General features: G+C 41.0%; 2 protein-coding genes and 1 pseudogene across 4 annotated transcripts; all 3 read right to left on the reverse strand.

The window, feature by feature from the left end:
* Nucleotides 1-1,087, reverse strand: part of LOC117520280 — a 5,614-nt pseudogene extending 4,527 nt beyond the window's left edge.
* A 9,292-nt stretch (nt 1,088-10,379) lies between these two features.
* Nucleotides 10,380-24,439, reverse strand: LOC117520279 (atlastin-3-like). Its single transcript, XM_034181598.1, is given in 13 exon segments — nt 10,380-10,686; nt 13,730-13,801; nt 13,904-13,960; nt 14,055-14,182; nt 14,277-14,415; nt 14,565-14,657; nt 14,774-14,830; nt 17,686-17,736; nt 17,806-17,910; nt 18,472-18,606; nt 21,626-21,660; nt 21,663-21,843; nt 24,275-24,439. Coding segments are annotated over 12 exon segments (1,308 nt in total). The 5' UTR covers nt 21,829-21,843; nt 24,275-24,439; the 3' UTR covers nt 10,380-10,416.
* A 5,762-nt stretch (nt 24,440-30,201) lies between these two features.
* Nucleotides 30,202-36,946, reverse strand: LOC117520790 (forkhead box protein N3-like). 3 transcript variants are annotated; one of them, XM_034182124.1, is made up of 5 exons: nt 36,799-36,946; nt 35,290-35,930; nt 34,378-34,499; nt 31,091-31,146; nt 30,202-30,626 (listed from the first exon to the last, which is right to left on the reverse strand). In XM_034182124.1, exons 2-5 carry the CDS (start codon nt 35,893-35,895, stop codon nt 30,262-30,264), a joined length of 1,149 nt encoding a protein of 382 aa, XP_034038015.1. In that variant the 5' UTR covers nt 35,896-35,930; nt 36,799-36,946; the 3' UTR covers nt 30,202-30,261. The 3 variants fall into 3 exon arrangements, with proteins under 3 accessions (XP_034038015.1, XP_034038014.1, XP_034038013.1); XM_034182123.1 differs by having other exon boundaries at nt 35,290-35,933; nt 36,799-36,945; XM_034182122.1 differs by lacking the exon at nt 36,799-36,946 and having other exon boundaries at nt 35,290-36,340.
* Nucleotides 36,947-66,002: the final 29,056 nt, after the last annotated feature.

Here is a 66,002-nt window from a genome sequence, read left to right on the forward strand (position 1 = left end):
AACTATTCTGAAAAACAGTTTTAAAAATAATTAGTTTTCAGAAGGGATTGTTTCAACAAATTTTTTAAAGAATTTGAGACTGAATAATTTTCAGAATTAGAGAAAATCATTTAATGTTTCAAGTATTTTGAAGCAGTGGATAATTTTTAAGAACCACTTCATTGAGTTTAAAAATGTGCAAAATTCTCACTTTTGACAAACCGTATTTGGGAGGGGGTTAAAGGACATGTCACACAGAAATTATAACTTAGATTTAGGCTGTTAGTGACCATCCGATGATACACCAGGATTACTTTGTGCACTTCCATTACCAGTCTCAAGTATACAGCATTCGCAACAAACAGCTACGGAAACTGTCGAAAACAAAGTACTCGTGAGTACTCGTTTTTCAGAGTGTTTCGACAGCGTTACGTACCTGAAATCTAATCACTTAGCTATGCTTTACTGATCACTATTGTAGACCTCAATGAAAAAAACAAACCTATGAAGCCACCTGATGTTTGTCCCTTTGAATGCGATGGAAGCTCTTGCTGAGAGAAAGATTGTGTCGAACAGAGTTCCTCCAGCCTCCAGAAGCTGACTTATAGTAAGGGAAATTGTTCACTATCCATTCATAGATGTCTTTCACTGGAAGCCTCTTGTTTGGTGAATCTTCTATTGCCATAAAAATCATACAAGTGAAGGAATATGGTGGCTTACATGAGCTGGAAGGAACAGACTGAACAGGTGCTGATGACTCTAGCGGAGGCAGCAGTGTCATTTTGGATAAGGGCTTGCAGTGGTAATAGATTGCCTCTCTGATGCAACCAGGAAAGGCAGGTTAGGTCGTCTTGATCTGATGCGTATTCTGGACTGAGGCCTTGTATGTTTTGTTCTTTAAAGCACTGAGATCTTGTATAGTGTGAAAGAGGAGAGGTAGACTGAATGGATTCTGCTGTTGCCGGAGAAAGTGAGATAGGAGGCGAGGGCAATGAATCAGCTGAGATCAGGAGTGAACCATTGGAGCAGATCTTGTGGGGAGAGGAGGGAAAGGCAGATAACCTCCAAAAGTGTTTGGGCATGAAGATAAGTAAGGCAGTGTATGTGAAGTGTTTGTCCATCTCTCTCCTTTGTGGAAATCTCCAGTGTGTTTTAGCTGCTGAAAGATAAGACAGAGATGATTTAATGAACTACTGATCTGAGAAATGATTGATGAAGAGCTTCTGAAAAGAAACAATAAAGCTAACTTTTAGAAGAACAAACCAAACACACAGGGTTTGAACACTCCAGGTTAATTTTAGAGGCAAATACATAAAAGATATAATGGGAATACAGTAAAGAATAAATCAAAATTTTAAAATACTAATCGGTTAAATGTTAGCTATCCACGGCCATCCATTGAACCGATCAAAGTCCACTGCAGAGTTAGAAAACCGCATCACATTTTGAAAACACATAACCAGCAGTGTGCAGGTATAAAGACACAATAATCCAGGGTAGCTGCTAAATAACCCAATTATTTTGGATAACCATTAATTGTTAGTCATTAATTAAGAAAACACAAAATTGTCCTGGTTTGAGGGTGTCACATTTGCTCATTTTCCTCTTTATGTGTATCACTGTTGTAAACTGAATATTTTGTGGATTTGAACCGTTTACAAATAAATGGGGCTGGGCAAAATTAAGTTAATTAACAGATTAAGTATCCAGTTAAATCCATAACAAAAACGATTGTTTGATGTGTGCCCCGGCCTGTCTGTATTGGGACTGTTAAATTCGAAGTTTTGGACATTGCTAAGCATGACATTAACCTATAATCGTCAACAAAACAGACAGGTTAATCGATAATTAACGTAATATGTCCCTAGTTCTATTATAAATAAGCCACATGGCCAGCAGGTTAGCTGGCAAATGGCGGAAAAATATAAAGTTTCATTTAACCGTGAAGCTCCTTTTCTTCACAGGTAACCACTCAACAAAGTTAGCGGTTGTTAATTAATAAATAATCAAACGAATTACTCACCAAATGACGAGGGGTAAATGCAGACAGGATCCAGATGTTTTTAAACGTCCACAAAGACGGTGTGCAGATCTTAAAGGTTTTATTCAAAACAAAACAAAACAAAAGACAGAGTCGTTCTCCGCCGCTGGCTCGTCTCTAGGTTTCTATGGAAACCAAAAGACGCTCAATTGGCGCGTTCACTGGCCAGAGGCGCGCTCCCCGACCAATCAAAATCGATTAATGCTTTTCCGGGAGAAAACCTGCGCTAACTTATGGTTATTTTATTTATCACTTAGGACAAACTAAAATGAAAACTCATGTCATGGCCAAAGGAAAAGAAAAAAAGAGAAAACCATCAAAATTTTGATGCACACCCATAAGATTGTATTTGTGCTTGACTGAGGGAAGCAGGAGGGGGCGCTGTCTCACCAAAGAGCACAAATTCGATAGATTTCAGGGGCGTATCTAGACTCAGGTTAAAAAAAGGGGGGGGAGGGGGTAATGTATGTTTTCCACTGATCTCTATATAATACTGGATAGCTCATTGGCCAATATTTGTTAAGCCAACCGGCCGCCATATTACCACTCCGATGTCCCGCTCCTGAACGCTCTTTTCTATTGATCTTTAATGAGGTGCATGCAACTTTATGCTTTGTAATTTGTTAAAAATACCTTCATGTGCAGCTATAACTGCGCAAATCACCATTTCAAAGGCTGTGGACGAACATTTCAACTGTGAGTATGATTGAAATGGGAAGTAATGAACAATAATTTGGAGAGTTCTATCCCTAATTCCAGCATATATGCAAGATAATAAATAATAAGTGGCTTATTAACTCAACATGTGTAGCCACATGTGTTTTGTGTTGGACAAACTATTTTAAGACATTTATTAGGTCTACTTGTGCATAGTTATGGAGCTTTAGGTGTTGTTGCTACGAGCTTTATTACTTACATTAGGCTAAAGCTGCAGGGGTGGTGGCCAAGTGGTTAATGCGCTTGGTTTCAGTTCAGAAGGTTCTTGGTTCAAATCCCACCCCTGTCACATTTCTTCATGTAATGTGGAGTTGCGTCAGGAAGGACATCCGGCGGTAAAACTTGTGCCAATTCAACATGCAGATCCACCTTGGATTTGCTGTGGTGACCCCGAGTGCAAACAAGGGAGCAGCCGAAGGGACTTACTTTTTAGGCTGAAGCTCATAGAGCTGTGTCTAATAAATGTTGTTATTGCAGGTAGGTAGTTAAGCGGTGTTTTATTCTTTTACTGCAACTATTTAAAAAAAATCCATCATTTCTGTATTATCTATCATGACTTTTGTTATCATCCACTTTTGTTCATGATATGGTACCAGTACACACACACACACACACACACACACACACACACACACACACACACACACACACACACACACAACCACACACACACACACACACACACACACCACACACACACACACACACACACACAACCCCAATTCCAATGAAGTTGGGACATTGTGTAAAATGTAAATAAAAACAGAATACAATGATTTGCAAATCATCTTCAACTTACATTTAATTGAATACACCACAAAGACAAGATATTTAATGTTCAAACTGATAGACTTTATTGTTTTTGTGCAAATATTTGCTCATTTTGAAATGGATGCCTGCAACACATTTGAAAAAAGCTGGGACAGTGGTATGTTTACCACTGTGTTACATCACCTTTCCTTCTAACAACACTCATAAGCATTGGGAACTGAGGACACTAATTGTTGAAGCTTCGAGGAATTCTTTCCCATTCTTACTTGATGTATGACTTCAGTTGTTCAACAATCTGGGGTCTCCGTTGTCCTATTTTGCGCTTCATAATGCGCCACACATTTTCAATGGAGAAACATTGTTCTTAAACTGTTGGACTATTTTTTCATGCAGTTGTTCACAAAGTGGTGATCCTCTCCCCATCTTTGCTTGTGAACGGCTGAGCCTTTTGGGGATGCTCCTTTTATACCCAATCATGACACTCACCTGTTTCCAATTAGGTGTTCTTTGAGCATTCATCAACTTTCCCAGTCTTTTGTTGCCACTGTCCCAACTTTTTTGAAATGTGTTGCAGGCATCCATTTCAAAATGAGCAATATTTGCACAAAAACAATAAGTCTATCAGTTTATATATATATATATATAGCTTGCTGATGAGTCCACAAAAACTTGTATAAACTTTGATTAAAGAACGATAATTTTAGAATTGAGTATTTGTCCAGTGAGAAAATAAATCAAATAGCTAATCATGGCAGGCATAGATTAGGAGGGATCAATCTTACATTATTCTTACATTATCCAAAGAACAAAAATAAGTAAATGAGAGAATCAGCTCAGTTATTACTTGAAATTGTTGACGTTCTAACAAGCTATGTGCGGTCTGCTAAGTTGTGAGTGGCAAGCTATCCAGTAAGATATACAGATCAGTGAAGTTTTCCCTTCATGCCAAGGCTCGTGTCCATATAATCTGTGTCCAATTCAGGATCTGTACCATTCTAAGGGCTGTATCCCATGAAACTCTTCTACCTTCAGACACAGCAGAAGGGCGGAACTGTTCGAAATTAGACTGTTTAGCCTAGAGGTGGGCATACCGGGAATTTTGGTATTGATCCGATACCAAGTAAATACAGGCCCAGTACTGCCGATATCGATATCGATACCGATACCGATACTTTTTCATATTTAAGCTTCATAGATCCAAAGGATCCAAAAGAGTGAGGACAGAATTTCGCCAAACATTGTACGTGACAACAAAATACTTTATTATCACAATCAACATTTTTGTTTAAAAAAATATCACTCAACACAACTTAAACAAAATCTCCTGAGGCAGAGGGCTGACAAACCACAATACAAGGGTGCGCTACTCTGTGTTGTGTGACACAGCGCAGCGCTGCTCTTACAGACAAGAGAGTAGACTTTGATGAATCTGCATGCGCAGCAGTCAGTGCATGCAGAGAGAAAAAAAGCTTGAGTATCGATTCTTTTTACGCGAGGGATCGTTCAATATCAATACCAACGTTGGTATTGATATTATCAATATTAGGATCGATCCGCCCACCTCTAGTGCATAGAGGCCGTGTGAGAGCTGGCATGGAGACGCATGTTCTGTTGTAATCAGTTGTCATCCACCCTGAGATGTCAAAGGGCAATGCCTTAAGTTTTGGAGATGTTTTATCAATGTGTTTGGACTCATATTTACAGATATTTTGCTAAAATTATTATGTTTAAAGGGATGAGTACACTTTGTTTTTATGTTTTTATCATCCATTTGCTAACCCACTGTAATGTACGTGTTACAGGTTTCCACCATCCAATAAAGAAAAATATAAACTGCAAACATCTGAGATTTCTTCTGGTTGTTTAGCGACGTGTTTCCTGAAGACACTACACCCCTTTTTTTCAAAGTCAACTATCCGTGATGTTTGTTGTTGTTCATTATCTCCAAATGGAGATGTTTGAATCTCTGTAGTTTTTGTCATAATTGTGTGTTCTGTTCACAGGTTTTGTTCATTACCTTGCTTTACTTTTTCTTCAGTTGTATTTGTCCAGTTCATTGATGTCATGGATGACTATCATCATAGCCTCTTCTGGTGTCCCGTTGAGTTTAATGAAGACTTTGCAATTTTGTGTCTAAGTGTTTTGAATCTTCCCTTGTTTCTTAAGCAGTCGAGCTTTTCTTGTGATATCAGCTTTTTTTTTTTTTTCTTTTTCAGATGCTCATTCAAATATACATCTGAGCCCTTCAGCTTTATTCCTTGTTTTAATACCTCATTTTTATACTTTCTGTTTGCATATCAGATGATAATGGCAGGTTTGTCTGTCTTGCTTTTTCGGAGTAGAAGGTGACAGGCTTCAATGCTGTTCTTGTCTACCTCAATCCCTTTGGACTGAAGGAAAGTCGTCACCTGTTGCTCCACCGATTCAACGTCCTCCACACTCTGCTCCTCTCCATTTCTCCTCACCACTGCTTGAGCATATGACCAAGGTTTGGTCTCCAGACCGGTTACCATAATGTCATATATACGAGTGTACTGTTCTAGATCAGTGACTCAGTTTTCTAATAAAGTGATCCTTTTCTCCTTTCCATATTCTGCAGTCTCAGGGTTTTGACCTCCTTCACCAACTCCAGGATATTTTTTGCTGTAGCAGAACCGCTGAAACTTCCTCTGCCAGAAAGTCAAGGGACTTTTTGATCTCATCTAACTCCTCGACCGAAGGAGTCTTCTTGGTGGCAATGCATCCCTGATTGTAGGTGGATGGCTACTGCTGTATTAGTAGCAGTTAGTTGCACCCAGCAGGGGTAGCTCTGGCCTGGTGGTAGCTGGCTGCTGCTTTAGCACAGGCCCTGCCTTGATGAGTGTTCGAGTTTTTCAAGTTCTCTGTTAATTCTCTCCATTTGCACATCCTCAAATCACAGTGTATGTGATGAGCCTTCAGCTTCTCCACTAGTGTTCCACGCATGGTGTCACATTCCATGTGTTACTGTGTAACTTTCCACATATTTGTACATGGTTTTTCATTTCCTAACACAAGAGGGTGCTTTTCAAATAGTTGATTATTATTAATTACGAATACTTATTAGTGTGCAACCTTTGGCCTTGCCAAGTTGTGAATTCTGGTTCAGTGATTTTATATCTCCTATCAGTCAAAATTTCAAGTAGTTACCAAGTGTGGGTCACGAAAAGTACGGCCCACGGTCTATCACACAAACTCTTCCTCTCAGTGCCTCACAAACCAGTGCTCTCTGAACTGTCTTATATACAGTGAGGAAAATAAGTATTTGAACACCCTGCGATTTTACAAGTTCTCCCACTTACAAATCATGGAGGGGTTTGAAATTTTCATCTTAGGTGCATGTCCACTGTGAGAGACATAATCTAAAAAAAAAATCCGGAAATCACAATGTATGATTTTTTAATAATTTATTTGTATGTTACTGCTGCAAATAAGTATTTGAACACCTGTGAAAATCAATGTTAATATTTGGCACGGTAGCCTTTGTTTGCAATTACAGAGGTCAGATGTTTCCTGTAGTTTTTCATCAAGTTTGCACACACTGCAGCAGGGATTTTGGTCCACTCCTCCATACAGATCGTCTCCAAATCTTTCAGGTTTGGAGTTTCAGCTCCCTCCAAAGATTGTCTATTGAGTTCAGGTCTGGAGACTGGCCAGGCCACTCCAGGACCTTGAAATGCTTCTTACGGAGCCTCAGTTGCCCTGGCTGTGTGTTTGGGGTCACTGTCATGCTGGAAGACCCAGCCTTGACCCATCTTCAGTGCACTTACTGAGGGAAAGAGGTTGTTTGCCAAAATCTCACAATACATGACCCATCCATCCTCCCTTCAATACGGTGCAGTCGTCCTGTCCCCTTTGCAGAAGAGCACCCCAGAGTATGATGTTTCCGCCCCCATGCTTCATGGTTGGGATGGTTTTCTTGGGGTTGTTCTCATCCTCTAAACATGGTAAGTGGAGTTGATTCCAAAAAGCTCTATTTTGGTCTCATCTGACCACATGACCTTCTCCCATGACTCCTCTGGATCATCCATATTGTCACTGGTGAACTTCAAACGGGCCTGGACATGTGCTGGCTTGAGCAGGGGGACCTTGCTGCCCTGCAGGATTTTAAACCATGACAGCATCATGTGTTACTAATGTAATCTTTGTGACTGTGGTCCCAGCTCTCTTCAGGTCATTGACCAGGCTCTCCTGTGTAGTTCTGAGCTTTCTCAGAATCATCCTTACCCCACAAAGTGAGATCTTGCATGGAATCCAAGACCGAGGGAGATTGACCGTCATCTTGTGTTTCTTCCACTTTCTAATAAATAATCATAACAGTTGTTGTCTTCTACCAAGCTGTTTGCCTGTTGTCCTGTAGTCCATCCAGCCTATGTGCAGGTCTACAGTTTTGTCCCTGGTGTCCTTAGACAGCTCTTTGGTCTTGGCTATGGTGGACAGGTTGGAGTGTGATTGATTGAGTGTGTGAACAGGTGTCTTTTATCAAATCAAATCTAATCAATTTTATTTATATAGCGCCAAATCAACAAACAGTTGCCCCAAGGCGCTTATATTGTAAGGCAAAGCCATACAATAATTACGGAAAAACCCCAACGGTCAAAACGACCCCCTTGTTGTGAAAGTGTAGGAACACGGACCCACAACCGGGGGCGTAAAAGAACGGGCAATGGATAAGCCAAACAGTAACAATTTAATGTTGTAAATTGTGCACAACGGAATACAGACAACAACAAGTTTGGAACTACAGTCAATTACACGTGGGTGACGGGCAAATGCTCACATTCGCTGGCGTTTGGCACGTTGGAGAGGTGTTCTCTTCACGGATGATGCGAAGGAGATGTGTTGCACTGCATGAGGCAAATGGTGGTCACACCAGATACTGACTGGTATCCCCCCCCAATAAAACAAAACTGCACCTTTCAGAGTGGCTTTTTATTTTGGGCAGTCTAAGGCACACCTGTGCACTAATCATGGTGTCTAATCAGCATATTGATATGGCACACCTGTGAGGTGGGATGGATTATCTCAGCAAAGGAGAAGTGCTCACTATCACAGATTTAGACTGGTTTGTGAACAATATTTGAGGGAAATGGTGATATTGTGTATGTGGAAAAAGTTTTAGATCTTGAGTTCATCTCATACAAAATGGGAGCAAAACCAAAAGTGTTGCGTTTATATTTGTTGAGTATATTTACTTAAAAGATGTTTTAGCATTCCAGACAAAAGTAATTAAACATGTCGGGTGTTCTCCCATTCTTCCTGAAAACACCTCTTAAGGTATGTAACAGTACGGTGTCACTCTTGTATTTTTCATTTATATATTCTACACACATTCTCTATTGGAGACAGCAGGACTGTAGATAGACCAGTCCAGTATCCATACCCTCTACATCTCCATTTATGCCTTTTGTAATGTGTGCAGAATAAAGTTTTCCATTGTTTTGTTGAAAAATGCATGGACATCACTGGAAAAGATATCTTGAAGGCAGCAAATGTTGCTCTTTAATCCTAATGTACTTTTCTGCATTAACATTGCTATCACATTAATGTAAATTACCCCATACCGTGACAGATCCTGGCTTTTGGATGGGTTGCTGATATGTATGGATGGTCTTTTAAGTCTTCGAGGCAGAGTGTGAATTTCTTTCAAAAATGATCTGGAATACTCATATGTTTGACCAAACACTCGTTTCCACTGTGTGATGTCCAACCCAGATGTTTCTGTGCCCAGAGAAGTCAACGTTGCTTCTGGACAAGGTTAACATGAGGCTTCTTTTTTGCACAATAAAGTTTTAAGTGGCATTTGTGAAACTAACTCTGTACTGTAATGCCTGAAAAAGGTTTCTCAAAGTAATCCCTTGCCCCTGTGGTTATATCAGCTATTGATGAATAACTATTCATGATGCAGCAATGTATGAGGGTTTGGAGACCATGTGTGCACAGGTTACTTATTTTATTTATTAATTTTACACACTGAAATTTCTCCATTCTTTGAATCATTTGATATTATGTACTGCAGAAGGAGATATATGTACATAAATCCAAACTAATCTTTATTTGAGGAACATTGTTTTTAAAAATTTTCCTCACATATTTATAGACAAACTAGAGACCCTCTGTCAATCTTTTCATTTCAAAGACTCAGCCCTTCAAGGACACGGCTTTTGTGCCAAATCTTGATTACAATCACCTGTTGACATCACCCATTTGAAATCCCATAATTATTTAATTCATTTTAAACCTCATTACATCCCTAAATTGCCCTGCTGCAGGCCCCTCACCCACACACACACACACACCACACACACACACACAACACACACACACACACACACACACACACACACACACACACACACACACACACACCACACACACACACACTCTCTCCAATGAAATGGAAGTCAAAGAAAATGTGAGGGCCACTTTTTTTTTTTGCATTTTCCATATTATACCAACTTTTTTCCTGAATTGGGGTTGTAGATGAGGTAACTAAAGTTACACAGTTTTACTGTTACACAGATTATAATCTTTTTGAGACTATGAAACAAGATTTGCAAGCTACCTAGTTTTACTATCACTGTCTAGCTTTCACATAGGCTCAGCAATGTCTGCAAAATTGAAGTTATTAAACTATACCTCTCACACACACACACAGCTAGTGAACTACATGCTAGTAATCCTCATATGCAGTAATGCCTCTTATAAACAATACAATAAAGTGGAATGGAGGAGTAACGTTGGACCCCATGCTGTTAGCTACATGTGAAATGCGCTCATGAGTGTACATAAACCTGTAGTCTGCATAAACATATGGATTTTCCTGTGCATTCCCACCTGCCTTCTTTATGGGAATAGTTTTAGATGTATTGCAATTTGAAAACTTACCACTAGAGGTCACTGAAAATTCTGTCATGCTGCTTAATAAGAAACAGAAATATGAGACTGTTTATAGAACCACAACTTACTTCATTGTGCTTGCTGAAAGACTGCCACATTTCCTCCAGCTCCTCTTCCAGCTGTGCTTGGTAACGGTCACAAAACTCTTGGCCGCCCATCTTTTTGGTTGATGTAAACACATGAAGAGCCTCTCTGAAGTTAAATTGATGCTTTTCCTCAAGGCAGTCAGGGGCCACATATGGCAGGTCACCCCCACACACCTCAAAAAGGAAGAAAGTGCCAAGAGTTTTTACAGAAAGATCACAGTCAGGATTCTCTCTTAATCACAGTCAATGTGTGAGTGTAAAGTTGATCAGGTTTAGTGTGTTAATCAAATACACTTCAATGATTTACAACTGAGGAAGGACCAAACGGATTAGAGGATGCGGGTCTGACCGAGCTGTTATGTCAACAAAACCATCTTTGGGATGCATAACCAAATACAGTTAAGGATTTTATTTTTAGGATCCCCCCTCACCCCACCCAAGTGAGCAGTTTTTTCTTTTATGTGTTTTTTTCCTTGCTAATGGAAAGCCAGTAAACCATTCTGTACTGTTCTAAAAGTCTGATATTCATATGTAACTGTGCAGGGAAGTTAAACACACAAGAAAAACAATTACACCCAATGTATTTAGTAATGCAAAACAAACATGGAATCCATATTCAACAATGCATGTTCCTTTGTGTTTAACTTCCATACACAACTGTAAAACAACTCAGTGTGCTGCTCTTGTGAGATTTTTAGAGCAGCATGTGACCATATTGTAGAAAAATAACAACTCAGGAAACATAAATTATCACAGGATGTATATATAAATCAATTTTATGAGTAGCAGACAGAAAAGCCAATGGCACAAAGGAAAGGTAGAAGTTCATAAATTCTCAGTTTCATGTTCATAAAATCTCATTTATTTAGAAAATGGCAAAATAACATAATAATTCTGCAAGTTGGGGTGAAATATTAAAAATAGCTGGCAAGGTCTGTTGAACAGTACGAGATTATGCATTATTCATCATGACACAAAGCCAGGAAAGAGCTAAAGAAAGAAAAACAAAACTTAATTTCACATGCCTCAGTGCACACAAAGCACAGCTCTTTCCCCAATATTACATTTAATAATGATGATATAAGCAGTGGTGGGCACAGATAACCAAAAAATTAACTTCGATAACAGTAATCAGATAACTGAAAAGTTATCTTTGATAAAGATAAAACGATAAACCACCCAAAAATGTATCGGAATTTACAGATAACCGATAAATTTCAGTATTGTCTCCGGTACACTTGCAACTACTAACAAGCTGATTTTGAGTTTTAACACCACGATCGCTTCTGGAAGCATCAAAAGTGACGACAGACCCAAACAATGAGTCAACACTTCTGTCTTTGAGCATCCTGCCCCCTGTTGGAAGCTCAGGTTTACTACATGGCTGGAAGCTCAGGTTTACTACATGGCTTCCAGCACAAATGCAGCTGAGAGGAGCCAAAAACTCTCTACTCAATCACAACGCTGCCGTCAGGCGGAGGTCTTGGAAAATAAAGCAATGCTGACTTATGGTTTGGTGTAAATAAATGAATACTGATAGAATAACTCCATTAATGTCAATTCTGTCATTTGTGCAAAGTTAAGATACAACATATATCTTTTAATGTTGAATAATGCACTAATTCTGAAGTTTTGCAACAAACAGACAGATGGCATTCTGGGTAAAATGTGCCTCCGCTAACACCGATTGGTTGACTGTAAACCAACACGTTAATGTGAGGTGTGTCATGTGTTGGTGTTTACAGATAAATGTGCTTTTGTAAAATATGCCATTTTTTATTTGTAAAAAAAGGCATTTCAAAAAAAAAAAAAAAAAAAAAAAAAAAGCCAAGTTGTAATTAGATAACCGTCGGATATAACCAGTGTCAAAATAAATAGAACACTGCCACGATCTACTGGTGCCAGTGCGAGTTTTGGCCCCTTTTCAGCTGATTTTCATTCGTGCAAGAATTTTTTGGATCGCACCGAGTTTCAGGTTTCAACGAGCTGCATTTAACATCTCACGACCACCTCCTGATGCCGATCGTATGGTCAGATGAAAATCAAACCTGTTTGATATTCTGGTCGGCCGTCGTGAGGGTATCCCACTCCTGAAGCGCTACAAGCATCCAACCTCTCGCACTGTGCATGTGCAAACACTGCAGACCTGTCTTGTAATGTCTTTTTTTGTTTTGTTTTCTTAAACTTTGATGTCTCCCATTGAGAATTTTTGTAAATTAAGTTTAAAAAAAAAAAAAAAAAAAAAGCTTCTGTTTACGTTTTGCTTCTGGAAACACGAGTCCGACGTGTGGTTTTGAACGTACAATGTGTGTGAGAACATAAATCATGCGCTCTGAACTTTTACACCATGCGGTTCTGTAGTACAGTTTGAGCTGGAACCGAGTACATTGACTGAAAATATCAGTCCAGCTTCAGGGCCAATACTGCTATGAACAGTAATGACAGTAGATGGCAGACAGAGAGACCTTGAAAACTCTCCAAAACAAAATTCCAGATAATCTGTGTCTGCTACATTTAAGATGCATGGAATTTAATAAACGCAAGCACAATAACACATCTATAAATGCAGAGAATATATTCACGAGAGTTTTAGGCACTAGAGTTTAATGCTGTTGTCCATGGAGCCTGATTAGAGCGTCTCAAATGCATTTCTCATGTCGTGAACGAGATACCCATAATGCACCTGGACACAGCATGTCCACACTAAAACCTTAAAAATTACCGCATTACTTTAAAACTAAAACATATATCTGATATTTTCACTTATAAAACTTCAGACGTGACGTTAATTTAAATAACTTGTCAGAAATTAGTTTGGTTAAAATTTGAACCATAAGTTAAAAAGTTTTTTCCTTGGTGGCCAGTTCTCCTTTGGCTGCAGAGGATAGAGCGGTTTCTTCTAGAAGCAGCTCTCGTCTGTTTGCAGAGGACAGAACTACACATCTACAAAACATTTAACAGGTAGGTGCTCAACTGATTTTAAATTGTATTTTTAAGTGTTTGTAGCTGTTCAGCTTTGTTTACCACGTTAACGGTCTAAAAAGTATCGGACAAAAATTTATCGGAAGATAATTAGTCCGATAATGGTTTTCAAAGTTATCTGAAAAGATAATCTGATAATGAAAACATTATCTTCGATAATTATCGGAACTGTTTCAAAATACAAGTTAAACATTTCACTATAATTACAATGTTTTTAAAATGAGTATCAACTCACCTTCTCCATGTTTTTGTAATACTGATTTTTGGCTGTGGCCACAGCTGCCAGGTTATTGGCCTCTGCTGTAGCCTAGTTAAACAAAACCAAGTAGAGATGTACAATAATGAATTAAATTCTCCTTGACTGTGGTTCATTGACAATACAAATCCAAAACAGTATGTCTGCAAGTACCATCAACATAGTTTTTGGCTGTGGCAGATCCTCTCCCTGATAAATCTTTATGTATGCCTGAAAACACAAAGAAAACATTATCAGACATGATAAAGCTAATTAAGCTTTTTTATTATTATTATTTTTAATGAACACCTGAGAATGACTTCACCTTGAAAAACTCTAGCAGCCCCATGCATGTGACTTTGTTTCCATTAATTTCTTTCTCTGCCAGATTGTCAGGATGCAGCAGATTTGGAATCAGATCCTTCAGTTGTTCTTTGAAGGGTGCTGCCACATCTGACAAAGTAAGAGCACATTATTTAGGACTGCATTCACTATACTGGCCATCCTGAGGACTTTTGATCATTTAAAAACAGTATGGATAACTTGCCACTAAGTTGTCCCTCAAAAGTAGGGCTGGTAGCAACCATCAACCCAGGGTGAGGTAACAAGAAGCAAGAAATGTTGGTGAAGCACGAGTGGATGTGCTCCCTTACAGTTTGCAGCTCCTCGTGTTGGGCCTCCTTGACCTTTAACAAAAAAAAAATTACGATGCATTTTTAAAATCAGGAGCAAATATAAAGTCTGTTATGTAGACGTTATTGATTTAGACAGTTTGGAGGTTAGACCCAGTGGTAATTACTATCCTCCATCAAATGACTTAAGACAGGATTAGTACCTGTAACCGTTTATCCAAAAATACATTGCCTCCTTTGAACCCATAGGTATATTCGTACGGAAAACTCCAATCTCTGATTAGGAACATCAAAGACTGTAAAAGAAAGGAACTGTGTCAGAACACAACACAAACCTTATTAGGATACAACCACAACAACAAAAGTTAAGGGATGTGTCCGATATACGCACAGAGTAGTGCTGTTTTGTTACCTGGAAGGGTTTCAAAAAGATCTCATCCATGGCGAGGCGGCCATATTCTGTGAACAGCTATGAATAGGAGGGAGGAACAAATATTCAAAAATCACAGAGAACATAAACATCATAAGAACTCCCAATGTCAAGTAAACAGTAATTATATTTAAGTGATCAAACACCCTTTGATTGGTCATGCTCATAGTCAGTGGTGGGCACAGCTAACCAGAAAGTTAGCTTTGATAACAGCTAATCCGCTAACTGAAAAGTTAACTTTGATACGCTAAACCGATAAAAAAAATTAGCAGAAGTTACAGCTAACTGCTAACTTTTAGTATTGACTCCAGTACACTGACAGCTACTGACAAGCCAGTTTTGAGTTTAAGCACTGCCGATGCTTCTGAGTAAAAGCAAAGGCAATCACAAACAACGAGTCAGAGCTTCTGTCTTTCTGCACCCTGCCCACTGTTGTAAGGAAGAGTCATTTACTTTCAACATCGAACAGTACAGACGTGTGCACAAGAAATCATAATCAAAGCAGTTTTCACTTATGTTTTTGATTTATAAATGAAACTAATTCCAGACAGTTAATCGTAATTAAGGTCAACTCTGTCATTTTTACAAAGTGAAAAATTGCACAGCACTACTTCTGATGGTTGAGCAATAACGAAAACAGATGCCAAAAGGCATTGCGCCTCATGTATCAATGTTGCGCACTTGTGGCGTAAATTACGCGTAAACTTGAAATACACCAAAGTCACCATGACATGTATCAAGCAGTGCGCACCTGCCCATTTCTGGCGTACGCCTGACGTGATCTTGATAAATGCAGCGGGTGGAAACGATCGTAATTATAATAAACACGCCCATAAATATTCAGACTCCGCTTCAGATGCACCCTCTTTTACGACATGGAAGTCAGGAAGACGGCAATGAAAAAGAATTCCACCAATCACGATGCGTGCCAATAGAGCATCAAAAGCGGCTGTCGTATCAATTGTTTGTAGTATATAATCAATAAAGTGTTACAGTGGTCCTCATTAATCGCTGGAGTTACGTTCTAAAAAATAGCCCATAATACGCGAAACCGCGACGTAGTCAGCGTTATTTTTTACAATTATTATAGACGTTTTAAGGCTGTAAAACCCCTCACTACACAGTTTAAACACTTTCTCAATCAGGCATGAACATTTTCTCACTTTTCTCTCAAACACTCTCAAAGTTCAAACCTTAGTAGGAAAATAATACCAAACTGTTTTCAGGCCCAAACATTTGTTTGAGAAATAAAATAGAACGTTTTCCTATAAATAATTATGATGGCATTTAGAACTAACCAAATTAATTTTAACGATCAACGAACGAGGTCGGACACATAAGAAATTATTAATAGTGACTGACAAGTATTTCACAGATCGGGCCTCTGCGTCCTGACGCTGCGCCTTTTCCCACTCACATCTCGCTGCAGCAGGTGTTTGTTTCCGTGTGACAAACACAGTTATGAGTAGTTGTTGGTGCTCTTTTCCTCTTCTGGGCAACAAGATTCTTATAAACAGATACGCAGAACACAGAACACTGTAAAAAAGGCATGCAAAATTGGACTAAATACTCCGCGAGACTCCGAGGCCACGACAGGTGAACGGCGTTATAGCGAGGGACCACTGTATTCTCTTTTCACATGTCAATAATTCTTGCTCGCTCAATTAATAAGACACTCCTAATCTGTCAGATTTCTTTATGTATTTCTGTATTTATTTTATTGTGACAACCGAATGGAGATGACAAAACCTGGCTGCAGTACAGGCGAATTAAGGGAATGAAGAAACTACAGTTGTTATTATCAATTTCATAGTCTAAAACGATCACACCACATGAAGTTAAGCTCAGCGCTGCTCTGGCTCCAGGCTCGAAGTCTGGAGAAAAAGGCGAGCAGCGCTTTCCTTCCTGTCAGCGCTGTGGCCACGGATCGTGCTCCATAACAATCCCGCAAAGGCGGGATTTGTATTGATTATTATGTAGTATAATCAGGAAAGTGTTATTTATGTAACATATGCATTGATTTGTATAATGGCACTGTTTATCATGTTGATCATCTTCATTTTTTATGTGGATTCCAGCGCTGGTTCATTTTGGTGTATAATTTACGCCACCTCCAACCTGGTGTATATTTTCAGCGCAGCGGTATGCCAACGACCACATTGATAAATGCCAAGTAGCGCAGCCGTTTTGGCGTACACCCCATATACGCTCAAATATCGCCGTACGCAACGTGATACATGAGGCCCATATGTGAAAATGAGCCTCCTCTGATCACTGGTTGTTATTTATTATTTGTTAAAAACCAAACACGTTCCTGTAACGTGTATTGGGTTTTTACAAATAAATTTGTATTTGTAAATATGTAATTTTTAATTTATAAAAAAGACATCTGAAAAACTCAAAATTCTGTTTAAGTGTTGATCTGAAAAAGCAACTGTGATGTTTGTTGCTGTTCACACTCTCATCCAGTAGATGGCAGTGTTCTATGCATTTTGACCATCTACTGAATGGTCACACGGTTGGGTTTTTTTTGTTTTGTTTTTTAAGCATCACACACTTAAACTATGCCAGCAAAAAAACATTAGCGGACTGAAAATTGGCAGAACTAAATTAAGCAGAAGATGATTAATCCGCTGATGGTTTTTTTTGAAGTTATCTGAAAAGCTAATCCATTTTTGCTTATTAGTGGTTAGTGGAACTGTGCCCACCACTGCTCATAGTACATGTATTAAAACAGCCTTGGAAACAGAAAATGTCTTAAACCATACACTGCTGAATCATCACTTTTCTCGCTGGTGGAACGTTTCAAGCAGATATACAAATTCAAAGCAGGTTTTCTGCATCAAAATAACACTCATCGAAATTATCAAAGTGACAAATTCATGTAAACAAACCTGAAGCTGTTGCAGATCATCTTCCTGTATATTCTGTGACAGATTGTAGATCTACAAAGAAAGGCAATGTCAGCATATATGACAAAAAGAGAACTAACAGAAAAACTACAAAATATTGACCTGTACTGAGCTGGTCATGGTACTGAGGGCAAAGATGGTGGCACAATCCTTCACTGTGGACTGGTAATCAAATGCTCCCTGAGTATCCATCAACACTACTGCCACCTAGAGGGCCAGAGCCAGAAATTCAAATAAACAAATATGACACACACACACACACACACACACACACACACACACACACACACACACACCACACACACACACACACACACACACACACACACACACACACACACACACACACACACACACACACACACACACCACACACACACACACTCTCTCTGAGTTGTCAGTTCTATGCAAGGGTAATAGAGAAGTATTACTTGTTTCGCTACTGAAAAAGATCTCATGCTTAAAGTCACTGAATATAACTTTCCAACCAACTCTTGAGCACAGAGTGCAAAATTTTTCACCTAAGAGAAACTTGTGAACAAACCCAAGATTGTCTAACGGGTGCGGGACAACATGACATTAATGTACATGTGAAATAATAGCATCGCCAGTGATGTCACAGAAATGCTATGATGACTGAGGAATAAGTCTAATTTCTTCCAATACAATTATTAAATACATAATGTTAAAAGTTCTTGTTACATGTGAAAACTTAGCTGAACAAATCAAATGTAAACAATAATGACCTTAAAATCTACATGCCCCTACCTCACTTCCATCACTCTTTTGAATGGGGAAAACCTCACTCCAAAGCTGGATGCCTGTTGTCTCTGGTTCAGAACCTCCCCTCCAAGAAAATCCTGTCAGCAGTTCATCGTCTGTACCGAGCCAATCTTTGTCATCCTACAAAAACAAAAAAGGTTATACCCACATCACACTAGAAGCCGAATGAGCCTGATTCCCGTCTCAATGAAAATTCAACCCACATTCAGGAAGCGTTGAGGTGCATTTGTGGCCGTCGGACAGCATTCTGAGCACAGTCTAAAAAGTCGAGCACAGTCGTTTGGGCGCCTCAAATGTTTTGCACATGTTCAAATATTTGTGGTGTAGTCAAAGTGGAAACACTATCGAACAACAGTCAAAGAGCCGTCTGACCACAGTCTGACTGCATTTTAAACAATCGGACGGCGTGAAAATGGCATTTGTGACATTCTGATTGCATTCGGGGGGACGTTTGGCATGTTTCTGACACAGCCGAATGTCCTGAATGTACCTGAACGCACAAAATACAATCCAGCACCTCAAGTGCTGCTGGATTGTATTTCTTCCACCCGTAATCAGACCTCACTCGTACAACAATGTAAGTGCATTCGTCATATTCTCACTGCATTTTGACAGCTGTCTGGGTAATTTTGATGTGTTCCACCAACATTTGTACCACATTTAGTGGCCGTGAACAGCACGTGAATAAATCAGTCGGGGCGGGTCGGAGCACAGTCTGGGTATTCAGACGGTTGTCCTCCGCAATTCTTATTCCTCCCAGATGTGTCACAAATCCTAGCTTTTTTTGACATTCTGCCTGATTCAGCTAGGCTCACGCTCACTCGTACTAAGTGTGATGGCGGGTCTTACATTCTAATCACCATTTAGAAGCAGACTGATCAAACTTTACATCTATTCCACATTAGAAATATAAACTGTCATTTACAGTCACCTATCCAGGGATGAAAACAAACTGCATCAACTGCAGCTACACCTGCATTTTACATTCTATTTCCAACTGTTTCATGTAAAACATAAATTAAATGTCAAAATTCTCTCTTCATTCATCTGCAGATTTTACACAATGCTGAATAGATCTCTCTGTGGGGTTTATGGCAAGACTTGGGTTTAAAGCAATACATAAACATTCATCTCACAGTAGAAGAGGTAGTGGTGAATAGTTCAGTGCAACAACATGCAATTATAGTACATACTGTTTAACCTGATGTGACCTGAGTGACAACAAATGATGATAGAAAGCTTAAAAGGCAGACAACATATGACCCAATTGTGACACTGGGAAAGTTACAAAATTTCTCTCAGTACAACAGAATCGACCCCCCCCACACACCCACACCCACCTCTGAGATAGTTAGGTTATCTTCAACCACAAGAAACCAGAAGCAGGATTATTGTCAAGTAGGTTTTCACATTTTATTTGGTCTGATACATATTTTTTTCTAAATTCAAAGAAAGACTTTGACACTAGAAACCATGAGATATTGCTTTCTGATCCATCTTGTTTTAACTTTTTTATGCCATTAAATGGATAAAGTCATATTTAAACAAACGAAACGCAGTGTGGGCATGGCAATACTCAGTCACCTTATCTGTAATATTGGCGTTCCTCAAGAATCAACACTGGGCCCAATTTTGTTCAACCTGCACATTAATGACTTGCCCTCTGTCTGTCCATCAGTCAATGATAACACAGTCCTTAATGTACATTTATATTTTGCGCTAATGCTTTGCCCCCCCCCCCCACACACACACACAAAACTAAGTCTGTTTCTGAGAATGGCAGAAGAGAAAAGCATGATAAAACCTTACCTGTCAATCAGGTGCCACTTTCCACATAAATACACATCTCCATTCTTCCTGCCAACAGACCGTGCAGACCAGGGCCTCATCCAGAAGGAAAGATGATGCAAACCCCCCCCACCAACCCGCAAGACCCTAGAGTAAAGGGCCACTTTTCAAGACATCTGTTTATATACACTACTACTATTAATAATTTTAATAACTAAAATGTTTAATAAGTATACTCTGTGCCTATTATTTTACAGGTCTGCACAAAGTGGAATTGATGAGCATATACAAATATATTTTAATGTCTAAGCTTGGGCATAATTGGGTCTGTTTGGGATTCTAGCTTTAAAATTAGGTCAGTTATGGTTTGGGAAGGCAGAAATATGAAAATGACAAGGCTTTTGGGGTTCATAATCTTCACAAACATGTAGGTTGTGATGTCAATTTGGGATAAAGGCAAAGAAAAGGTGAAAATGTGCAAAAGAAAATACTAACACAACACATTAAGCAGTACAACTAAATATTAAAATACTGGGCTTTACACTAACACCATACACTATAATTTATAAATGCATTTAAATAAAATTAATGTAAGCAGTATTAAGCATATAAATATCAATATTGTGATATGTATTGAATATACAAACCCTGGCAAAAATTATGGAATCACCGGCCTCGGAGGATGTTCATTCAGTTGTTTAATTTTGTAGAAAAAAAAAACAGATCACAGACATGACACAAAACTAAAGTCATTTCAAATGGCAACTTTCCGGCTTTAAGAAACACTAAGAAATCAGAAAAAAAAAAATTGTGGCAGTCAGTAATGGTTACTTTTTTAGACCAAGTAGAGGGAAAAAATATGGAATCACTCAAGCATGTCCAACGTATTGTATCCTATCCAATTTGAGGCACAATATAGAGCCTGAGTAAGTATTATAGTTAGTAACTGGGGCTATGAAGGTTTGGTCCCGAAGGACCATAGCCTCCTGACAGACAGAACTATGGATGTCAAACTCGGTTCTCACGGGCCACAACCCTGCATGTTTGTCATTTCATCCTGTAGTCATACCTATCCCAGCTGTGGATGAACACAACTGATCCGGCTAATCAGGTATAGGCAGAGCAGGCAGACAGAAAACATGAAGGGCTTTGGCTCATGCAGCCAGAGCTTAAGAATCTCTGTCTGACACAAACGAAAATCTCTTCCCCACCAGTGAGGCCAGTGCTATTCACACAGATATTTGTATAAGCTGAAAGTGTGATCTGATAGAAAGACAGAACAAGTTGAACTGGTAGATTTCAGGCAGTAAAAAAAAAAAGGGAAAAAAAAGCACATTATGGTGCTACTCACCCTCCGGTACATATAACGAAGCATGAAATCCAGTAAAAGCTCTTCCCCTTTCGGAAGGCTCCAGCTACTGACACCACCACCACATGCTTGTCACGGATCTCAGGGGCCAAGAGAACCCGTCCCAAAGCCTCTGTGTCCAAAGAAAAGGAATGATCCTCCTTACACACAGTGACAATCTGAACTGGGCCTGGTTTAGTCCCCATACTTAGTACTGGTCCCTGTGGATATATACAAAAAGACTTTGGGGGAAAATAAGTACTGACAAAATTCCAGTTATGATTATTCTAATGTTTGCCATTTAACACACTGAACTGCCAAGACTATGTAGATCACAGCTCACAAATTTGAAGAAGCATTTTCTGTATGCTAATCTAGTGGGTAATTACTACATTTTATTTGATATTATTTATTTCAACTGATCAATAGCTCCACCCCTATGGAGAAAAAGTAGTTTAACAGCTTTTAGAGCACGTCCAACATGTTTCAACCAGATGTTTCAGTCCTGGTTGGCATTACTGGCACTCCTGAATTTTTAAAAAACTGAAGAGAAAATACGGAATCACAAGTAAGTGCAAATGGAACAATTTTGTATTATCAAAAATTTTAATAAGATGTCCAAAGTGATTGAAAACATACAAAACAAATGCTTTCACAGAGTGAAATAAAGATACAGATATAAAATGTATGCCTGACAGTTACTAGGTTCTTTTTATGAATTTATAGTAAATTATCACTTTCACAGTCATTTTCTTTAGATAAATCATGGGATGGATATGCCTTGTTCATTAAATGTTAAGAAATGCAAAGTGTTTTTCTGTATAACTGACCAGAATAGACAGTTCTGAAAAACCTAACCAGGCAAGAAGTAGATTAGTGAGGGAAGTCACCAAGACACCCATAACAAATCTGAAGGAGTTATAAGCTTCTGTGGCTGCAATTGCACAGCCACAGAAGCTGTGCAATTGTATTGTGTAGCTTTTGTTTGTTGTATCACCAGTTATACAGCTTCATGGTGGAGTAACGCAGAGAATGAGTTTCTTAAAATAATGATGTGCAGTTTCAGCTAGTTTGCTGGCTGGCACATGGAAGACTCAAGTCTGGATTTCATTTGTTTTCTTACAACAAAGTTCTCTGTTCCATTTCTACCATAACACTATGACTGGTGATTGAACACATAAACGCTGTAATATGCATAGACCCTCCAATTACAGCCAGAAAAGCCTACAACTCCTTCACAGTTGTCAGAGGTGTGTTGGTGGCTTTTCCAGTTAGTCTCCTTCTTGCACAGTCACTCAGTTTTGGAGAACAAATTTAACCTACAGTACACTGCTGTTTTTATTTCTTAATTACTGAAGTGCTTTGGAAATTCTCATAAAGCCATTATCCTCTGATGCTACAATTTCATTTTCAGATTTGGGCCAAACCAAGGCTTCTTACAAGCCACTTGTATCCTTCACACTTTAAAGGCATCACATTAAGCTCTGGTTTACTAGTGTATTTTTATCATTTTATTTTTACAGGATGCATCCTGTACTTACTACTTTATAATGCATGCACTTATCCGTTGATGGAGCAATAATATGCAGTCAATAAAGAAAACAGCGACTGGTTTGGCAGCTCAAGTGGCATATTTATTGAAGATCATATGGTGAGCTCATGTCTGGGCTCATCTGGAATATGCCAACCAGAGGTGGGCTCCTCACTCGAAGAAGGATAATTACATCAATAGAAAATGTGTAATGCTGGACAACTAAACTCATCCCTGGTGCGCAAGATCTCATGGATGATGAGGATAATGTGAGACGTCTCAACCCGTCAACACTTACATTTTCCAGGTTGAGAGGTGACATGAATCATGACTGAGCTGTACAAGATCGTAACTGGAAATAAAATATGACACAATAATGACTGATATCATCAGAATATAATGACACAAGAGGCCACCAAATACAAGAAAGTCTGGACACACTTCCCCATTCATGCCTAAAGTGAGAAGGATTCCTGTAAGTTCATGTACAGCTGCTGACTCTGACTGTACAGTCAGTTCTGCTGAAAAGGAGAGATGCACAAACTGGTGAAACAAAGTTTAGCTGTGTGTGTGAAGCTGACTGTGGTGTACTTTTGTGGTTTGTCACGCAGCATTGATCTTTACTGATCATTCCAGCAGCTTCAATGGACTATTGTTGCTGCTTTCTGAATGTCCCTGCCCATGATGACTAAGACAGGGAGGCGCTGCATTAATAGTCCAATCTCGGTCTCGCAAAACGTACACTTTCTAGGTGTGGCTGCTCCAAGCAGCATACCAAGAGGTTCTATGCACTGGATAAAATGCTGCTGCAATGAAGCCAGAAAGCGTTTTTTGCATTGTACAATATGCATGCACTTGAAAAAGCGCAACATACCATAATAATTCTAACACAAACTACATGTTTTACTTTAACAAGCACTACAAATCTTGCAGGTAAAACATAATTATATCTCACTTGCACTATACCTTTATATTGACTATATTTTTGCGTTCCTGGCTCCGGTAGCACTGACTGGCTAGTTAGCAAAGGGCTGTGTGCAACGGAGTTGTTAAAACATTACAAATTTTAACACCGCCGTCCTCAAAAACACCTTATCCCTTAATGTTACACGTATTGTTACCTTTTTTGGCTTCAAACGGCTTCAAACAGAAAATCTTCAAAGTCTGGAAACGACTGTACGGGAACTTTTTGTTTCTACGTTGGCATAAAAACAAATGACAACTTTTTTCCAACACGAATGCGGTTTACTCCCGTCGTTCAGGCTGAACGAATGTCTGACATAGGAAGTGTAGTTTCAGTGGAATTGTTTGCTTCTAGTATAGTCTGGCTACGAACTACATTTCCCAGTATGCCAAGTGTCGAGCTGTGGCGACGTGTACGAATACGGAACTACCTAACTATCTAGCATCCAAAAATAAGCGCAAGGTGGTTTCTTTGCGTAGATAGCTCAGAGGTGAAAGCAACTACACGATGCAGTTTCACTTTTGTGAAGGACTTTCCCTCCAAAACCAGATAAAAAGACCGTTTGTACTCCTGCAGCGTAATGGACTCTAGTGCGCCCTCTACCGACACAACAGATGTGAAACGAACCAAATTTTAAGGAAAAGTTTAAATATTTCCCTTTAATCAGGTTATTATTATCATAAGTAGTAGCAACAGCAGCACTCACCAATCAGCAGAAGAAAACAGGTCATGTGAAGGCACTGTATGTGTGAATACAATAGTAAAAGCAGAGGAAAATCAAATTTTAATGATCCTTCAAATGAGGGAAGAGACCATTTTAGCTACCTGAATCTGATGGATAAAAGGCTGGACAGAGGGGTTTGGTGATGCTGATATCTTCATAGGAGAATGAAGATTCAACTCTTCAGGATCCTGGTTCTTGGATATTTTGGTAACTTGCCAGTGCAGGGGTGGTGGCCAAGTGGTTAATGCTCTTGGTTTTAGTGCAGAAGGTTCCGGGTTCAAATCCCACATTTCTCCATGTAATGTGGAGTTGTGTCAGGAAGGGCATCCGGCGTAAAACCTGTGCCAGTTCAACATGCAGATCCACCTCGGATTTGCTGTGGCGACCCCGAGTGCAAACAAGGGAGCGGCCGAAGGGACTTACTGTACAAGGTAACTTGCCAATAATCATAATTCATCAATCATAAAAGCTCTTATTATGATTATGATAAGAGCTATAAATAAAGCTCTTATAATAAGAGCTTTATTTATATAGTACATTCAGCATAAATGCATTTCAAAGTGCTTTACAATACTAATTTGACCTAAAATGTTGTGTTGGGGGGTGTGGCTGGATATTTTGGTGTTCTTTTTTCTTTGCTCTTCAGGTGGCATGGAAGCTGGTTTGTCTGTGGAGAAGGTGCTGGCTGAGGAGTCCTCACCCTCATCAACGTCGTGTGTGGCACCTGTGACGGGTGCTCACATGCAACCTTGAAGACTTTCAGCTGAAGCGGATGGTTGGATGGCGTTCTGCATTTGGGTCATGTGTGATTCAAGCAGAACTGCCGGGAACTCGACCCTGTGATGTTCGTTTGTGAGACGCTGAGGACCGCGCCTGTGTTTGACACATCGAGCCCGTGAAGCAGGGAAGGGTGAGGACACATGCTGTCAGCACACATTAAAGGTGATTAAGTGTTTGACTAATTGTTGATAGTAACTTGGTGTTTTGTTGCAGAGTGTACTTGAATTGTGATGAGAGTTGTGCAGTTTGCTTCCTCACTGCTGTGGCGTGCGGATAAGTGATCCTCCACCTGTTGTGAGAAGCTGCTCATTTGCATGGGGTTAGACGAGGATACGGACCTGGGTGTGTTGCTGATGGCGTGTCTTTTGAAGGATATTGTTGTAACTGCTGACTTACCTCACCTCTTCTTTGCTTCACAGAGTCAGTTTGTCGTTGTCCACCTGGGGGGTGTTTGGCTGGTGGTAGTGAGTCCAGGAGCGCCGGGCTTTGATCCTTGCGGGCGCTGGAGAGCGTGCCAACAGTCACTCCACCAGAAGGACGCTATTTTGTTTTTACACTTTTTATGCACGCGGGTGTAATAAATATATTGTTTTTGGAACCGCTTTTCTGGTTATTGTAGCGCTGGGTTCCGTCTGACGCAGGTCCGCTCCTCAAACCGCGTCGACACATAACATAAAAACTAAACAAATTACACAATAAAAGCCAAAACAACTACATCAAAACCAAATATACAGACAATATACACATAAAATATTCAAATAAACGAGTTAAAGAATTAGAAACTACAGAAGGTGTTTTAAGCATGAGACTGCAGTCCTAGAGAAATATAAATAAAAGAGAACAGTATATCTGGTTCTGTGGCCGGAGAGGATGCATGCAGCGTGTGTGCACAGCTGGACTGTGCGTTCACAGGTGGGCCACAAGGTAAAACTTAGTTCCATTAGATGATGCAGCTCCTCTGTGGCAGGACAGGACACATGAGCACCGTGATCCTTTGAAAGCACCCCATAAAAATACAAGAATGAAGCCAGAGTGCTGGTAGCCCTCATCCCCCACAGAGGGGATGGCCAGCATGTTGTCCACATGAGCACGAAGGATCTGAGCCTTAAACTTATTTCCAATGTGGTCTTTAATAAAAATAAATATAACGCAATGCTAAAATACCCTCAGAGCATAAAAACAGGAAACAGAATGTGACCTTTTGACCTCTTTAAATAGGTCAAGCTTAGCCATTTTTGAACTTGTCCAAGTTCTGTGACCCAAGAATGTTCCCCTGTGAATTTGAAGACCCTGACAGTAATAGGACTGGACTTATGCTGAGCATGGACGATGGACGGACAGGCGAAGGCCTTCGCAATACTTGGTCATATTTTGACCTCAGGTAATAAAAGAATGAAGCCAGAGTGTTGACGTCATCAGTCCAGCAGACTGTCCATGCATGCACAGGGGTTGCCATCAGCCAGAGCAGTATTGAACTTAATTTCTACTTCTGTTCTCAGAAAATAAATCAAAGAGGTAGAACAGAATAGAGCATTTATTGTCATTGTACATATATACAACGAAAATTGTCCCTCTGCATTAAACTCATTCCAATTACAGTTAGACACAATTCAACCACTCAGAGCAGTGGGCAGCCACAGTCCGGTGCCCGGGGACCAGTTCCAGATGTAGAGACACTGCCTTGCTCAGGGGCAGAAAAGGAGCAGACCCTAAATAAGCTTTTGTGGGAGGAAACCCACAGACATGGGGAGAACATGCAACCTCCACACCAAAAGGGTGGGAAGCAATCCCACGACAATGTGATTGCTCATGAAGTGGGTAAGATTAAAACAATGCCTATGTGCCGTATCTTGGGTCAACTTTTGTTGTGATTTGGTGCTGTATAAAGACATTGACTGGAGCATTGTCAGATGACGTAAGTCTTATATGGGTGCAGGTGCTTATCTCCTGATTCTGTAGCATCAAGCAGATGAGACTGCATGACTCCCGCTGGGCAGGACTCCAGTCAAGGCCAGGACCCCAGCGGAGTGAGACAATGTAGATGAAGTGTCTTGTTCAAGGACACAGACAGGTAGGTTGAGCAGGATTTGAACCTAGGTCTACATATTGCAGATTAGTGCCTTATCCACTGAGCTACCTGCTCTACAGAGAAGCTGAAGGTAAGAATATACTCAACTTTACTCAGGCCCAAGGACCGTCACCCAGACTTTGTCCACAATTAAACAAGCCGGTGTGGTTACATAAGATCCGCCCTTATGCCAGCTGACAGAGGTAATTGTAATTGAACACCCCCCCCCCCACCACCACCACCTCTGCCCCTGTACAATGACAATAAAGACTATTCTATTCTAATTATACAACATAAATTTGACAGACAGAAATACAAGTCATTTATTTCACAAGAACATTGGTTTCATTTATTGATTACAAAATTTCAAGATTGTTAAAATACAATTTAGACATTCGGGCACAAAAAGTATATTCTGAATGGGGGTGGGGTTAAATGGCAGTGAGTTGCTCTTCTTTTTGCACTGGTCACTCATTAGGTACCACCTCTTCAAGTGCTCATTTAAGAAAATATGCGTCACACGGCCAAAGCTCAGTGTATTGAGGCATGTAACATGGTCAAGATCTGCTGGTTCAGTCCAAGTAGCATTAGAAGGACAAAAATGAGATTTAAATGACTGAACATGACATGATGGTTGTGCCAAACAGGTTTGTCTTAATTTTTCAGAAATTACTGGGGGCAGCTTTTCTCAAAGATTGGTCCGTGGAGCACTGGTGGTCTGTGAACGACCCCAAGGGCCCATGAGTACATTGGTTAAAACATCACATTTTAAATTAATATCATATTCTCACTTAAGTATTTCTCATGCTGTTAAAATGACTCCAAAGTCTAATAATAGTAATATACTTTTGTAATATAATGTTGGAGTAGTAAGCAGACCTTTTGTTTTTGGATATTTTGGGAGATGTGTCGTACATAAGATTTTTTTTTTTACTGGTCAAGTAATCATTGTTTTGAAAGAGTTTGAGAAACACAGCTCTGAGGTCTCCAGAATACGATCTGAAAAAGAAGAAAGACCCAGTAAACGTCAGTTCTTTGTGTGAAAATGCATTGTTGATGGCAGAGGTCAGAGAGGGATGTCAGACTGTTTCAAAAATAGACTCAATACAAATAAGGCATGCAGAAAAGTGTCTCTTAACACACAGCAGGTCCAACCTTGAAACAGTTGAGCTCCAGCAGCAGAAAACCACACCAGGTGCCACTCACATCCACCAACAACAGTAAAGTGACACTACAGTGAGTACGAGCTCACCAAAAATGAACAAACTGTCATGTCAATATGGAGTAAAATCTTTGAGAAATGTTTCCACAATCTTTTAGAATCTTGGACACCAAGAATTAAGGCAGTCAAGGAAGTTTGAAAGGCAAAAGGGGTCCAACCCAATGCAAACGAGGTATACCTAATGAAGTGACCAGCGACTGTACGTCAAATTTAAAATAAATTTGCTTCTGTGTTATGACATCTTTTACTTGAAGATTTCAGTTTTACTGAAAAATAACACATCCTCAGAAGCTTCACAAAAATAAACTCTCACAAACTAATGAAATTAACAGCAATGTGTATAAAATATATTGTTAGAATTATTTCAGTGTTCTAACTACAATAAGATGCAATCAGCAGAATACTCATCTTACATGTTTTTAATTTTCCACCAAAAATGAGGAATTGTTTTCAAAAATATAGTTTGAAAGATTTTGATGGGGGAGTTGGAAGGATGCATTTATACTGTAATCGTTATTGCGTGGATTTGGATTTGAGTGTGAATCAGTGCTACTTAGTACATGTTTTTTGCTTGTTTGTTTTTGGACAGATGAGAACAAAGCAAAACTTTCAAAAAGGTACTAGTACTATAGTAAGTACTATACTTGTTCCACCCCTGAGAATGATCTTTTTAAAAGTCACATTGGAAGAGGTAAAACATATTGTACTATGGGTAAAGACTATGTCTATTAATACTTTATCATCAATTTTAAAATATCAGTATAATAAATATTATGCACAAATTTCCTTTCAAGTTTTTGTTGTATAGTAGTCGCACCAGTATTAGTCACACTTATTTTTGAACCATATAACGTATTTCACAAATCAAGAAAAACATTTTTTCAACAATCCAGAAAGACTATTCAGTCACACTTTAGCTGAAAGGACATATCTTAAAAGTATCTGTAATGTTGCATTTCTTGTTTCCATTGTACTGAAACATACTGAACTGTGATTTTTGTATACTGTTACACTCTTATTACTTGACCATAAGTTGCTTCCTCAATATAAGTCATAGGACCTCCCAAACTAGTTAAAAAAGACATAGTCTGGAAAATACAGTAATCCACAATCATCTTCTTGTTTCATAAAATGAGATTCTCAGTATTTTTAATTACATGAAACACTAGACATATGACAGCGTCACAATGTCATTATAGAGCAGAAGACTTGACAACTATTAATGTTCTGTGCATTACATCTAAAACGTAAATCCCTTTCTTTATTGGTCTATTTTGTTTTGTTTGTTTGTTTTTGCTTACACTGCTGTGAAGTATTGCATTGGTTGTGACTCTTAAATGGGATGTAATTTTAATATCCCCCACCTGCAAGATCGAGCAATGACCCAGCAGCCTCTTGGGCCTCGGTGTCGAGCTGAAGGATCTCAACAGTCTCCAAATCAAGCTGGGTGTCGTTCGGCAGCACGAGGTACTGGTACTGATCAGACTGGTAGTAGTGTAACTCAACATAACCGCTGTCCAACAGAGGATCCTTCTCCATTTCCAATTCCAATTCCATCTCCACAATTGCCTCCTCCTGCTTGTATTCAACTGGCTCCACGGTGATGAGCTCTTCATGATCCGGGGTCAAAAGGCACGTTGGGTTTTCACAAAGATTCGGATCATTGGCAGTCAGTTGTGGTGAGGGTGTGTTGAGGAGGGTTTGGGAAAGAGATTCTGCATGAGGTAAAACAACGAAACTAGAAATGTAATGTGAGCTCAACATGGTTAGAGGACTCACATATACCACTAAATACCACTTAGAACATTTATGAAACCGTCTGGCCAGCATGTGGGTCTATAAATGCATAAAGCCAGAAATAAAACAAAGGCACTTGAAGGAAGCTAGCTAGACTACTGCTAGTTGCCAAGGTAATAGGACTGCTGGCGTGACAACAGAATGCAAACAATGTGGTGTGCTGGGTAAACTGTAAAGAAAGTGAAGTTATAGCTAATAAATGTGTCAAAGAGGGCTGTTACTCTATTGACTGAACATGTTATTCCAAAAAAAAAGTAAAAATCAAAAGGGAGGGGATTACTTTGCTCCACTCAGATTAAACACCAACAGTGCTCCTTTTATTTATTTTTTTTATAAGAAAATAAACCTAATGTGGTTCTGGAATTAGCTAATTTTTACTAACCTGAAATATCCACAGTGTCACACATTGAGGTCATGCCGTAGTCTGCTGCTTCCAACCTACTACAAAAATATACAATACATTCTGTTAACAGAAATACTTTCTCATTATACCAGTAAATCCCAAATATATAGTAGGTTCACCTTCCACGTTTTATGAGTCATACTGTGTACAGTCAGTTTTAATCCAACTTTTAAAGTTCTGTACTGCTGGATTTTCATATTATACAAATAATGTTTATGGTAATGGTAATGGTACGAATATTTCATGAGGTGAAAGACGGAGTATTTCATTCAATGAGGTGAAGCCAAGTTGAATGGTTTGTTCCAGCTTTCACCAAATTAAATATTCATTCCATTGAAAGAATGTAAAAACATTTATTATTTTTTATATAATGGCTAAAATATACTCAACAAAAATATAAATGCAACACTTTTGGTTTTGCTCCCATTTTGTATGAGATGAACTCAAAGATCTAAAACTTTTTCCACATACACAATATCACCATTTCCCTCAAATATTGTTCACAAACCAGTCTAAATCTGTGATAGTGAGCACTTCTCCTTTGCTGAGATAATCCATCCCACCTCACAGGTGTGCCATATCAAGATGCTGATTAGACACCATGATTAGTGCACAGGTGTGCCTTAGACTGCCCACAATAAAAGGCCACTCTAAGGTGCAGTTTTATCACACAGCACAATGCCACAGATGTCACAAGATTTGAGGGAGCGTGCAACTGGCATGCTGACAGCAGGAATGTCAACCAGAGCTGTTGCTCGTGTATTGAATGTTCATTTCTCTACCATAAGCCGTCTCCAAAGGCGTTTCAGAGAATTTGGCAGTACATCCAACCAGCCTCACAACGCAGACCACGTGTAACCACACCAGCCCAGGACCACCACATCCAGCATGTTCACCTCCAAGATCGTCTGAGACCAGCCACTCGGACAGCTGCTGAAACAATCGGTTTGCATAACCAAAGAATTTCTGCACAAACTGTCAGAAACCGTCTCAGGGAAGCTCATCTGCATGCTCGTCGTCCTCATCAGGGTCTCAACCTGACTCCAGTTCGTCGTCGTAACCGACTTGAGTGGGCAAATGCTCACATTCGCTGGCGTTTGGCATGTTGGAGAGGTGTTCTCTTCAACTTTATGCGAAGGAGATGTGTTGCACTGCATGAGGCAAATGGCGGTCACACCAGATACTGACTGGTATCCCCCCCCAATAAAACAAAACTGCACCTTTCAGAGTGGCCTTTTATTGTGGGCAGTCTAAGGCACACCTGTGCACTAATCATGGTGTCTAATCAGCATCTTGATATGGCACACCTGTGAGGTGGGATGGTTTATCTCAGCAAAGGAGAAGTGCTCACTATCACAGATTTAGACTGGTTTGTGAACAATATTAGAGGGAAATGGTGATATTGTGTATGTGGAAAAGTTTTAGATCTTTGAGTTCATCTCATACAAAATGGGAGCAAAACCAAAAGTGTTGCGTTTATATTTTGTTGAGTGTAGATCCTTGCCATTTGACATTTTATGAATTTATAAACAGAAAAGGGACTTACATTTTGGTGTTGCACTGCTGCTAAAGTCCAACACAAACTGGTGATGCTGTGCACTGACTTCATACTTCCAAAAAAAAAAAAAAAAAAAAAAGACTGTGTAGTTCCTCAGTCCAGCGAAAAATCACATCAGCTTTTCATCTGAACAGTTCTTCATTGCATCCAGACAGCTTACAGCGGAGTGGATTTTTGTGCACGTGTGTTAGAAGAACTAGCACCATCAGTTAACTCAATCAAATCGTCGTCGCTTGTGTCGCTGTCCCGTGTGCGTGCTCACACAAAAGGGATTTTGTGTACTTCCTCAGTCCAGTGTCAGAAATTTGTCCAGGTTTTCATCCCATTCATCCTAAAAGCTCTTCATGCCTCCAAACGGCTTACAGCGTAGTGGATTTGTTTTTGTGTGTGTGTTAGAAGTACCGTCAATTAGCTTGTCAGCAAAACAAACTCCACTATGTATAGCTAAACACTGCTCCCACTAGTGTGTGCGCTGGCGGGGTTCACAGCGTGCAATGGTACAAATTGTATGTAACCAAATTGCATGGCAAATGGAACCAAATTTGCACACTAAATGCAACGCAACACAAATGGGATGAATAATCCATGTCACATGACATACAAAGCACCAATTAAATGACAAGGATCCACTCAGCCGTTACATAATAAACACTCTTACAGTCCCAAAATAATGTGATTGCACAAGTAGACTTTCTCCTACCATATGCAAAATTTGGGACTTTGTTTTAAGATTTGTGTTACAAGCTCATAATTTGGAATCCTGTTTGCTTGAGGCACACCTGATATGTTGCTCTGCACTCTGTGACATGTTCGGATCTGGGGAGATATTCACTTTCTAAATGGAAGGGAGTGTGTCAGGCAACATCTCCTTCCAATTTAAAAGGACAGTCAGACTCAGAAACATGGTACTTCTTACAGAACTGATATGTTTTAGGATGCATCGCCACAGTATTGATGGGATATTCTTGGCAAAAAGTACAACATATGTTTGTGAGAGATGCTGTGACCTAAAGAAGACGGAGAATTTCACTCCTTTATAAATAAGCAACTCTTCCACTTGGCCAAGTTTGATACCATTTCACACTGTAATGGTCAGAGTAACAACTTGGTGCAATTTGACTGATTTTCTCAAGCAGCTCCGGCCTGGCTGAGTTTGGTGCGACACACCGCACAGGCGCACACCACTTTGCAAACATCAGGGAGAAGTTATTTTATTCTGGAGCTCGGTCAGTGTCTCCATGTCTCAACTTAGCCCACAATTAGCATGAGATGGCCTGGAACAGGCCAGGCACAACTTGGCATGACTCTGGGTGAACTTGATGTACACTCCGGGTGGGCCAGGCCGCTGGACAGCGATTTACATGGAGCCTAACCATGCCACACCAAGCCATGGCAGTAGGGAGTCTGGCCGAGCACCTGAAAAGTTTTAACATGTTCAAACCAGTGCAAATTTAAGAAATCTTTTGGAACTTGAACAAAACACGTTGAGTAGTATACCAACCCCTCACTCTGCAAGCCCTTCATAAGCCGGGCGGTGCTATTGGCACACTAAGATAGGTGAAAGAACAGCTATGAAGGTCTTGTGGATTAAAAGGTAAATACTTTTGGATTGATAGCAAATACCTTAAAGTACTTTGTCTTCTAGTTGCTTATGTACATCGTTGTTTATTGCAACCTTATTGTGATTTTTCCGAGAGATGATACTCACAGTGCAGGCTTGTTTATCAGATTGCAGTTGTTACTTTGAAATTTATGGGTCTTCTTGAGCAAATCAAGGAGTGCTGGACGATACTCTGGGCATACACACCACAGCGATCCCTTCCCAACAGACTGAAAAAAGCATACGAACAATGAGATAGCAATCTCAAAGTGTTTGTATTATTAACTTCCATATGTGGGTGGGTGGGGGGAGGGGGCTTTTAATGTCTCGAATGTTGCACAATAAAACAGTCATTTTATTGAGTTGTGAGTGCTACAAAACAGCTAATCATTTCTTGACGCAATTTTTGTTTTAAATTTGGTGCTTCAGTCACCAATTCAAATGACTGAATCTATTTCTGAAGCTTTTTTAATGATTAGACTACTTTTAAAGAGCAAATAATTTGCTACACAAAATAATTCAGTTTCAACTATTCTGAAAAACAGTTTTAAAATAATTAGTTTTCAGAAGGGATTGTTTCAACAAATTTTTAAAGAATTTTGAGACTGAATAATTTTCAGAATTGAGAAAATCATTTAATGTTTCAAGTATTTTGAAGCAGTGGATAATTTTTAAGAACCACTTCATTGAGTTAAAAATGTGCAAAATTCTCACTTTTGACAACCGTATTTTGGGAGGGGGTTAAAGGACATGTCACACAGAAATTATAACTTAGATTTAGGCTGTTAGTGACCATCCGATGATACACCAGGATTACTTTGTGCACTTCCATTACCAGTCTCAAAGTATACAGCATTCGCAACAAACAGCTACGGAAACTGTCGAAAACAAAGTACTCGTGAGTACTCGTTTTTCAGAGTGTTTCCGACAGCGTTACGTACCTGAAATCTAATCACTTAGCTATGCTTTACTGATCACTATTGTAGACCTCAATGAAAAAAACAAACCTATGAAGCCAACCTGATGTTTGTCCCTTTGAATGCGATGGAAGCTCTTGCTGAGAGAAAGATTGTGTCGAACAGAGTTCCTCCAGCCTCCAGAAGCTGACTTATAGTAAGGGAAATTGTTCACTATCCATTCATAGATGTCTTTCACTGGAAGCCTCTTGTTTGGTGAATCTTCTATTGCCATAAAAATCATACAAGTGAAGGAATATGGTGGCTTACATGAGCTGGAAGGAACAGACTGAACAGGTGCTGATGACTCTAGCGGAGGCAGCAGTGTCATTTTGGATAAGGGCTGCAGTGGTAATAGATTGCCTCTCTGATGCAACCAGGAAAGGCAGGTTAGGTCGTCTTGATCTGATGCGTATTCTGGACTGAGGCCTTGTATGTTTTGTTCTTTAAAGCACTGAGATCTTGTATAGTGTGAAAGAGGAGAGGTAGACTGAATGGATTCTGCTGTTGCCGGAGAAAGTGAGATAGGAGGCGAGGGCAATGAATCAGCTGAGATCAGGAGTGAACCATTGGAGCAGATCTTGTGGGGAGAGGAGGGGAAAGGCAGATAACCTCCAAAAGTGTTTGGGCATGAAGATAAGTAAGGCAGTGTATGTGAAGTGTTGTCCATCTCTCTCCTTTGTGGAAATCTCCAGTGTGTTTTAGCTGCTGAAAGATAAGACAGAGATGATTTAATGAACTACTGATCTGAGAAATGATTGATGAAGAGCTTCTGAAAAGAAACAATAAAGCTAACTTTTAGAAGAACAAACCAAACACACAGGGTTTGAACACTCCAGGTTAATTTTAGAGGCAAATACATAAAAGATATAATGGGAATACAGTAAAGAATAAATCAAAATTTTAAAATACTAATCGGTTAAATGTTAGCTATCCACGGCCATCCATTGAACCGATCAAAGTCCACTGCAGAGTTAGAAAACCGCATCACATTTTTGAAAACACATAACCAGCAGTGTGCAGGTATAAAGACACAATAATCCAGGGAGCTGCTAAATAACCCAATTATTTTGGATAACCATTAATTGTTAGTCATTAATTAAGAAAAACACAAAAATTGTCTGGTTTGAGGGTGTCACATTTGCTCATTTTCCTCTTTATGTGTATCACTGTTGTAAACTGAATATTTTGTGGATTTGAACCGTTTACAAATAAATGGGGCTGGGCAAAATTAAGTTAATTAACAGATTAAGTATCCAGTTAAATCCATAACAAAAACGATTGTTTGATGTGTGCCCCGGCCTGTCTGTATTGGGACTGTTAAATTCGAAGTTTTGACATTGCTAAGCATGACATTAACCTATAATCGTCAACAAAACAGACAGGTTAATCGATAATTAACGTAATATGTCCCTAGTTCTATTATAAATAAGCCACATGGCCAGCAGGTTAGCTGGCAAATGGCGGAAAAATATAAAGTTTCATTTAACCGTGAAGCTCCTTTTCTTCACAGGTAACCACTCAACAAAGTTAGCGGTTGTTAAATTAATAAATAATCAAACGAATTACTCACCAAATGACGAGGGGTAAATGCAGACAGGATCCAGATGTTTTTAAACGTCCACAAAGACGGTGTGCAGATCTTAAAGGTTTTATTCAAAACAAAACAAAACAAAAGACAGAGTCGTTCTCCGCGCTGGCTCGTCTCTAGGTTTCTATGGAAACCAAAAAGACGCTCAATTGGCGCGTTCACTGGCCAGAGGCGCGCTCCCCGACCAATCAAAATCGATTAATGCTTTTCCGGGAGAAAAACTCCTGCGCTAACTTATGGTTATTATTATTTATCACTTAGGACAAACTAAAATGAAAACTCATGTCATGGCCAAAGGAAAAGAAAAAAAGAGAAAACCATCAAAATTTTGATGCACACCCATAAGATTGTATTTGTGCTTGACTGAGGGAAGCAGGAGGGGGCGCTGTCTCACCAAAGAGCACAAATTCGATAGATTTCAGGGGCGTATCTAGACTCAGGTTAAAAAAAGGGGGGGAGGGGGTAATGTATGTTTTCCACTGATCTCTATATAATACTGGATAGCTCATTGGCCAATATTTGTTAAGCCAACCGGCCGCCATATTACCACTCCGATGTCCCGCTCCTGGACGCTCTTTTCTATTGATCTTTAATGAGGTGCATGCAACTTTATGCTTTGTAATTTTGTTAAAAATACCTTCATGTGCAGCTATAAACTGCGCAAATCACCATTTCAAAGGCTGTGGACGAACATTTCAACTGTGAGTATGATTGAAATGGGAAGTAATGAACAATAATTTGGAGAGTTCTATCCCTAATTCCAGCATATATGCAAAGATAATAATAATAATAAGTGGCTTATTAACTCAACATGTGTAGCCACATGTGTTTTGTGTTGGACAAACTATTTTAAGACATTTATTAGGTCTACTTGTGCATAGTTATGGAGCTTTAGGTGTTGTTGCTACGAGCTTTATTACTTACATTAGGCTAAAGCTGCAGGGGTGGTGGCCAAGTGGTTAATGCGCTTGGTTTCAGTTCAGAAGGTTCTTGGTTCAAATCCCACCCCTGTCACATTTCTTCATGTAATGTGGAGTTGCGTCAGGAAGGACATCCGGCGTAAAACTTGTGCCAATTCAACATGCAGATCCACCTTGGATTTGCTGTGGTGACCCCGAGTGCAAACAAGGGAGCAGCCGAAGGGACTTACTTTTTAGGCTGAAGCTCATAGAGCTGTGTCTAATAAATGTTGTTATTGCAGGTAGGTAGTTAAGCGGTGTTTTATTCTTTTACTGCAACTATTTAAAAAAAAATCCATCATTTCTGTATTATCTATCATGACTTTTGTTATCATCCACTTTTGTTCATGATATGGTACCAGTACACACACACACACACACACACACACACACACACACACACACACACACACACACACACACACACACACACACACACACACACACACACACACACACACACACACACACACACACACACACAACCCCAATTCCAATGAAGTTGGGACATTGTGTAAAATGTAAATAAAAACAGAATACAATGATTTGCAAATCATCTTCAACTTACATTTAATTGAATACACCACAAAGACAAGATATTTAATGTTCAAACTGATAGACTTTATTGTTTTTGTGCAAATATTTGCTCATTTTGAAATGGATGCCTGCAACACATTTGAAAAAAGCTGGGACAGTGGTATGTTTACCACTGTGTTACATCACCTTTCCTTCTAACAACACTCAATAAGCATTTGGGAACTGAGGACACTAATTGTTGAAGCTTCGAGGAATTCTTTCCCATTCTTACTTGATGTATGACTTCAGTTGTTCAACAATCTGGGGTCTCCGTTGTCCTATTTTGCGCTTCATAATGCGCCACACATTTTCAATGGGAGAAACATTGTTCTTAAACTGTTGGACTATTTTTTCATGCAGTTGTTCACAAAGTGGTGATCCTCTCCCCATCTTTGCTTGTGAACGGCTGAGCCTTTTGGGGATGCTCCTTTTATACCCAATCATGACACTCACCTGTTTCCAATTAGGTGTTCTTTGAGCATTCATCAACTTTCCCAGTCTTTTGTTGCCACTGTCCCAACTTTTTTGAAATGTGTTGCAGGCATCCATTTCAAAATGAGCAAATATTTGCACAAAAACAATAAAGTCTATCAGTTTATATATATATATATAAGCTTGCTGATGAGTCCACAAAACTTGTATAAACTTTGATTAAAGAACGATAATTTTTAGAATTGAGTATTTGTCCCAGTGAGAAAATAAATCAAATAGCTAATCATGGCAGGCATAGATTAGGAGGGATCAATCTTACATTATTCTTACATTATCCAAAGAACAAAAATAAGTAAATGAGAGAATCAGCTCAGTTATTACTTGAAATTGTTGACGTTCTAACAAGCTATGTGCGGTCTGCATAAGTTGTGAGTGGCAAGCTATCCAGTAATATATACAGATCAGTGAAGTTTTCCCTTCATGCCAAGGCTCGTGTCCATATAATCTGTGTCCAATTCAGGATCTGTACCATTCTAAGGGCTGTATCCCATGAAACTCTTCTACCTTCAGACACAGCAGAAGGCGGAACTGTTCGAAATTAGACTGTTTAGCCTAGAGGTGGGCATACCGGGAATTTTGGTATTGATCCGATACCAAGTAAATACAGGCCCAGTACTGCCGATATCGATATCGATACCGATACCGATACTTTTTCATATTTAAGCTTCATAGATCCAAAGGATCCAAAAGAGTGAGGACAGAATTTCGCCAAACATTGTACGTGACAACAAAATACTTTATTATCACAATCAACATTTTTGTTTAAAAAAAATATCACTCAACACAACTTAAAACAAAATCTCCTGAGGCAGAGGGCTGACAAACCACAATACAAGGGTGCGCTACTCTGTGTTGTGTGACACAGCGCAGCGCTGCTCTTACAGACAAGAGAGTAGACTTTGATGAATCTGCATGCGCAGCAGTCAGTGCATGCAGAAGAGAAAAAAAGCTTGAGTATCGATCTTTTTACGCGAGGATCGTTCAATATCAATACCAACGTTGGTATTGATATTATCAATATTAGGATCGATCCGCCCACCTCTAGTGCATAGAGGCCGTGTGAGAGCTGGCATGGAGACGCATGTTCTGTTGTAATCAGTTGTCATCCACCCTGAGATGTCAAAGGGCAATGCCTTAAGTTTTGGAGATGTTTTATCAATGTGTTTGGACTCATATTTACAGATATTTTGCTAAAATTATTATGTTTAAAGGGATGAGTACACTTTGTTTTTATGTTTTTATCATCCATTTGCTAACCCACTGTAATGTACGTGTTACAGGTTTCCACCATCCAATAAAGAAAAATATAAACTGCAAACATCTGAGATTTCTTCTGGTTGTTTAGCGACGTGTTTCCTGAAGACACTACACCCCTTTTTTTCAAAGTCAACTATCCGTGATGTTTGTTGTTGTTCATTATCTCCAAATGGAGATGTTTGAATCTCTGTAGTTTTTGTCATAATTGTGTGTTCTGTTCACAGGTTTTGTTCATTACCTTGCTTTACTTTTTCTTCAGTTGTATTTGTCCAGTTCATTGATGTCATGGATGACTATCATCATAGCCGCTTCTGGTGTCCCGTTGAGTTTAATGAAGACTTTGCAATTTGTGTCTAAGTGTTTTGAATCTTCCCTTGTTTCTTAAGCAGTCGAGCTTTTCTTGTGATATCAGCTTTTTTTTTTTTTTTCTTTTTCAGATGCTCATTCAAATATACATCTGAGCCCTTCAGCTTTATTCCTTGTTTTAATACCTCATTTTTATACTTTCTGTTTGCATATCAGATGATAATGGCAGGTTTGTCTGTCTTGCTTTTTCGGAGTAGAAGGTGACAGGCTTCAATGCTGTTCTTGTCTACCTCAATCCCTTTGGACTGAAGGAAAGTCGTCACCTGTTGCTCCACCGATTCAACGTCCTCCACACTCTGCTCCTCTCCATTTCTCCTCACCACTGCTTGAGCATATGACCAAGGTTTGGTCTCCAGACCGGTTACCATAATGTCATATATACGAGTGTACTGTTCTAGATCAGTGACTCAGTTTTCTAATAAAGTGATCCTTTTCTCCTTTTCCATATTCTGCAGTCTCAGGGTTTTGACCTCCTTCACCAACTCCAGGATATTTTTTGCTGTAGCAGAACCGCTGAAACTTCCTCTGCCAGAAAGTCAAGGGACTTTTTGATCTCATCTAACTCCTCGACCGAAGGAGTCTTCTTGGTGGCAATGCATCCCTGATTGTAGGTGGATGGCTACTGCTGTATTAGTAGCAGTTAGTTGCACCCAGCAGGGGTAGCTCTGGCCTGGTGGTAGCTGGCTGCTGCTTTAGCACAGGCCCTGCCTTGATGAGTGTTCGAGTTTTTCAAGTTCTCTGTTAATTCTCTCCATTTGCACATCCTCAAATCACAGTGTATGTGATGAGCCTTCAGCTTCTCCACTAGTGTTCCACGCATGGTGTCACATTCCATGTGTTACTGTGTAACTTTCCACATATTTGTACATGGTTTTTCATTTCCTAACACAAGAGGGTGCTTTTCAAATAGTTGATTATTATTAATTACGAATACTTATTAGTGTGCAACCTTTGGCCTTGCCAAGTTGTGAATTCTGGTTCAGTGATTTTATATCTCCTATCAGTCAAAATTTCAAGTAGTTACCAAGTGTGGGTCACGAAAAGTACGGCCCACGGTCTATCACACAAACTCTTCCTCTCAGTGCCTCACAAACCAGTGCTCTCTGAACTGTCTTATATACAGTGAGGAAAATAAGTATTTGAACACCCTGCGATTTTACAAGTTCTCCCACTTACAAATCATGGAGGGGTTTGAAATTTTCATCTTAGGTGCATGTCCACTGTGAGAGACATAATCTAAAAAAAAAAAATCCGGAAATCACAATGTATGATTTTTTAATAATTTATTTGTATGTTACTGCTGCAAATAAGTATTTGAACACCTGTGAAAATCAATGTTAATATTTGGCACGGTAGCCTTTGTTTGCAATTACAGAGGTCAGATGTTTCCTGTAGTTTTTCATCAAGTTTGCACACACTGCAGCAGGGATTTTGGTCCACTCCTCCATACAGATCGTCTCCAAATCTTTCAGGTTTGGAGTTTCAGCTCCCTCCAAAGATTGTCTATTGAGTTCAGGTCTGGAGACTGGCCAGGCCACTCCAGGACCTTGAAATGCTTCTTACGGAGCCTCAGTTGCCCTGGCTGTGTGTTTGGGGTCACTGTCATGCTGGAAGACCCAGCCTTGACCCATCTTCAGTGCACTTACTGAGGGAAAGAGGTTGTTTGCCAAAATCTCACAATACATGACCCATCCATCCTCCCTTCAATACGGTGCAGTCGTCCTGTCCCCTTTGCAGAAGAGCACCCCCAGAGTATGATGTTTCCGCCCCCATGCTTCATGGTTGGGATGGTTTTCTTGGGGTTGTTCTCATCCTCTAAACATGGTAAGTGGAGTTGATTCCAAAAAGCTCTATTTTGGTCTCATCTGACCACATGACCTTCTCCCATGCCTCCTCTGGATCATCCATATTGTCACTGGTGAACTTCAAACGGGCCTGGACATGTGCTGGCTTGAGCAGGGGGACCTTGCTGCCCTGCAGGATTTTAAACCATGACAGCATCATGTGTTACTAATGTAATCTTTGTGACTGTGGTCCCAGCTCTCTTCAGGTCATTGACCAGGCTCTCCTGTGTAGTTCTGAGCTTTCTCAGAATCATCCTTACCCCACAAAGTGAGATCTTGCATGGAATCCAAGACCGAGGGAGATTGACCGTCATCTTGTGTTTCTTCCACTTTCTAATAAATAATCATAACAGTTGTTGTCTTCTACCAAGCTGTTTGCCTGTTGTCCTGTAGTCCATCCCAGCCTATGTGCAGGTCTACAGTTTTGTCCCTGGTGTCCTTAGACAGCTCTTTGGTCTTGGCTATGGTGGACAGGTTGGAGTGTGATTGATTGAGTGTGTGAACAGGTGTCTTTTATCAAATCAAATCTAATCAATTTTATTTATATAGCGCCAAATCACAACAAACAGTTGCCCCAAGGCGCTTTATATTGTAAGGCAAAGCCATACAATAATTACGGAAAAACCCCAACGGTCAAAACGACCCCCTTGTTGTGAAAGTGTAGGAACACGGACCCACAACCGGGGGCGTAAAAGAACGGGCAATGGATAAGCCAAACAGTAACAATTTAATGTTGTAAATTGTGCACAACGGAATACAGACAACAACAAGTTTGGAACTACAGTCAATTACACGTTGGGTGACGTGTGGGTAGGCTTGAGGATAGGAGACGCCCGTCCAGAACCGAGCCGGATCCCACATGGCCCTCACCGCCAACGGATCTGAAGAACACCGGAGCCGCCAAGTCCTGAGTCCCCAGGTGGTCACCGTCTCCAGCTGTCAGACCTGGCACTGCTGGCAGAGAACAGAAACAGCACAGGTGAGTGTGAGTACGCACACTCAGTAATCCCACAGTCTGTGTTCTTTTGGGAGGGAGCACCTCCAGTCACACACTCGTGCAGCTCCTGTCTAACAACTTATCTGGTTGGGGTGTGAAGCGAAGCCATCGCTGATCACACCAAACGCCAATCCCTCAGATAAGGCACACCACAGGAAAACGGCTGCAAAGAAGTTCAGACTCTAAGTCAGAGTTAAGTGTAGCAGAGAAATTACCTCCAAGGTAGCTGATTTCTCGGCGGGGAGGTGGAGTTGCAGTCCGGCCTTTAAGGTGGTGGTGATGTGGATGAGTGACAGCTGGTGCTGATGACGAGTGACAGCTGTCACTCCCGGTTGCTATGACGCCCTCTCATGCTTGAAGCCCGCACTTCAAGCAGGGCGCCATCTGGTGGTGGTGGGCCAGCAGTACCTCCTCTTCAGAGGCCCACACAATACCCCTGTGAGCAAGCACTTGGCGACAGTGGGAAGGAAAAACTCCCTTTTAACAGGAAGAAACCTCCAGCAGAACCAGGCTCAGGGAGGGGCAGTCTTCTGCTGGGACTGGATGGGGCTGAGGGTTATACAGGTAACAAGTTCAAACAGGTGCAATTAATACAGGTAAAGAGTGCAGAATAAGAGGGCTTCTTAAAGAAAAATTAACAGGTCTGTAAGAGACAGAATTCTTGCTGGTTGGTAGGTGCTCAAATACTTATTTGCAGCAGTAACATACAAATAAATTATTAAAAAAATCATACATTGTGATTTCCAATTTTTTTAATTATTATGTCTCTTACAGTGGACATGCACCTAAGATGAAAATTTCAGACCCCTCCATGATTTCTAAGTAGGAGAACTTGCAAAACCGCAGGGTGTTCAAATACTTATTTTCCTCACTGTATGTTCCTTCACATCATTAGCCGCAAGTGTGATCAATTTTGAGTTGTTGTGTTCAACCGGTGGCACCAGTGCTTTACATACTGTGGCTGTGAGTTCATTTAACTGTGACTTAAATTAGTTGACAAATTTACATAACTTCATTCAGCTGCTTTTCAATGACAATTAGAAAAACAAGAGGTAATTTATTTGAATCTCTTAGCCCCTTTCACACCGGGCCGCTTCGAGTTGCTTCATGTGGCGTCATGACGATGCAGGAATGTCTGCGTCAGGTGCGTGCAGCAGGTGGGGCAGAGAGGAGATGAGGATGCAGAACCTGCAGACAGACTCAACTACAGCCAGTCTGTGCGCTCTGATTTCTCTTCTAGTTTGTATGTCTTGTGCTGAGCTGCAGCTCTGAGTTCTGTCGCAGTTTATCTTCTCTGACCGCAATGAATGAATGAACTGTCCTTGTGAAAATGTGGAGATGTCTGGACTTATGCTGTATTTTGTGGACATGTCCTGTCTCTGGCAATCAGTCTGTGAGCAGGACTTTGGACTTTATTCAGAAACAATTATGAGAGAATTTAAGAAGCGAGCAGCTGATTGCAGGCTGCAATAGCATTTTTTTCTGTGCTCATTGAGCGTGTAGTTTTTACTGCATTGTGTACACGGTATAAAAACAATCCTGTGTGATTTATACGCGTACTTCAGGAACAATGGAACACAGCAGCATTCATAAATTGGTGTCGGGTAACGTTGTATTGTGAGTGTGGCTTCCAGTCACGCTGAGTACCGTTGCTTTGCCCTGACTTGCGTTGAAACCACTTAATTTCTGCGTCGAATGCCTTCGTCCCTCGCGATGTTGTGGCGTTGAGCTACATCGTCTCAGCACTAGGTTGCATCCACGCGGCATTGTCATGATGCCGTACGACGCAACTCGAAGCAGGTCCGGTGTGAAAGGGGCTTAAAGTGAACTGCTGCTCACTTCAACTTTAGCCTGTTGGTTACATTTAGAACATGAGTTTTTCTGTTCTGACATACTGTGTGAAAGCATTTGTAAATTTGTGAGTTAAAGTCAGTTGTTTTGGCCTTGGTAGAGCTTGTTTGTAAAAGAAGTTAAAACATTTTGTAAATGTGTCCACTATATGCAGTTTGTGTCAAACAAATAAGAAATGTCTCATTTGTATAGGCCACACAGACTGATGTGCAAATCACGTGTGATTGCATCAGCCAAGCTTGAACCTTCGTGCGCATGCCTGAGTTTTTTCACGCCTGTCAGTTGCGTCATTCGCCTGTGAGCAGGCTTTGTGTGAGCACTAGTCCACCCCCTTGTCGTTTTTTTATTGCGAATAAATGTCTGAACGATTTGGAGCTTTGCTGCATCAATTTTTTTCCAGAAACTGTGAGAGACCTCCAGGTGGACACCGTTCGGAAAATTAATATGGCTTTCAGGGACGATTTTATGGGGATTACACAGATTAAGGAGTGATCCAGACGGTTTAAAGACCGCCCACAACTGCTGAGAGCGCGCCACGCTCCGAGTGCCGATCGACAGGCTCAAACCCCGCTGAAACAACCAGATCATTTCCAACGTGAAGGCTTTGTTGATCCGGGACGTCGTCTGACTGTCACAAAAAGGCAGAAGGCGTGGACATCAGCACTTTTTCGGCACATTCCACTGTTACAGGAGTTTTTTTCATGGAAAGAAAAGCGGAGGGACGCGCCACAGAGCCATTCATTACGTGGTACAACACCACCTCCATGTTGGTCTCACAGGACGGCTTTCAGGTGGATTTCAGACGGCTGTCGGTTGCTTTTCAGTCGTGTGATTATCCGAGAAATTGAGCAGGAGCTGGACATGTCCCAACATGTCCTGTGAGGCTTCATCACAGCATTGCTTTGCGCCATGCGGCTCCACCGTGATGCGCGGAACTCCTCCGCACGTCTGTCTCAATGTGACGAAAAAGTGCTGATGTCCACGTCTTTTCACAATTGCTGTGCAAGTCAGATGACATACCGGATCAAGACAGCGTCCAGTTTAGAAATGAACGGCACATTCCACTGTTACAGGAGTTTTTGTCATAGAACTTACTGTTGAATGCTTTCTTAGTGATTTGATCATATATATTTCATAGTTTTTTAGAGGAATTATTCGAAAAGGTTTTACTTTTGGTGATGGTAGCAGAGAAGGGAACACTGGACAGTTTCCTTTTATCTCTGTTGGTTGTGGGTGTGTCACTGGCACTTAGTTGTTTTGTCTGTCACACCCACCTGTCTTGTCTGGCCACTCCCCTTCCAGAACCTTCCCCACACCTGCTTTACATCACACACTGATTACTCCCCTTGTATTTAAGCTCTCACAGTCCCTCACTTCCCTGCTAGTTTGTTGGTCGTGTGTCACATCCTTGTCTTTTTTGTCTTAGCCTGTTTGCCTCGTTTTTTGAACCTTGCTCGTATGTCTCGATCTCTGCCACGCTGAGCTCCCCACAGATGACCAATCTCTGAGGGCAAAACTAGCCAACCAGGCCCGGATCCAGACTAGTTTGGACCGATGCAGTTGCATCGGTCAGATTTTTTTTACACATCGTTTGTCATCGGTAAAAAAAAAATCTTGAATAATCCCGAATAGTGCCAAACGTGTCCCTGCGGTGAACACAGCTTTTGATTTGATCCCACAATGCACCACGCAGGTGTACACATGAAAATTCGAACCGGATCAAACAAACATAGCGTCAGTCCAGTCGAGTCGATGATCATGGCATCCAGGAAGAAAAGTTGTGCAAGGAAAATTGGGCGCTTATTTCAGCAAGAAATGGTGAGTGGTTTTTAAATAGTTTTCAGACAATAGTGTGTTTGAAAGGCATTCTACGATGACTGAAATTACATTTTCGGTGGTTTTCCGACCATACATGTCAACCTATACGGATTGTCCGTAAATTATACAGATTTTTCCAAGTTTCAGAGTCATATGGACGTACAAATAAATTCGGATATTCAGGGTTTGGTCTGCAGCGGGTCTGTAATCAGCCGTTTCTGCAGCGTGACTCCACTTTGAAGCGTGAACCATTGAAGCAATGCTTCGATCCACTAGCTCGTTGTTTCTTTGATCTGCTGTTCTTCAGAAACAGCAAGTCTGTTGGGAAAGTGTAGTGACACGGACCCACAACAGGGGGCGTAAATGAACGGACAATGGAAGGAGTCAAATTATAACACTTTACTGGTGTGAATGTCACAACCAAACACAGCAGAATCAGAATGTGCAACAGTCAATTAATAAAAGGTGTCGTGTGGGCAGGCTCGACGATAGGAGACGCCCGTCTGGAAACGAACCGGAACCACACGATTTCCACCGCCACCTGAACCCGAGGAATACTGGAGCCGCCAAGTCCCGGAGTCCACAGGTGGCCACCTTCCCGGCGTGTCGGATCTGGTACTGCTGGCAGAAAGCAAAAGACAGTCAAAGGGTGGGTGTGTGAACACCCAGTAACAATGGTGGGAATGCCACCTCCACCTCTCACTCAGCACGTTGCAGCGGTCTCAGCTGAAAAGGAGCGCCGTCTTGCACAGCCTCCTCAAAAATGACCGGTTCTCCTGCAAACACTCACAATAATAGATTTATTGATCTCACAAAAGGGGCTGAGAGTATTACCTCCAGATGAAGATGATATCTCGGCAGTTTGGTGGAGGTGTCTTCCTGCTTTTATACCAGATGTGTTGATTAGTGACAGCTGTCACGGATGATGGGTGACAGCTGTCACCACGGCTTGTTCCTGAGGCGGCAGCGCCCTCTCGTGCCTGAAGCCCGCACTTCAGGCAGGGCGCCTTCTGGTGGTGGGCCAGCAGTACCTCCTCTTCTGGCAGCCCACACAACAGGACCCCCCCCCACAACGGGCGCCTCCTGGCGCCCGACCAGGCTTGTCCGGGTGGCGACGATAGAAATCGGCCAGGAGGGCCGGGTCCAGGATGAAGCTCCTCTTCACCCAGGAGCGTTCTTCGGGGCCATACCCCTCCCAGTCCACCAAATACTGGAAACCCCGGCCCATTCGACGGACGTCCAAGAGCCGGCGAACTGTCCAAGCCGGCTCCCCGTCGATAATACGGGCAGGAGGCGGCGCCGGACCGGGTGCACAGAGGGGTGAGGTGTGATGCGGTTTTACCCTGGAGACATGAAAGACCGGATGGATCCGCAGTGAGGCCGGGAGTTGGAGCCTCACTGCAGTAGGACTGAGGACCTTGAGGATGGGGAAGGGTCCAATGAAGCGGTCCTTCAACTTGGGGGACTTGACCTGGAGAGGAATGTCCTTGGTGGAAAGCCACACCTCCTGCCCGGGCAGGTAAGTAGGGGCCGGGGACCGTCGACGGTCTGCATGGGCTTTAGCCCTCGTCCGGGCCCTCAACAAGGCCGAACGGGCGGTGCGCCACACCCGACGGCATCTCCGCAGGTGGGCCTGGACCGAGGGCACACCGACCTCTCCCTCCACCACAGGAAAGAAAGGGGGCTGGTACCCCAGACACACCTCGAATGGGGAGAGGCCGGTGGCAGAGGACACCTGGCTGTTATGAGCATACTCGATCCAGGCCAGATGTTCACTCCAAGCCGTTGGGTGTGCGGAGGTCGTGCACCTGAGGGCCTGCTCCAACTCCTGGTTGGCCCGTTCGACCTGTCCGTTAGTCTGCGGGTGATACCCAGACGAGAGGCTTACAGTGGCCCCCAGTTCCCGGCAGAAACTTCTCCACACCTGCGAGGAGAACTGGGGACCGCGATCCGAAATGATGTCTGTTGGTATCCCATGCAGCCGGACAACATGGTGGACGAGGAGATCCGCCGTCTCCTGGGCCGACGGGAGCTTCGGGAGGGCCACGAAGTGGCCCGCCTTGGAGAAATGGTCCACTATCGTGAGGATGGTGGTGTGCCCCCGGGACGGCGGGAGACCCGTGACAAAATCCAGACCGATGTGGGACCAGGGGCGGTGAGGCACAGGAAGTGGCTGTAGAAGTCCCTGTGCCTTCTGGTGGTCAGCCTTGCCCCTGGCGCAGGTGGTGCAGGCCTGGATGTAAGCCCAGACATCAGTCTCCAGGGACGCCCACCAGAAGCGCTGCCGGACCACTGCCACGGTCCTACGCACCCCTGGGTGGCAGGAGAGTTTGGACCCGTGACAGAAGTCCAGGACGGCAGCCCTGGCCTCTGGTGGGACGTATAGTCTGTTCGTTGGTCCTGTTCCGGGATCTGGGCTCCGTTCCAGGGCCTCCCGGACGGTCTTCTCCACGTCCCAGGTCAGAGCAGCCACGATAGTGGACTCCGGGAGAATGGGTTCCGGTGGATCCGACAGCTCGGTCTTGACTTCCTGTTCATGCACCCGGGACAGGGCATCCGATCTTTGGTTTTTGGTCCCGGGGCGGTAGGTGATCCGGAAGTCAAAACGGCCGAAAAACAGTGACCAGCGGGCTTGCCTGGGGTTCAGTTGCTTGGCGGTCCTGATATACTCCAGGTTCCGGTGGTCAGTGAAAACCGTGAAAGGCACTGACGCTCCCTCCAGCAGGTGTCTCCACTCCTCAAGGGCCTCTTTCACCGCAAGGAGCTCTCGATTGCCCACGTCATAGTTCCGCTCTGCTGGGGTCAACCTGCGGGAAAAATAGGCACACGGGTGAAGAACCTTATCGGTTTCTCCGCTCTGGGATAGCACGGCTCCTATCCCCGAGTCAGAGGCGTCTACTTCAACCACGAACTGGCGACCAGGATCGGGCTGCAACAAGACCGGTGCAGTCGAGAACCGGCGTTTCAACTCCCTAAATGCGGCTTCGCACCGATCCGACCAGGTGAAGGGAACTTTTGGTGAGGTCAGGGCCGTCAGGGGGCTAACAACCTGACTATACCCCTTAATGAACCTCCTGTAGAAATTTGCGAAGCCGAGGAACTGTTGCAGCTTCCTACGGCTTGTCGGTTGGGGCCAGTCTCTCACCGCTGCGACCTTGGCCGGATCCGGGGCGACGGAGTTGGAGGAGATGATAAACCCCAGGAAGGACAAAGAAGTGCGGTGAAACTCACACTTCTCGCCCTTCACAAACAACCGGTTCTCCAACAACCGCTGCAGGACCTGATGTACATGCCGCACATGGGTCTCAGGGTCCGGAGAAAAGATGAGTATATCATCCAGATATACGAAGACGAATCGGTGCAGGAAGTCCCGCAAGATGCCATTAACCAAAGCTTGGAACGTCGCGGGGGCGTTAGTAAGGCCGAACGGCATGACCAGGTACTCAAAATGACCTAACGGGGTGTTAAATGCCGTCTTCCATTCGTCTCCCTTCCGGATCCGAACTAGGTGGTATGCGTTCCTAAGATCCAACTTTGTGAAGATTTTGGCTCCATGCAGGGGGGTGAACACTGAATCCAACAAAGGCAACGGGTATCGGTTGCGAACCGTGATCTCGTTCAGCCCCCGATAATCAATGCATGGACGAAGACCGCCATCTTTTTTCCCACGAAAAAGAAACCCGCTCCCATCGGAGAGGTGGAGTTACGGATCAGCCCGGCAGCTAAGGAGTCCCGGATGTAGGTCTCCATCGATTCGCGCTCAGGTCGGGAGAGGTTGTACAGCCTGCTGGACGGGAACTCCACGCCTGGCAACAAATCGATGGCACAATCATATGGACGGTGCGGGGGAAGAGTGAGTGCCCGATCCTTGCTAAAAACGTCAGCAAGATCGTGGTACTCAACCGGCACCGCCGACAGATTGGGGGGTACTTGGACCTGCTCCTTCGCCTGGGAACCGGGAGGAACCGAGGATCCCAAACACCTCCGATGGCAGGTTTCGCTCCACTGTACCACTACCCCGGACGGCCAATCAATCCGGGGATTGTGTTTCAACATCCAGGGGAACCCCAGAATCACACGGGAGGTAGAAGGAGTCACAAAAAACTCAATCTCCTCCCTATGATTCCCTGACACTACCAGAGTTACTGGTGGTGTCTTGTGTGTGAGTAAAGGGAGTAGGGTGCCATCTAGTGCTCGCACCTGCAATGGTGTAGGTAGCGCCACCAGAGGGAGCCCCACCTCCCTGGCCCATCTGCTGTCTAACAGATTCCCTTCTGACCCTGTGTCTACCAGTGCTGGGGCCTGAAGGGTTAAATCCCCACTAAGGATTGTAACTGGGAGTCGTGCGGCAATATGTGTGTGTCCCACGTGAAGTTTTTGGCCCACCCTAAGCCCAGTCTCTAAGGGGCGGGCGTTGGTGTTTAACCGTTCGGGGCAATCGCTCAATTGATGCTCCATTGAGCCAAACAAAACACGCCCCGCGTGGACACCTCCTCTGTCTATTAGGTGGTCTAAATGTGGCCCTGCTCGTGTCCATAGCTTCGTTAGCAGGGGGAGCTGTCGCCCCACGGGACATAGAGGCCAGGGAGCGTGGGAAGGGCGGACCCTTCTCGGACCCGGAAGGAAGAGGGACGGCGCGCGCCCAGCCACGTCCTTTGTCTCGTTCCCGACGGCGTTCCTCCAACCGATTGTCTAACCGTATAACGAGATCAATAAGCCCATCTAATTCCCACGGTTCATCCTTGGCCACTAGGTGCTCCTTTAGGACTGATGACAGTCCGTTTACAAAGGCGGCGCGGAGCGCAGCGTTATTCCAGCCGGACCTCGCAGCCGCGATGCGGAAGTTGACTGCATAAGCGGCTGCGCTCCGGCGTCCCTGTCTCATCGACAGCAGCACAGTTGAAGCGGTCTCTCCCCTGTTAGGGTGATCAAACACAGTTCTGAACTCCCTCACAAACCCAGTGTACGTGTGAAGGAGCCGTGAATTTTGCTCCCAAAGTGCTGTAGCCCAAGCGCGTGCCTCTCCCCGAAGCAGAGTGATCACATAAGCTATTTTGCTTGCGTCTGACGCGTACATGACGGGACGTTGTGCGAAGACGAGCGAACACTGCATAAGAAAGTCCGCGCACGTCTCCACACAACCTCCGTACGGCGCAGGAGGGCTTATGTATGCTTCAGGGGATGGTGGGAGGGGTTGTTGGACCACCACTGGAACATTAATATCTAGCACAGGATCGACAGGAGGAGGAGCTGCAGCAGCGCCCTGAGCGCTCGCCACCACTTGCGCGGAGAGAGCCTCCACCCTGCGGTTCAGGAGGATGTTTTGCTCGGCTATTTGATCCATTCGAGCCGTAAAGGCGGTGAGAATATGCTGTAGCTCACCAATCACGCCTCCTGCAGATGCCTGCGCTCCCTGCTCTCCCATTGGTTGTTCAACAACCTGGTGACGCCCCTCGGAGTCCATGACGCTGGCCGAGATATCCTGTTGGGAAAGTGTAGTGACACGGACCCACAACAGGGGGCGTAAATGAACGGACAATGGAAGGAGTCAAATTATAACACTTTACTGGTGTGAATGTCACAACCAAACACAGCAGAATCAGAATGTGCAACAGTCAATTAATAAAAGGTGTCGTGTGGGCAGGCTCGACGATAGGAGACGCCCGTCTGGAAACGAACCGGAACCACACGATTTCCACCGCCACCTGAACCCGAGGAATACTGGAGCCGCCAAGTCCCGGAGTCCACAGGTGGCCACCTTCCCGGCGTGTCGGATCTGGTACTGCTGGCAGAAAGCAAAAGACAGTCAAAGGGTGGGTGTGTGAACACCCAGTAACAATGGTGGGAATGCCACCTCCACCTCTCACTCAGCGCGTTGCAGCGGTCTCAGCTGAAAAGGAGCGCCGTCTTGCACAGCCTCCTCAAAAATGACCGGTTCTCCTGCAAACACTCACAATAATAGATTTATTGATCTCACAAAAGGGGCTGAGAGTATTACCTCCAGATGAAGATGATATCTCGGCAGTTTGGTGGAGGTGTCTTCCTGCTTTTATACCAGATGTGTTGATTAGTGACAGCTGTCACGGATGATGGGTGACAGCTGTCACCACGGCTTGTTCCTGAGGCGGCAGCGCCCTCTCGTGCCTGAAGCCCGCACTTCAGGCAGGGCGCCTTCTGGTGGTGGGCCAGCAGTACCTCCTCTTCTGGCAGCCCACACAACAAAGTCTGCTTCTTAACCCCTCTCAAAGCCATTAAAATACCGTGAGTCACTTTTGTGTGGGTTAAAGTCACTAACTGGGGCTCTTGTCTTGTTGCAGTCAAGAAACGAGAATCGTCCTCCGTTCCGTTGGCACCGCTCCAAACGCTGCGCGTCTCTCTGCCGAGACAGAGTCCAGTCGGAATTAATAACTTCAAAATGAATTGCCGCTTTAAATAAAATGACACCTCTTACAAACGTTGTAATACAGGCAAGAACTACAATTGACTAAAACGTTTTTTCCTCCCAAAATGAGATGTGCTGTATTTCTTTACAACTTACATCCTGACATGCAGCACAGCAGCTACAAGAGCTCAGCTCAGATATATGGAAAGACATTCATGCCAATAATGTTTGAAAGGAAATGCTTTTGACAAAAACTACAAATTTTGTTTATTCCTATTTATGTCCCGAGATCAAGGATCCACCATGTCAGTTTTTGTTATAGTGTTGTTGTTTTTAGGACATTATATTTATACAAATAAGAAGTGTTCACTATGGTCCATGAAGTATAATAAATATATTAAAAGAAGTGTGACAGTGTATGTTGCACACAAATAAAAAATGAAGATTATTGAATAACAAGACGCGTACGATTTTTTATTTTATCATTGGGCAAAAATGCATCTGTCAGATTTTCACTCTGGATCCAGCCCTGCCAACCTCCTAAGGAAGCCCATTTCAGCAGTTTGTACTTGTGATCCAGTTCTTTCGGTCATGAACCAACATGACCATAGGTGAGAGAAGGTACTGTTAGATAATATCTGTGCTAATTCTTTATTTTATGTTAGCTATCAAATATTTGTGTTATTTGTTTGGAAGTTCTGAGAAATATAAGTTAAGTTTTACTTCATCATGTGTCCAAGTTTCAGACACAGGGAGATCTCCCCCTGTTGGTGAAAACCAGTAACATTAGAAATGTGAGACTAAACCACACCCATGTTAACACCCACAAGGTATAAAACGTGTTGTATGACTCATTTTAGAGGCCTTTCACAAGATGGACACCGTCTGTGAGGGTCCTAGGCCTGGTTTCTAACGTTCTAACGTGACCTTGAATAAACTCAAAATGAGGAACGCAGTGTTTTGGTTTTTGGTAAGGGGCAGAATCTTACATAAAAGAACCAGGTAGAAATAACAGTACAAAGATTGACCAGAGATCGTGTGTGTGTGTGTTTGTGTGTGTGTGATGCTCATAGAAAGCTACAGTTTAAGAAAATACAGGTTTGAGTCAAACAGTAGAAGAAATGTTGAAGTTCGAAACATTTACCCCTTTGGCTGTGATGTGCAAGACGTTTTTCTTGTCTGATTATATCTCTTTATCATTATTATTATTAAAATTTATTATTTAAATATAGTATTTCATATTGTTTTGAAAAATCTGTTTTATTATCAGTTAAATGAAAATAAGAGGATTCCTCTTAAACAGGTTATTGGAAGAGACTCAGACAAAATTAAACAGAACATTTAGAATATTTGAAACACAGTGTCCCACCTCCTGATCACAGTTTATTTATACTTGAACTCACAGCAAATATAAGATTTTATTCATCTTATGTACTTAGATATTAAAGATATTAGATAAAATATTAAAGGATTATTAACTGACTGTGAGGTCTGTACGGGGAAATATCAGACTGAGGTGTAAGTACGGACCGAGTGCAAGTGAGGTCCGTGCGAAAAACACCGAGGTTTGATATTCCCATACAGACCAAGCAAGTCAGGCTAATAATTTGTTTATTATGTGGCTATTATATATACATATATATGTATGTATGTGTGTAATATATATATATATATATATATATATACGAGGTCTGTGAGAAAAGTAACAGACCTTTTTATTTTTTTCAAAATCTATATGGATTTGATTCATATGTTTTTACGTTAGCCAAGCTTGAACCTTCGTGCGCATGCGTGAGTTTTTTCACGCCTGTCGGTTGCGTCATTTGCCTGTGGGCAGGCTTTGAGTGAGCACTGCTCCACCCCTCTCATCGTCGTTTCATTGCGAGGAAATGGTGGAATGATTTGGGCTTTTTTTCCATCAGAATTTTTTCAGAAACTGTTAGAGACAGGCAGCTGGAAACCATTCGAAAAATTTATCTGGCTTTCGGTGAAAATTTTACAGGCTTCACAGAGAATAAGGAGTGTTACTACAGCTTTAAGGACGGCCCACAATGGCGCACGGCGAGCCGCCATCGAGAGGCAGAAACCACCACATCATTTCTAAACGGATGACTCTGTGGAGCCGGGACGTCGTGTGCAATTTCTCTGGTTATCACAAGAGCTGAACATCAGCCATTTTCCGGCAGATTTCACTTTTAACAAGAGATTTTGTCATGGAAAGCCGCGCGGAGGCTTCGCGCGTCACGACCGATTCGCTGATGAAGTGAGACAAAGGAACACCTCCGTTTCGGAGTGTTAAAGGACAAGTTGTGACATGCCCAGCTCTCCACAATTTCTCTTATACTCACTCGACTGGTAAGCACTGAATGCCGAGATAGGCATGTCCCAACTTGTCCTCTAACACTCCGAAACGGAGGTGTTCCTTTGTCTTGCTTCATCAGCGAATCGGTCATGACGCATGAAGCCTCCGCGCGGCTTTCCATGACAAAATCTCTTGTTAAAAGTGAAATCTGCCGGAAAATGGCTGATGTCCAGCTCTTGTGATAACCAGAGAAATTGCACATGACGTCCCGGCTCCACAGAGTCATCCGTTTAGAAATGATGTGGTGGTTTCTGCCTCTCGATGGCGGCTCGCAGCGGGGCGCGCCGTGCGCCATTGTGGGCCGTCTTTAAAGCTGTAGTAACACTCCTTATTCTCTGTGAAGCCCGTAAAATTTTCACCGAAAGCCAGATAAATTGTTCGAATGGTTTCCAGCTGCCTGTCTCTAACAGTTTCTGAAAAAATTCTGATGGAAAAAAAGCCCAAATCATTCCGCCATTTCCTCGCAATAAAACAACGAGAGGGGTGGACCAGTGCTCACTCAAAGCCTGCCCACGAATGACGCAACCGACAGGCGTGGAAAAACTCACGCATGCGCACGAAGGTTCAAGCTTGGCTGACGTAAAAACATATGAATCAAATCCATATAGTTTTTGAAAAAAATAAAAAGGTCCGTTACTTTTCTCACAAACCTCGTATATATATATATATATATATATATATATATATATATATATATATATACACACAGTGAGGAAAATAAGTATTTGAACACCCTGCGATTTTGCAAGTTCTCCCACTTAGAAATCATGGAGGGGTCTGAAATTTTCATCTTAGGTGCATGTCCACTGTGAGAGACATAATCTAAAAAAAAAAAATCCGGAAATCACAATGTATGATTTTTTAATAATTTATTTGTATGTTACTGCTGCAAATAAGTATTTGAATTATGAAGTATGTGAAAATCAATGTTAATATTTGATACAGTAGCCTTTGTTTGCAATTACAGAGGTCAAACGTTTCCTGTAGTTTCTCACCAGGTTTGCACACACTGCAGCAGGGATTTTGGTCCACTCCTCCATACAGATCTTCTCCAAATCCTTCAGGTTTGGAGTTTCAGCTCCCTCCAAAGGTTTTCTATTGAGTTCAGGTCTGGAGATTGGCCAGGCCACTCCAGGACCTTGAAATGCTTCTTACTTAACACACCAGCACACCTACAACACACACCTGACAAACCAGCTAACTTCATGCTCAAAAGCTCACACTGTAAACCAAACACCTACACTGGTTTTCAAAATGCAAGAATACACCAACACTATACACAAGATCAACCAAACACCAACACCTATTCTCCATCAGAAACCTTCAATCAGTCAATTAACACTGTCATAAAAAAAACACTCACTCCAGTTGGATTTACAGAAACTGCATTATGTTTCAGGTACAGTTGTAGGCAAAAGTTTCAGCACCCCTAATAATTTTCATGATTTTCCTTTATAAATCATTGGTTGTCTGGATCAGAAATTTCAGTTAAATATATCATATAGTAGACAAACACACTGATATTTGAGAAGTGAAATGAAGTTTATAGTATTTACAGAAAGTGTGCAATAATTATTTAAACAAAATTGGGCAGATGCATACATTTAGGCACCCTTGTCATTTTAGTGATTTGAATACATTCAGCACGAATTATGGGAACACAAAATTGGTTTGGTAAGCTCACTGATTGCTGCTCTTAAAACTGAACTATGTTGTCAAATTGTGCCCCGAGTCAATCAAAATTAAAAACACTACTGAACAGTGTCGAAACACTACATAGAAAAATAGAAGCTACAATGCTCAGGACATGAAGCTGTAGAAATAAATGTTTATTGTTCATTTGCATGTTGCAAAACAAAAACCTGTGCATTTAGCACTTGTACACAGTAAAAACAAAAGTATAAATAACAAATCCTGTGCATTTACACGTAGTACTTGTACAGTACAAAAACAAACACACTTCATGTGCATTTAGCTCTTGTATACAGTAAAGCTACAAAAAAAGAAAGTACAAAAATATACATGGAATGAAAGTACAAAAATATACATGGAATACAAGGCCAAAAACAGACTAACCCTCCATTACAATACTACAGTACATTGGCACAGTGATGTAATGAAACATGTATTTACTTACAGTATACTGTGGTACTGTATATAGAATAGTCATACACTAATTCCTGTCAACATTTACATACTATAATGTCAGAAAAGGTCTTCTCTAAATCTTGGGATTCTGGTGGACACAGTGAATCTACTGATGTTTGGTTGGACCCTTTGTCCGGCCTCCCTCATGCTCATATCGTGGAAAAGAACATGGTCAATCACAGTAGATATTACTGTTCTTTGTCTTCACTGACCACCTTGACCACCTCTCATCAACCGTGAGAATTCTTAACTTTCGTGACCCACATCCAGTAACTAATAAATTTTCAAATAATATTGTCCAAAAATATATTTGAAAGCATACTATGTAACTCGGCAACCTACGAATCCCACCATTATTTTAAAAAGTGGGAAAAAATCTCCAGAATTTTGACAAAGAGCCTTAAAAAATTACCAAATCACAGCAGACTTTTCATTAATGAATGAATTAATGAATTTATTCGGCACACACCGGATCAGAACAACAAAAACTTGCAACAAAAGTGAGAAATAATAAAATTGTCCAGCAATGCACCCATGTGCCTGAAAGGGTGTAGGCCGAAGCAAAAGCTTATAAACACCTACCCCTATAATAGCAGGAGGTGGTAAAATCACAAGTCAGAATTTTCAATACATCCACATAGGAAATGATTCACAATATTAATACCAGCATTTTGGCATCAAAATTAATCCTATATCTTGAAAATAACCCCCCACCCCTTGAATGTAACAAAGTATGGTCTGTTTTCAATTATCTGGCTATTCCGCTATGTGTAAAGTTTGTCCATGTTCTTCAAAAACTTTAAAAACATAAACCATTGTCAAAGGTTTTATTTCAGTCAAACTGTGTGAATTACAGAACTTAGGAGGAGGCCATGCTCTTCAAAAACTTTAAAAACATAAACCATTGTCAAAGGTTTTATCAAATTCTTTAGCCTAAGATCTTGTTTTTGGCTTGGCCATGACACTTGATTTACTACAACTTGCCATGCTGTGACTTGAAATTACATGTGTAATTGATCACTGTAATAATATCAGTACTTATGTAGCTTTTGTGACTTCTCTAAAACAAGTACTACCAAGTCAGGAGCATTATATATCATAAACTTGAATGTTGTGTTCAATGCAGGGTTCATCAAAACTAATCATGAAGTCTAAACAATTACATTCTAATATTTCAAAAGATGTTAAAATTACAGTATATAATGCAGTTTTCTTTTTTGCATGGGGTGGGTTTTTTTTTTTTTGTCATGGTAGACACCCACTTCCTATATGAAATATCTCCCAAATTACACAGTGCACAATCTCTGAAGTGGATGTAAGCGTATTTGGAAAAAAAAAAAATTCTACCATTACCACCTCCTGCTACCTATAACCAAAATCAAGAATTTTTACATATGTTTAGAAAATTATGCATATACTACTATAAAATATACATTGATCCATGAATTAGAATTTCAAGAAAACACAAACTTGCAAGCAGCAGTACACAACAGATTCATAACACAACCAATCATGTCACAACAGAATCAATAAACCTAATTTAACATGCTATAGCAAGTAATCAAATAATTTTTATAGAGCCTTTTAAAACCAACCAAGCTACTGATTTTATATTATCCGGGCAATTATTCGAAATATTTACACCTTTAACAGAAATACAATGACTTTTTATGGTAGTTCGAATCTTTGGTTTCTGATATAATAATGTTCCTTGTAAATTGTACCTGGAGTCCCTCATTTCAAACAGGTCCTGAACATGTTGTGGCAGAAGTTTTTTTTTTTTTTTTTCCGATTTGTACATAATTTGTATTATAATGTAGTCAATGATGTCCCAAAATTTCAAAATATACAAATGGACAAACAAAGGATTTGTTGGCTCACGATATGGTTTCTTACTAATAATTCTTCTAACTTTCTTTTGAAGTAAAAATATGCGATTTGTGTTCGATTTATGGGTGGTTCCCCAAACTTCAATACAGTAGGTCATGTATGGAACAAGTAATGAATGATATACAGTAACTAATGAGTGCTGGTGGAGGAAGTCTTGTGCGTTATACAAAATAAAGGCATCAAACTATCCCGTACAAAACAGCCAATCGGATCATTTGTTTCAACACAGAGACAATAACAAACATGGTGATGTCTATGTCGTGGGATGCCGATGCTAGTGGCAGGGCATTCATTCATTTAAATGAATGATTGACACATTGATATTTGTTCCTGTGTATTATAGGCCTCGGTCAACAACAAAAATTCCGTAAGCCTAGACAATAAAAAATTGATATAACTTATGAATGACCTTTTCATGAATGTAGGAATGCAAAAACGGAATATATTTTTCAATAGATTAAATATAGTTTATAGTGATTCTTAACTTTGTAGGATCCTCTGAGTCTGTACTGAGTTTGTGTGTTTCTGTTGTACATTCTAACTCTTCGTGGGTAACAATGTTAAATGATTAAATCATTGCTAAATGATATGAGACTTTATGAGTAACCTATATTTATGATAATGATCCTAATGGTATGACCATTATAATGTTATGAATAATGGAATAATGAAATAGAGAACTTTATCATTCCAAGCACCCCCTTACTGCTTTTAAAACAATAAAAATCAACACTAGTTATAGGCCTTGGTTGAATATAAGTTTTCTTCCTCTAGCAGACTTTCTTTTATGTTGATATTAAACAAGTTTGTGATTTATATTTTTCTAAATTGTCTGTACTTATTTTGTGTGGATTTAAATGATTCACTTGACCACTACACAGTATTTCAGATAAATAATTTTGCAATTTCTACATTTGTTGCCCTTTGGATGATGATTATGGATGTAAATATTTTCATGTAAAATTTTGCCTCATTATTTTTACTAACCTCAGGAGACAATGAGACACTCCAGGATATCATACTGAATGCTACCACTGTTTTTTTTTTTTTTAGTTTTTTTTTTTACTTTTTTACCGAAATCAACCGGGCTATTCGGAGGAATAAAAAGCTACAAGGTATAATTTACTGTTTTAGTGTAATTTTCTCATCTACAGACACCCAATTATACCATGTCTGTATGTGTGTGTGTATATACATATACAGTATATGAAAACAATATGTTCTGTTTGGCGATTACAGTAATGATAGCACAATGAAAAACATGAAACTCTGAGGAGTAATATGTTTTATATATATACATTTATATATACGTTTATATAATATACGTTTTATATATATAAAAAACGCTAAACCGCCTAAAAACTTATCAGAAGCTACAGATAAATTTAAATTTTGCAACATACACACTTAGCTAATAAGAAGCTGATTCTGAGTTTAAACATCACCAAAGCTTCTAATAGAACCAATGGCCATCACAAACCCAAACAGCAATTAAGCCAGTGCTTTTGTCTTTGTGCACTCTGCCCCCTGTTATAGGAAAGTAACATTTACCCTGACAGGATACAGTTGTCCTGCAATGAGGCAGAGGTCTTGAAATGGAAGGCAGGTTTGAATTATGGTTTTGTTTTATAAATAAAATTAATCCAGATAGAATAATTACATTAATGTAAACTCTTAAAATGTACAAAGTAATATATAACACATCCATCCATTTTCTTCCGCTTTATCCGGAGTCGGATCGCGGAGGCAGCAGCTCAAGCAAAGCCGCCCAGACCTCCTGATCCACACACACCTCCCCCAGCTCTTCCGGGGGAACCCCAAGGTGTTTCCAAGCCAGCCGAGAGATGTAGTCCCTCCAGCGTGTCCTGGGTCTTCCCCGGGGCCTCCTCCCAGTGGGACGTGCCCGGAACACCTCTCCAGCGAGACGTCCAGGGAGCATCCGGAAAAGATGCCCGAGCCACCTCAAATGACTCCTTTCGACTTGGAGGAGCAGCAGCTCGACTCCAAGCTCCTCCTATATAACACATATCTGTTAATTTTAAAATAATGCACTAATTCTGAAGATTTGAACATTAACACACAAATGCCCAAAGGGGATTATGGGTAACTAAGCCTCCGCTCATACTGATTGGTTGATTAATTCATTCATTCTATGTAAAAACCAACACAAGTGAATCAATGTAACATGTGTTGGTGTTTACAAATAAATGTGCTTTTGTAAAATATGTCGTTTTTCTCATTTGTATAAAAAAAGAAAGACATTGTATACTCTTTATATGTGTGTATTGTTTATAATCAGGTTTACTTGAACATTCATAGAATTTCTTCCAAACATCATCTTTGTCTTCTCTGAATTCAGTGATAATTTGTAGAAGAGAAAAGCAGCTGGTGCAACACAGAAGTAGGAGCTGAAAAATTTATTAAGGTGCTGAAAACAAACAAAAGGGACTAACGTTTAAATGTGAACATCACATCCTCATCAGAGTCCTGAAGAGTCGTAGATGGTACAGCCTAAATACTAATAGAAGCCAGGTGTCATAATGCTTAGGGGGGACATGGCCATCCGTCAATCAAGGCACTCACTCCATTTGTAATCAATTCATAATTAGAGACTCATTCAATCAATTGTAATACTACACATGTAGTATATCTCTTAAAATGTCCTTGTGGATTGGCATATATTGGCCAAACAAAACATCAACTTAAATGACGGATAACTGAACATAAAACAGCAATCCATACTCAGAATCTAACTTTTGCCATGGCAAGGCATTATAAACAGGCCGGTCATGGCTCTTCAGCATCTTTAAAATTCTGGGGGATTCAGAAAATCACAGTTCCACCCAGAGGAGGTGACGTCATTAAAACCTTTTATGTAGAGAAGCATTTTGGATTTATTCTTTTCTAACTTTTTTATTTTATTTTATATAACATATTTTTCATTTTTGCAGGCCTTTTGAAACCCTTTAGTGACCCATGGACTGTTCTTGTATTTATTGTCATTATTGTATCATTTTACAGGGTAGTTACTGTCATACATTCAACAATTTTATATCTTAGACTTTTATTCACATATATTGCCACCCCTCCTCCATGTTTGTTCTTTCTGTTCACATAGTTGAATTCATATCCCTCCATCTCAAAATTTGCTCCCTTCTCCTCACTGATCCTATGATATTAATTGGATTACTAAAATGTCTCAGGTATTATTTTATGCTATGAAAATTGGCATACAAAAAAAAAGTAAAAAAAATTATCATTAAAAACCAACTTCCGGTTTGCCGCAGTACTTCCGGTTCCGCCCACTAGGTGGTGAACAGTAGAGGTGGGCGATACCCGGAATTTTGGTATTGATCGGATACCAAGTAAATACAGGCCCAGTATTGTCGATATCGATACCGATACTTTTTCATATTTAAGCTTCATAGATCCAAAGGATCCAAAAGCCAAACATTGTATGTGACAACAAAATACTTTATTATCACAATCAACATTTTTGTTTAAAAAAATATCACTCAACACAATGTAAAACAAAATCTCCTGAGGTAGAGGGCTGACAAACCACCATACAAGTGTGCACTACTCCGTATTGTGTGACACAGCGCAGCGCTGCTCTTACAGAGAGTAGACTTTGATGAATCTGCATGCGCAGCAGTCAGTGCGTGCGGGAGAGAAAAAAAGCTTGAGTATCGATCTTTTTACACGAGGATCGTTCAATATCAATACCAGTGTTGGTATTGATATCATCGATATTAGGATCGATCCGCCCACCTCTAGTTTAGCCCACGGAGCATAAATAGGTACAGAGCGCGTGAGACTGTACATATCACTGATCTGCATATGTATTCTCTAGAAAAAAAAAAAACCTCTGCGCAAGTGTCTTTTTTCAAAGCAGGCTGCTTTTTGTTTGTTTGTGTGTGGGGATTCAGGACTTTTAAGTTCAAAATGCCTTAAATTTTTAGAGGTGCCATGACATCACTGAGGTGCTTTTTCAAAAAAATCTATCATGAGACAAAACAAAAAAAAAGTAACTCATCAGTGACAACAGATTGGACAGATGCTTGGTTCTGCCTGTGGGTGAGTTCTTTTATTATGATATATTATAAGACAGTCCTCATTAGCGGTTCATTGTTGCCAGAGAAATGTCACCAGGAGCACTTCTTCCTTCACCCTGAAAATGCTGAAACCACCAGGAAGAAAGTGTTTGTGTGTGTTTTCTCAGCACATTTCCTCCAGAAGAAAAATGAGGCCGAAGGTAACCTATGAAACCAAGTCCCAACTGTCTAGTCCAGGGGTAGGCAACCTGTTCCAGAAAGAGCCATGAGGGTGCAGGTTTTCTTTGCAGCCACTGACTCCACCAGGTGATTTTACTGATTAATATCACTTTGAGCAGATGGAATCAGTTAATCAGTGAAATCACCTGGTGGAGTCAGTGGCTGCAAAGAAAACCTGCACCCTCATGGCTCTTTCTGGAACAGGTTGCCTACCCCTGGTCTAGTCATTGTTTTTTCTTAAATTTAATTTTGTTTAAAAGACTGGGAATCTTCCAATTCTGTATACAGCAGTGTTCATTAATCAGCCTGTATACTGTATACTTTACTGGAACTTTGGGCAGCAGCTCAGGGTGGGGGTGGGAGGGTTGGGGACCACTCAACTGAATGGTGACGAAATATTGCCATCTAGTGGTGACCCTGTAGAACTACCCGCAAGGTCCACCACAATTGCTTTTTAAAATTGCGCATAGATATTATCATCAGTGGTGTCAAAAGTACACACATTTGTTACTTAAGTAGAAGTACAGATACTGCAGTTTAAAAACACTCTGATAAAAGTTGAAGTATCAACTTGACCTCTTTACTCAAGTAAAAGTGAAAAAGTATGTGCTCCAAAACCTACTTAAAGTATAAAAGTATAAAGTAACCTTTACAAAAAAAAAAGAAAAAAAAGTAGATGCCACTATATGAATTGAAAGCTTAATTTAAAAACTGATTCGTTCTACATGTGGCCCAAGACTCAAAACCCAAAATTACCCCCCAACACCACCTGCATGAAAATGTTTCAATTCTAGAAGCTCTGAAATGCAATCTGGGACTATTCCAGACAATAAACTGCAGTGAGTGCAGCATCCATTTAGTGAAGAAAAAAAAAAAAAAAAAAACAACTTTCCTTATTCAAATTCATTCCAGTAGTATTCTGCTCTTACAAGGATGCAGCAGTTTTCTATTTTGGCAGATAGTTCTGGAGGAAATCACTGAAGAAATTAACACATTGAAAATATGGTTTGACCAAAACAAATTGTCATTAAATAAGACAGGGATGAAGTGGAGGTGTAAGAGTCACTAGGTGTTTACAGGAAACATTTATTTATGTATGTATGTATTTATTTATGTATGTTCATTGTTAGTTGCTTTTATATTTTCTGTTGTGTTTCTATTCAGGTTCTTTTTGCCTCTTTCTCTAAAATTGTATATAATAATCATTAGATTATTAATATATAAACAAAAATAAATTTAAGAAATATTACAATTTGAAAACAAATGCACCCGAACGTTATGACAGCTGCAATTGCTTAATGCTAACTTTTAACAAAATCCCATAGACATGCTAACGCGTTAGCGTCGCTCCCGTTTTTAAGTTATAAAATACATCTATCAACTGTTTCAGAAGACCATAACAGGTCGATTTAACATAGAAAAGGTAAATAATACTCACAGATGTATGCTCTTTAGGGTTTTAGCGGGGGGAAAATTAAGCGAAAGAAAGAAAGAATAAACGAAGCAATAGGTCGAAGCATTGCTTCAATCTGCGAACCACTGCTTGGATTGGTTCACGGTTCAAAGCATGTTGATTACAGGCGCACATGACGTGAAATATATATATATATATATATATATATATATATATATATATATATATATATATATATATATATATATATATATATATATATATATATATATATATAAACATTAAACTGAAGCCAAGAGTAACGAGGCTGTTTGTTTTAAAAAATGTAAGGAATAGAAAGTACAGATACTTGTGTGAAAATGTAATGAGTAGAAGTCAGAAGTAGGCAGAAAAATAAGTAAAGGAGTAAAGTATAGATACCTAAAAAGTGTACTTAAGTACAGTAACGAAGTATTTGTACTTCGTTACTTGACACCTCTGGATATTATCCAGTGAATTCTAATATTCATATGTATAGCATTAGAGTAGCTGACAAATGTACCTTTTGTAACAATTC

The sequence above is a fragment of the Thalassophryne amazonica genome, chromosome 11 (assembly GCF_902500255.1).
Source record: "Thalassophryne amazonica chromosome 11, fThaAma1.1, whole genome shotgun sequence".
In the NCBI taxonomy this organism is placed as follows: domain Eukaryota; kingdom Metazoa; phylum Chordata; class Actinopteri; order Batrachoidiformes; family Batrachoididae; genus Thalassophryne; species Thalassophryne amazonica.

What these genes read in the sequence shown, in the direction of transcription:
- LOC117520790 (XM_034182124.1), bottom strand. Translation starts at nt 35,895, where the DNA reads ATGGACAACACTTCACATACACTGCCTTACTTATCTTCATGCCCAAAC. An exon ending in TTCAAAGGGACAAACATCAG is followed by an intron (nt 34,500 to 35,289) that starts GTTGGCTTCATA and finishes TGCTTTTTTCAG; the next exon opens with TCTGTTGGGAAGGGATCGCT. An exon ending in CTGATAAACAAGCCTGCACT is followed by an intron (nt 31,147 to 34,377) that starts GTGAGTATCATC and finishes TTTTTGTAGTAG; the next exon opens with GTTGGAAGCAGCAGACTACG.